The sequence below is a fragment of the Lygodium microphyllum genome, chromosome 10, assembly GCF_053477565.2.
Source record: "Lygodium microphyllum isolate KBCC chromosome 10, Lygodium_microphyllum_v1.1.10, whole genome shotgun sequence".
NCBI lineage: Eukaryota > Viridiplantae > Streptophyta > Polypodiopsida > Schizaeales > Lygodiaceae > Lygodium > Lygodium microphyllum.
The window spans coordinates 92255601-92327689 of NC_141144.1; the positions used below are offsets into that span (position 1 = coordinate 92255601).

The window sequence follows — 72089 nt, forward strand, 5'->3', positions numbered from 1 at the left end:
TTCTTTACTAGACTCATATGCACCATTGGCAACTTGTATCCGCAAGGAAGAATCCATATCAATGGGTAGCAACTTCAGCCCATTCAAAGATTTGGTGTTGACGAAGCTATGAGTGTTGCCCATATCCACTAGAATATGTGCAACCTTGCCATTAATGAAACCTTTGAGTCTAAGTGTATTTTTCCCTTTGCAATCGGTCCATGCATCATGTGAGATGGTATACAAGGAAACATGAGAATCATGATTACCACCTGGATCAAAATAAAATCCATCCATGGAATCATAGAATTCTTCGTTGGTGGCATGCTCTTCTTCATGAATCTCTTCAACCATTGGTTATGTATCAACATGCAGTAAATTTCCCTCTTGATCTTCTTCTTCTTCAACTTTCACTTCCTAAGTAATCACCATGTTGATTTTTGAGTTCTTAGCTTTACACTTCAGCTTATGATCTTGTGACCACTTCTCCCCACACTTGAAGCATAATCCTTTTGCATACATTGCCCGAAGTTTGTCGTGAGGAAGGAAGTTGCTATTAGAACTGTTTTGGGACAATTTAGGAGCATTTTCAGCTCTTAAAAAAGTACTTCTTGGCTCATCCACATTTTTAAAATTTTACCCCTGTTTTGTTACAAAATTTCCACTCTTTTTAGAGGGATAAACAGTGGAAAATGTTGGCACTTTGCTGTTATAACTGTTTGGACAATTATAACCTCTATTTTCTTGTCTAAAAGAGTCTCTTGATTGGCTAAAAACTTGGCCATACTTTGTAGGTTGATTGGAAACATTATTACCCATACTTCTTTGCTAAAAAATTCATGCATTCCTTTTTTACTTAAAAGAATATCTTTTGGCCAATTGTATGGCCTCATGTAATGTTTTTGGTTGTTGAGCTCCTACCTCCGATGATAGGGCAGGGTCAATACCAAAAATGTATTTATTCAACTTAGCAAAATCTGAAATACCTTCAACATACATGGAAAGATTCAAGTAGGCATTGGAATAGTCTCTAACGGACATTTCCCTTTGAGCGCACGCATACCATCTTCTTTGAAGCCTTTCTTTTTCCAAAGGAGACACAAAGACATCAATCATCGCTTGCTTGAACTCCTCCCAAGAGTCAAAACTTTGTCCAATCTTTTGCATGTAACACCACCAAGTATGGGCATAACCTTCAAGATAAAGAGCCACGAAATAAATTTTAGCATCTTCACTTCTAGGGTAAAGGGTGAAGTACAATTCAAGCTTATTGATCCACTCCTCCCATTTTGAAGGTGATGCATTATCTCCTTTGAAATTAGTGATATTGATCTTCTCTTTATATTCTTTTTCATTGTAAGATGGCTGTCCATGAGATTATTGTCTCCATGAATCTTTATTCCATGAATTTTGTCTAAAAGTAGGTGGCCCAAAACCATGAGATGAGGGTTGTCCATTTGAAACACGCTCTTGGTTTGGGATGGCATGGGCTAATCTTCGCTCATCATGCCTTCCACCTTCATGAACTTGATTGTTGACTACATTTCCTTTTTGTGCATTTGAGGGCTAAGAGGTCACATCCATGATAATCATTGTCCCATCGAGCGTTTCCTATTCCCCTTCATGTCTATGATTATCCTTTGGACTGCTAAACTGAGGTCTTGGGGTATGAATACCATAAATTTGTGAATGATAATGGTTGCCCCTGACTCTAGATGGCTCTCCCCTTTCAAAGGTGTGAAGGATAATGGTCGCCCCTGACTCTAGATGGCTCTCCCCTTTCAAAGGTGTGCATTACTGGTGGCTGAGCCTTTTCTTTGTTTGGATGGGAAGGATTACCAACAAAGGGAATCGCATGGGAGTCTTCAATATTTTGAGGTTCACTTTGTGGTTTGCTTTCAATTTCCTTTATAGCTGAGATGAGCTCTTGGAATAAGAATTTATTGCTTTGCTGCAATTCAGAGATTCCTTGGTTTACTTGTGCCATCCCTTTCAACAAACCTTGATTCATATGGGTTAAACCTTCATTCAAAGCCTTCAAATCCTTAGAAAGACCTTCATTGACATGTCCTAGTTCTTTTGACATTAGGAGATAACCATTCCGTGCATGCTCTTCATGTATGTCCTAATGTCCTTGATGTGTGCTATGAGCAATCCCAATGCTTATTTCTTCATCTACTTGATCAACATTATGGGCTTCAGTTGTGTAATTTTGATCCTCTTGGAAGTCTCTGGCACCATCATTCAATGCCTCAGTAATAGGGTCTTTCTTCTTATTCCTGGCCATTAGGAAACAATGTTGTAGTAATAGGCAATTTGTCACTTAACCCCTTGTTTCTCTTTGAATATGGCACCAATCCCATTTCCTCGAAATTACAAAATTTTTTATTCAAATAGAATATTAGGATCCCCTCTTTGATTCAAGCTATTAAGATCCCAAATCAAATCACGATAGAATTTTTTGTAATAGGAACTGTGTACCTGTCTAGAGAATTCCCGCAACCTGTTAACACCCTGTGGAAACCCTGTTTGACCCTGTAGGAATATCGTGAGTGAACGAAAGCCTTGTAAACCACTGTAGCAACTAGGAGAGGGTTATGGGGCACCTGTAGGGCTCAAGAACAACCTATAGATGGGTATATACCTGTTGTTTTATCTGTTAAACACCTGTAAGTGTCCTAAAAATAGAAGATGCTATGCCCCTCTTCCAATGGTTCACCAACCACTTATGGAAGCCTGATTATTGCTGATCAATGTTGTACTTGGGCCATACTCTGATTATGAAAATGTACCTGTACCTAAATTTGAAAATAGCATGGGCTCCAAGATAAGAGGGGTGTGCAAAGTTCCACCTCAAGCTAGGCTGTGCACCCCTTTAGAGTCTTAATCGAGAAGGGAGGGTCACCTCTCTTTTATCTTCCCGACTCGCCTGGCATCTGCTTTTCCTCACGGGAACCAACATGGCAAGTACATTCTAATGGCTAATCAAACAAGGATGCTATGCATTGACTGAAAAAGCCTTTGAACTTTTAATGAAATGCAAGTGGGTATTGGGAAATGACTGAATTGAAAAGGCTATGGATAGGGCATTACCCTTTTGTAGTGATCACTGCTTTTACAATGTTCCCACTTACCATTTTCATCATTATTTCAATCCTATAGCATCAATACTCAACCATCCAACAAAAATCCGAGGCAAGTGAGTAGCATTTATACAATCAATTGAGCTTCAACATTTGAATGGGTAGAAAAAAACTCATCAAACAATCATAATCAGTCCTGGGCTGAATTGTACATGCCTTCAATAGGAATTAAGAGGTTCTACTACACTTAATCTCTCTTATGAACAATAGGACTGGTTCAACAATTTGATAAAAGAGAGATTAAGCTGAAAGTACTAGAATTACCTCTTTAATGTTGATGGGAAGTAGTGGATGAATCCAATCAATCAACCTTCAGCATAAGCACCCCATCAATAGACCAAGATTTAAATCAATAAGACCAATCTTCAAGAAGAATTTGTCCAATATGATTGCTCCCAGCTCCGAATCAATAAGATTGCTCCAATGCAATCAAAAGAAGTCAATGCCTTGATAGGAATCCACAATAGTTTGTTGGAGACGATCCTTTGAGCTTCAATTGAACTATCCCGAGGTTGTAGACAACAAAAGCCCCATGAAATTGAAGAAGACAATCCAAGAATTGGATTCTTGAAGCTTGCTGCCCTATTTTTGACTCCATAGCCACCATATTCTGAAGCTTCACGTCCACGAAGGCTTCAATGTCGGTCCCTTGAGTGTTGAGGAAGCTCCGGAATACTTGTTAGAGTAAAAGCCCTTTGCTTCTTTGAAGAAATTTTAACAAAATCACTGCTATCCTGAAATCTACCATAGCTAGGGTTTGAGAGCTCAAGAATGCTCAAGAGAATGGCCTTTAGCTGAGTATACTAGAATAGAGACTCAGAGATTGATGATTACTAATTGCTCAAGCCATAGATGATGCCTTTGACTGCTGGGAACAGAGAGAAGAAGAGCAAGAAATTCAGCGCAAAATGCGCTGATTCAGCCTATTGTCCTAGCTGATCACACTCATCAAAGGTGAGTAAGATACTACTCAATCTGGAGCTCTTGGCACAAAGAATCAGGCTACAATGTCCCTTCAAGAGAAAATAGATCTTGGAAGAAAATTTCAGCAAGTAACTCCATGGATTATTATGGAGAGAAGCTTGAAAGGAAGAAGAGAGAGAAACTATCCCCAAAAAGTAATCTCAATTTAACCATTGTAACCCCACTTAGACTTCAGTTAGGGCCAAAATCCTTCACAATGGACCTCCATTTTGTTAAAGATGCGGGATCTAGAGCATAACAAAGGCGGTAGCTATGGAGGATGGAAGATAAAGACACAACTCATGTTGACATGACAATGTAGACAACTGTTACACAAGTGAATTAGGTTTCAAGATTGAGACTTGAACTCATAAACACAACCTTGTGTATGGACAACAATGACACAGACACTTGACATAAGAGACAAGTACTATTGCATTATCATCATATGAAAGTGATAGTTCAAGTACATCATTATATAGAGTTCTTTGGTAGCACTTAACATCCATTGTGCATATGGGATTTTGTCTCTCTTCCTAGAATGGACCGCATCTTCCTAGCCTAGCTGTCCTATACAAAGGGACTAAAGTAGGTGTGATTGCAAAGTAGGTGTGTGATTGCAAATATCTCAACACCCCTCCTCAATCACAACCAAAAGTACAAAGTGTGTAGAGGCTTTAGTAAAAGCAACACCTACAAAGTGTGGGCATACCATAAACATGGCAAAACACCAAAGGCTGTCGCAGAAAAGGCTAAGTGTGGGTACCACAAACATGATGGACATCGAGAGGCTGTAACAGGGACCTTACAAAGTGTACAGAGGCTGTAGTACAAGAATAACTGAGGAGTTTTACAAGTTTATGTTTGAGACATTAGGACTAGGAAACACAAAACTAAAAAAATCTATCTGAATAGGACTGATGAGATTTGTCATTCTCCTGGTGGTCTTCTTCTTCTTCTTCCTTTGCTCCATTCTCTTCTTCTTCTTGGACTACAACTAGATATGCCTTTGGGGACCTCTTTCTTGCATGGCAGAACTTCTCGGTGTGTCCGGTCCTTTTGCAGAAGTCACAAAAGAGCTGATCCTTCTTGCCTTTGTACATGTTGCCAACATATAATGCATGCTCATCTCTAGAGGTACTTGGTTCTTCCTTACTTTTTAGCTTCTTTTCCTCTTCTAACAGTGATGCCTAGATATCAACAAGTTCAGGATTTGGCATGTTGATTAAAGTTATTGATACATTATTATATTCAGGAGGCAAACTCTTAAGTAGAACACCGATGCAAACATCTTCTTCCATTTTAATGTTGATTCCTGCAAGTTGGGTTAAAAGTCCTTCCATGTAATTTAGATGTGTGGCAAGTGATGTGCTAGACTTCATTTCAAGCCTGAAAAACTCAATTAGGAGACCATACTTTGATGATTTAGACTGTGCACCGAACAAGGTGTCAAGTCTCTTCCATGTATCCTGTGAGGTCTCACAGTTATCCACATGGTGGATATAGCTGTCATCCAATTCCAGTTTGATAATGGCCTGTACTTTGTCATCATTCTTTTTCCAAGTAGCTGCAAGGTCTGCATCCCGAGGTTTCTTCTCTTTGCCATTTGTGATGGCCCAAAGACCCTTCTTCATCAAGATGAGCTTGATGCGGGTTTGCCAGGTGTGAAACCCAACTCCCTTGAACCGAGCTGTCGGTGAGTCTTTTCCCATGCTGGAGAGCTGGAGCAGCAACAAATCAGTTCCAAGATTCTCAGATTTTACAAGTGAAAGAGCAGATTACAATGTGTCAAGAGACACAAGTAATGGTAGTGTGAAAACACACTATGTTCGACTTGATGTTGAGCTTGAATCTTCATGTTCGCGTCTTTGATCCTTTGTCGATCTTTCCAGGTCCTTCCCCTCCTTGATTTGATGATGGGGCAGTAGATTAGAGTGGCAGTGGGTTGCTCCAGGTGGCAAGAGAGAGAAAATGATGAGATTTTTGAGCTTTGATGAAAAATGGCTATGGCTGACAGTTTAGGGTTTCAGACAAGGGCCAGGTTTTTTTCTAATTGTAGGAGCTATACTTGATCATTCCCTAAGATTTTTTTATGGAATGAAAGCTTGACTCATGGGCTTTCATTATCCCATAACCATCATCAAGATCTGATCGAGCAGCAGGCGCGCAAGATGACGAAACAAAAACAGGCGCAGTTAGGACAGATTTCAACAATTTCAACAGTACTGGGGGCAGAGGTGGCTAATGTCAGCGGCTCTGATGCGGGGCTGCTACGCCTTAACCAGAGGAAGAGGTCTTTAGAAGGAATCATATGCAAATATTCTTTGTATTGAGAGATCCAATGACTCCAAGTGAACTGGGTCCTGTTAGCTATGGAGGACACCCAAAGCAGAAGTTGAGAAGATTGACAATGCTGAGCTCCAGGGTGTGCAATGCCTAGGTGTGAGGTGCTAGCGAGGAGCTCTGGAAGTAGAGGAACATTTTCCCAGAAGAAGTTGCAGTGAGATATGACTTGTGGAGAGAGATTCAAGAGGTTGAAGCAGGCAGGGTGCAAGCTGGCTATGGCTGCCAAGGAAGGTCAAGTAGAGATGGAGGTGAGAAATGGAACCATGAGCTGGACTTGAGTTGACCTCAGGTTAAGATGAGCTGAGAGAGAGTAGAGGAAAGCTAAGCCATGCTCAGCTGAGCTCTGATACCATGTTAAAGATGCAGGATCTAGAGCATGACAAAGGCGGTAACTATGGAGGATGGAAGATAAAGACACAACTCATGTTGACATGACAATGTAGACAACTGTTACACAAGTGAATTAGGTTTCAAGATTGAGACTTGAACTCATAAACACAATCTTGTGTATGGACAACAATGACACAGACACTTGACATAAGAGACAAGTACTATTGCATTATCATCATATGAAAGTGATAGTTCAAGTACATCATTATATAGAGTTCTTTGGTAGCACTTAACATCCACTGTGCATATGGGATTTTGTCTCTCTTCCTAGAATGGACTGCATCTTTCTAGCCTAGCTGTCCTATACAAAGGGACTAAAGTAGGTGTGCTTGCAAATATCTCAACACATTTGACCACGTCCTACTATTTCGGCCAAGAACCTCCATCTTCCACAAGATCTTCTTCAAAAAGACTTCAAAATTAGTCTCGACTTGTTGCAAAGAACTCTGACTAGTCACGGTTTGAACTGTACCAAACCCTGTGACTAAATCTTGGTGCTCTAGTTACTTGGTTCTTGTCCCAATGACTAAATTCTCCAAGAAAATGACACTTCTCATGGATCAAAGTCCATGCTCTGATACCAATGTAATAAAGCTAAATTCCACAGCAAGCTTTTAAACTGAAAATACAAGAAATAGATATAAAATGCCAAGAAGCCATAGCCAAGGTGGCTTGGCAAGAAATGGTATCACCAATATTGGTTGAGAAACAAATGATGAGAGGCTGCAGCAAGGTATGCACCCCAAGCTATGGTGGCCAAGAGTATTCACCCTCTTAGTTGGTGGGAGGTTGAGACCTCAAACAAGTAATGTTTGTAAAATTGCACAAAGATGCATGTTACACCTCCACCTTTTATACTTACCCTAGACTAAGGCATTTATGCTAGGCATTTATGCTTTATTACAATTATTGATATTGGAGATGTACATCTACAGTTTGCTTTAGGCAGTAGCTTTACTTTGCATGATTTCGGCTTTAACCAAAAGCCTATTTTCTGGTGGAAAATAGAATGATGTATATTACTTTACATATTTTGGTGATTCCTCATGGAAGACTACCCATGGGAATCTTATCTTGGCACAAGGTGCCAAGTTTGAAACCCTATATTCCTTACTTGTATATGGGTCTATCAACCATATTTTGGCAGTGGATACAATACCACATGTATCATTATGGCATCACCGCCTTGGGCGCATGTCATTAAAGGGAATGAAAATGCTTATATGTTTGCAGTATCTTATGCCCCTTGACTATAAATGTTTTGACTTTTATGATCATTATCTTTATGGCAGGCAAACATGTTGTTCACATAAGAATCTAGCATTACATGCATGGGTGAGCCTCTACCTTTTGTTCATTTTGATTTTTGTAGACCTATTCTCTCAAAGTCATTAGGTGACACAAAGTATTTTGTTACTTTCATTGATTACTCACATAAGGTCTAGACATACCCCATCAAGCAGAAGTTGGAAGCATTGGCTACATTTCAACGTTGAATTGCTCTTGTTGAGAACCATTCTAAGTATAGGTTGAAATGCAACTATTTGACAATGGGGATGAGTTTGTATCTAAAGCCTTTGAGCAGTTTTGTAATAAGCGGGGAACTAAGTGTTTGTTGACTGCCTTGTACACCCCACCCCAAAAACATATGATTGAGTGCATGAATAGGACAATTCAGAAGAGAGTTCAAAGTATGCCTAGCCAAGAAAGCTTATCACAACCCTCCTAGGCTGAAGCACTTACTACTGTTGTATATTTCATTAATCAATCCCTATGCACTACTCTTCACTATCACATTACAAAGAAGGTATAGTCTAAAAAGCCTTCATTATATGCTCATTTTCATGTCTTTGGTTGTGAGGCTTTCTACCATGTCCCCAAAGACAAGCGCAATAAGCTGGATCCTAAGTCAATGAAATGCATCTTTCTTGGTTATGGGGATGCAGGTGAGTTGGGCTATCGCCTATAGGATCTACCTGCTCAGAAGGTAATCCAAAGTCATGATGTTGTTTTGCATAAGGATAAAATCCATAAGCAACCTAATCAGGTCGTCGAGGTACGTAGGGTGATATTTCAAGATGAGTCTCCTATTACTATACAGCTAGCTAGACAGCCTACAGTAGCTAATGTTCTAGTGGCCCATGACCATGATGTTAGACAATACATATAGACCCCACAGCCTATTTTGTGATAGTCTACTAGAGATAGACCTCAACTTGATCAATTTTCACCTTAACACCATATTGGGGAATATGGGAATTTTTTATAAGTTTGGGACACGTGGTCAAATCTTTGGATTTGTCATAACTTGAACACTATAACTCCAAATCAAGCGCTCTATAGCTCAATAGATTCCATTTTTCAAGCGCTTTCCAATGATAGGTCATATCATATGGTTTTGAGAAACTAATGGGTATGTTATCTAGGTACCACCTTTTTAGTATTCAAAAAATGAGAATTGAGAGATTCTCAAACTCACTAATATTGTGTTCCCTCCATGGATTCTATTATGGTGACAAATGCTAGTGAGCCTCTTACCTATGATGAGGCCATGCATAGAGGTGATGGTCACTCTTGGGAGAGGGCCATACAATCAAAGTATGACTCATTGCAAAAAAATCATACATGAGATTTGGTTCCTTTGTCTAGTGGAAAGCATGCTTTGCCATGCAAGTGGGTGTACAAGTTGAAGAGTACCCCTAGATGCCCTAAGCCAACATGTAAGGCCAAATTGGTTGCTAAGGAGTTTAAGCAAGAGCATGGTGTTGACTTTGATAAAGTCTTCTCTCATATTGTCAAGATGACTACCCTATGCTTAATATTGGCCTTGATTGCACATTTGGATCAAGATCTTTATCAAATGGATATCAAAATACCTTTCTCATATGGGGACTTGCATGATGAGATTTATATGCAACAATCTAAGGGCTTTGAGAAAACATACAAGAAACACCTAGTGTGAAAGTTGAGAAGAGCCTTTATGACCTTAAGCAAGCACCAAGGAAATGGTACCAAAATTTTGATGTTTTTATGCATTCCCAAGGATATTCCCGTAATAATATGGATCCATGTTTATACATGAAGAAGGCCTATGATGGAAACCTTATGACTTTGGTACTCTATGTGGACGATATATTGATTGTTGGGAGCACTCACGAAGAGCTAGATGCCTTGAAAAGTCAACTCAAGAAGAACTTTGAGATAAAGGACATGGGATAGGCCTCACATATTCTTCGGATGCACATCACGCATGATCGTCTAAGGGGCTCCTTTACTTGTCACAGAAGGTGTACATCCAAAAGCTCCTTGGAAGGTTTCATATGCAAGATGTTAAGCCTATTAGCTGTCATTTATCTTGTAGTTGTCCTTTATCTTCTCATGTGAAGGTTGGTTAGGCCAATTGTCCATAGTCTAATGAAAAAAAGGTCAAGATGGCCAAGATCCCTTATCCAACCATAGTGGGTAGTTGATGTATGGTAGTTTTATGTATGCCATGATAGCCACTCATCCTTGTTAAAATATTGATGATGCATGCTAAGGAGGATCATTGATGAGAAAATAGACAATCATAATTAGACATAACCATTGACAAAGAAGAACAACTGATATTATCCAAGCATAATGCAAGTACAACTGATGAGAATGACTAATGGAATGAGTGTGGGGATGAGTGCCTTTTATAGGCTTACAATAGGTGGTATTGGTAGGTGGAAAAAGGTGGAAAGAAACCATGGTAATCACCAACCATGATTTTAATAAACAATGCATACATGACCTAGTCTAAGGCTTTATTTGTAGTATGTTTCTTTGCCTTGTTTGTTCCTTACACAGAGGATATGGTGGATGTGATTGCACATTTCTCAACACCCCTCCTCAATCACAACCAAGAAAGACTGAGTATATAGAGGCTATCATGAGTAAAACCTTGCTAAGTGTAGACATGGAAAAAACCAACCATACAAAGCTAGAGGCTATTACAAGGCCTCACTAAGTGTGTAGAGGTTGTAGTGTGCAGAGGTTACATGAGGAGTATAGGAGCTTATGGTGGGAACATTAGGCAAGTCCACATTTTAAACTTAAAAAAGTCTATCAAAAAATGAGCTACAAAAGAGGGATTGGTGAGTCCTATCCTTTTGTTCTTGGGGGTTCTTCTTCTTCTTCTTCTTCTTCATTGTTGTCTTCATCTTCTTTGACTGTAGCAAGATATGCTCTTTGAGACCTTTTCTTAGCATAGCAAAATTTCTCAATATGCCCAGTTTTCTTACAGAAGTCACAGACTATGCTCTTCTTCCATTTCACATAGAGGAGTTGTTCGTCTCCTCTTGGGATGCTTGTTTCTCCCTTGTTATTGATCTTCTTTTCCTCTTCCAAGAGAGAGGCTTTGATATCCACAAGCTTTGGCTTTGGCATGTTGATTAATGTGGTAGACACATTATCAAACTCAAGTGGAAGACTCTTGAGAAGCACTCCAATACAAATGTCTTCATCCATCTTCAAGTTGATTCCTGCAAGTTGTGTCAACAAGCTTTTCATATAATTCAAATGAGTTGCAAGTGAGGTATTACTTTGCATGTCAAGCCTAAAAAATTCAATCAGTAAGCCATATTTGGAGGATTTTGAATGAGCTCCACACAGGGTTTCTAATCTATCCCATATCATGTGAGAGGTTTCACAATCATCAACATGATGAATGTAGCTATCATCAAGTTCGAGCTTCATAATAGCTTGAGCCTTATCATCATTTTTATCCCATATGACTAAAAGTGCTGCTTCCCTTGGTTTCTTCTCTTGACCACTTGTGATTGACCACAAGCCTTTCTTCATTAGGATCGTTTGATCCTAGTTTGACATGTATGGAATCCGACACTGTTGAATCAAGTTGTCTATGATCCCTTGCCCATGTTGAGATTGCAAGATAAGCAGCAAATCATCTCCAAAAAATTCAAATTTTAGTTGAGCACAAGTGCCAAGAAGCACTAGGTGATTAGTATCAAGAGATACTAAGTGATTAGGTGACTAGTATGCCCTTTGAACTTGGGATCTTCAAGGTCTTGCAAGTCCTCTCCTCCTTGATTTGATGTTGGAGTAGCACAAAAAAACTCAGATTTGATCAAAGGCAAAGCTGATTGTGTTAGATAACATAAGTGCTAAAAGCACTAGATGAGTGTCATTGTGCTTGTATCTTCTTGAAACGCTTGCAAATCTTGTCAAGATCTCCCCTTCTGGCTGGTAGATCACTTAAATGCTTGTTGAAGACTGAGTGGTTGGGTAGATTAGAGAGTCAGTGACTTGATTTGAGTCAAAGAAGTAAGAGAAAGAAGTGAAGCATGAGCTTGAAGCTTGATAGCTATGGCTACCCTCTTTAGGATTTTAACAGGGAATTGATATTTTGTTCACTACTGGAGCCATTTGACACAAGAATTAATGAGAAAGAAGCTCAAGTGTCAGCCTTCAAAAGTCCTATGCCATTCATCAACACCGTTGCACGTGTAGGCTAAACGGACTATATGAACAGAGAAGGCGCAGAAAATGGCAGTGACTAAGTAAAGGCGCAATGTTGGAGAGTAGAACCACCAATGTCGGATTTTGAAGTGATGGGCAAGAGTGCCCTGAGTCAGAGAAGAGTTCTTTAAGAGAGTGCAAGAGCTAATAATGCCAGGAAAGAGAGATTCAAGTCAGAAATTCAAACTGGAATGGCCCAATCAGTGGCCTAATGGCTCATTAACTTGAAACTCGCTCTGATACCATATTAAAATATTGATGATGCATGCTAAGGAGGATCACTAATGAGCAAGTAGATAATCATAATGAGACATAACCATTGACAAAGAAGAAGAACTGATATTATCCAAGCATAATGCAAGTACAACTGATGAGAATGACTAATGGAATGTGTGGGGATGAGTGCCTTTCATAGGCTTACAGTAGGTGGTATTGGTAGGTGGAAAAAGGTGAAAAGAAACCATGGTTTTAATAAACCATGCATACATGACCTAGTCTAAGGCTTTATTTGCAGTATATTTCTTTGCCTTGTTTATTCCTTACACAAAGGCTATGGTGGATGTGATTGCACATTTCTCAACAATCCTAACATAGCAGCATTCGCAATGGGAGTTGTATCCCACTATATGGCTACACTAGGATTGCTAGCCAACATAACATTACTGAGGTTATCACAATGCAATCTCACTCTACTTTCCAACTGTATTCCCAAATCTTTCAGCAGTTTCATTAACCAAACTGCTTCGCAAGCCGCTAAGGCAGCTCCTCTGTACTCAGCTTTTGTACTAGACAATGCAATAGTAGCCTGTTTCTTACTCTGCCAACTAATCATACTGTGGCCCAATCCAAATGCATAACCACTTGTTGACCTCCTATCATAGGTACAACTAGCCCAATCAACATCAGTAAACCTTATCAAGTCAAGAGATTTTCCATATGCATAAAACAGCCCATAATTTGTAGTACCCTTTACATATCTCATGATCCTCCTGACTGCATCTAGATGTGGTTTGCGAGGCTTTTGCATGAACTGACTAATCATCCCCATTGCATAACATCAGTCAGGACGGGTAATAGTTAAGTATATCAAGCTGCCCACCATCTGTCGATACATGGTCACATTCTCTATGTCATTCCCAACATCAATCTATAGCTTGACATTCTGATCAAGAGGTATCTCCATAGGCTTGCATTCAGCCATACCATACTTCTGTAACATGTCATAAGCATACTGCTTCTGTAGCAGCCATATACCTTGAGGCGTAAAGAGACTACCTCAATCCCAAGAAAATACTTTAGTTCACCAAGGTCTTTGAGTCTAAATTCAACCTATAAACATGATTTAATTTCAACAATTCCCTCTTCATCATCTCCAGTGATGATAAGATCATCTACATAAACCACTAGAAACACATATTCATGATCTATCTTCTTCGTGAACAAACTATGATCTACATCACCCAATCTAAATCCATGTTGCTGTAAAATACTGCTAATCCAAGCATTCCATGATCTAGGTGTCTATTTTAGTCCATATAAAGTCTTTTTCAGCTAACGTACATGTGTAGGAAAGTCCGGGAGAACATAGCCTTCAGGCTGCTCCATATATACTTCCTCAACCAAATCACCGTTTGAGAAAGCATTCTTGACGTCCATTTGCCATAATTTCAACCTTTGCATGCTGCCAAAGCAATGACATTTCTAATTGTTGCCATTTTAGCCACCGGATTGAAAGTCTCCTCATAGTCAAGGCCATACTGCTGTGCATACCCTTTTGCAACCAGCCTGGCCTTATAGTATTCTAACGAACATCTGACTTGCACTTAACCTTGTACACCCATTTGCAGCCAATGGGGACTCTATCTTTAGGCAACTCAACCAATTCCCATGTCTCATTTTCATCCAAGGCTGCATACTCCTCATCCATGGCAGCACACCAGTTATCATCTATAACTGCATCATCAAACTTTGTAGGTTCTTTGTAACCTGTCACACTAGCTATATATGCATAATGGCGAGCTGAGTAACTAGTGTATGTAAACCTGTCAACTAGTTTTCTGACTCTCTCAGATCTCCATAACTGTGGCTAAACGGAATTCCAAACTCACTATCCAAATTGTCGCTATTAGATGACTCATAACCTACTATAAGTGGACATGTCACATCCTCAAGCATCTTTTCTTTTCCCTTATCCAATCTCCCCCTCACTGACATATCCGCGTCAGTGGACATAGGAGTACAATTTCGCAAGCATCTTGACCAAGGACTTACTATAGGTGACCCATCACCTGTAGGACCACTCATAGATGTACTCATTGTAGGTGTATTTTCAGCATTGCTAGTGCTGGGACTGATCCATCAGTAGTAGCCACTGCAACAGGATTACCATCCACGATGCCAGCTCATCAAAAACATCTCTGCTAGTCAATGTCTCATGTGTAGACGGTACATAACACTTATAAGCTTTCCAGTCATGTGCATAACCAAGGAACACACTCTTGACAGCTTTAGGATCCAATTTCTTCCTCTTTTCATCAGGAACATGCACATATGCAATGCTACCAAATACCTTCAAGTGTGAAATGTCATGCTTATGACCATACAACCTCTCATATGGAGTTACATCATGAATCCCTGCTGTAGGAGTTCTATTCAGCACATAGACAGCAGTCACTACTACTTCAGTCCAATAACCATTTGGCAAACTCTTCTCATTCAGCATAGCTCTTGCCGATTCCATCAGTACCCTATTTTTCCCTTCTGCTACACCATTTTGTTGCAGTGTATAGCTGCAAGTTAATTATCTTCTGATCCCATGTTTAGCAAGGTACCTATCAAAGTAATTAGAGACATATTCTCCACCTCCATCTGATCTAAGACATGAAATTTTACAACTCAACTCATTTTCAGCATGATTCTTGAAATTTTACAGCTCAACTCATTTTCAACATGCTGCTTGAAGTCCTTGAATGCATCAAACACATCAACCTTATGTTTCACTATGTAAATCCAAGTATACCTACTGAAATCATCAATGAAGGATACATAGTAACGAGCACCACCAAACGAAGCATTATGAGATGGACCCCATACATCTGAATATACCAACTTCAAGGGTCGTGAGCTATTCCGTACATGTCTCATAAATGGAAACCATGCTTGCTTTCCAAACCGACATACATCACATACATGTTCAAAGTCATGATACTTAAACTTAGGTAGTCCAAGCACAATCTCCTTCTGTTGCATAGATTTCAGCTTTTGTACATTCACATGGCCAATCCACTTATGCCATATCTCAACATCCCGTATAGCACCATCATCACGTACAAACATGGCTGCTTTCAATTCTGGAATTGATGCATCAAGAGTAAACATTATGCCATCTCTTCGGTCTCTGGCAATGAATATGCAGCCATTACCATATTCTTCAACAAAGCATCCATCTCTATTAAATCTCACCTACAGATTCTGTTCTTTGCCATATGTCCAACTGACAAAAGATTCTTGGTTATTGTAGGTACATGTAGTACATCATATAGGCTCTTTTTCTTGCCATTAGGCATCAACAACGGAACAATTCATGTGTGATGAATGGGATGTTGGGTATCATCCCCAGTATACACATAACCATGTGAGCCTACAACCATCTCATCAAACCATTCCCCATGGGGTGTCATATGATTTAAAGCCCTTGAATCAATGTACCATCTCTCATCTTTGTTTTGCCTAGATGCATTCTTAGACACATGCTGCATGGCAAACAATCTATCAACCTGCTCATGAGTACCGCTAGAAGATGCATAATGCCCATGTTGTTTGCCCTTTGCCTTCATATCTCCCTGCTTCTTGTAACAATCCTTTGCAATGTGTCCATATCTGCCACAATAATGACAGTCCTTATCTCTCTTTGACTGATCATTTGACTGCCTTGAACCAGATCCACCACCTCTACCATGGGGTGATCTTCCCCTGCCTCTAAAGCCACCAACAAATCCACACTAGCCATGTGTATTTGTGCCATGGCAGGCATTCTGCCGATGTTGTCCATAAGTGTTTCAAGTGTCTCCTCGACCTCAAAAAGAGCCACAGCCTCTGTCGCCTCTACCACACTAGCTAGAGTAAAGAATTGTATCTTTGCTTTGAGATGTACTAGAACCTGTATTCAGCCCAAGCTTAACTTCCTCATACAACAGCAAAGCAATCAGCTCATCCCAATCAGGGGATTTAGCTCTCACAGAAATAGATGTATCAAATGCTTTATTCTCTTTGCCAAGTCCATTCAATGTCACTGCAATAATATCATCCTCAGACACTAAAGATCCAATGGTGGCAAGTTGATCCGCTATGTTCTTGATCTCTATAGTGTAGGCATGAATGCTTCTATCATTCTTAGACATGTTATTGAGCTGTTTCTTTAGCTAAATCTTTCTTGCATATGTTACATTTCCATAATTATTCATGAGTATGTCCCATGTATCCTTTGGGAACTGCATCCAGTAATCTGTATAACCATAGCATCTGATATACATAAGGAAAACCAATGTAACATCTTGCATGCTCTCTCAGTCCATAGCTTATGAGCCCTTTTATAATCATTTGTCAGATTCCTTTCATGTATTTCAAGTTCAGCCTCGTCAGCTATACACATAAGTCCCAATAACCTCTACCAACCAAAAAAAAATTCATACGAATTTTCCATAAAGCAAAATTTTTGTTGTCCAGCTTTTCTCCCACAATCTGAGTGATATTGTCAATGCCTTCAACATTTGCCATAGTTGTAGCTTAGGTGTACAACCTGTAAGTATCTAACTCCTTTTCCTACAGTTCAGGACCAATTTCCTGCTATTCAAGATAGTTTCCTACAATTCAGGATAGTTTTCCTAACAACCTACTTGCTATAAACTGTATTCCAACAATGAAAAAACACAGTCAAATGAGCATAAACCAAGCTCAAATCAATTCAAAACATTCTATGGTAGTGGCAAAATATCCCATCAACAAACTATGTCTGTACAAGTATCAATGTTTGTACTGTATGCAAGTAACAGTACCAAATACAACCAGCCCACTACTATAACCAGTAGTATTTTCTCTATTAAAACAAGAGTATTCAAACCTCACAACAGCCCCAAAACATCTCATTCAATTGCCACTCTATGCAGGAGTTGATACATGTCCAACTAATCAGAATATATTGCATGTATGTCAAGTGAAGATTATAGGTATCCTTCCTACAGACAATAACCAGTCAATACCTTGGTATAACCAACAACAAATCAGTCCAAACTTTGAAATTTTAGCACTCACAATATCCCAAAAAGAATTTACCACTCAAGTGGTATGATCCAAGCATTTTTCAATAGCAAATAAGTATCACATATACTTCAACCCTGTATGTATATTATTTTCAAATTCAAAACAACAACCAGTTCACTGTTTCCAATGTGCAAATAAGCTCCAAAACCAAGCATTTAACACTCCAATATCATGCTCAAATGCGTGATAATAAGGGCATATACATTGTTAGGATGAAAGCCACCAGTGCCATGAAATCACCTGCTGCTTTACTGCAGTAAACAGCTAGTTTGCACAAGTCTGTGCTGAATATCTCAAAATCTGTGAGGAATTTGAAAAAAATTTCTTCTACAAAGTTGTAGACCACGTTGAAATGGTCTAGAATTGAAAGTTGTTTCTCCAAAAACCATTTTTGTAGCAAGATATAGCTTCTGCAAAAAAATGGGCTACAGGCATAGTCTCCTTTGATTGCATTTTCTTCAGATCTGATGTCTTGATGTCAAATGGCCACTGCAAGCCTTCAAGCTTCAGGTGTTCAGGCTTTGATACCATGTTGGAAGAGAGGGAGAGAGACAGAGTGGAGTAGAAGATGAGTCTCAGCTCACTGTTTTTCTTCTTCCATTATTCTTCCATCATTCTAATTGAAAGAGACTTACACACATAGGTATGACTAACCAAGACTAACTATGGTTAAGTCACTGACAACACCGACTTATTGAATGTCACACACGTGTGCAACTATATCCAACTAATGTCAGTCACACACATAAAGATAGACTGACTAAAGAGTAACGGGAGCTTGATATTCTAACAAGGCCGACACAAATAATGAAAGAGACAAGTATTACTCTAGCCATGAAGTGGTCATGGATCACATCTTGCCCAAAAGAGGCAACCCAAGATTGACCAATCATCTTGAATAGTCCTCAAACCCAATCTCGCCATCCTATTAAACATATCACATTTAGTGGACTTATTAGGCCAATCATGCTAGATGTGACCAGAACCTCAATTTGCAATGAGGAAGCATCATTTCTAGAGTCAAGGGAATGCCAACTAGTAAAGTGAAGGATCTCTTACAAGGAAAAGCAATCGTGTGAAAGAGGAAAATATTATAGCATTTTGATTCCTCGAGTCAAATTCAAGATATACCACCAAGAGGCTTAGATTCTAGTACCACAATGTGAGATGCCAACTTCCTCAATAAAATCCATAGCAATCCTCCCCAAAGATGTTGCTACTCATCTAAGGATTGTAACATGGTCATTTGCAAAATTTTCATGTGAATATTGATATCCAACAAGACAGCATTGCCTAAATACTTTGGCATGGTAACATGTTGCCAAGAGACCCAAGCCTTACCCAAACACTTAACCCACTTTTTCCATAGCACAAAACAAATGGGTTGCACCGATTCTTGTAATGACTTTATGTCCAAGGAAGCATAGGCAAGTGGGAGATTATACTTATCATCATCATTGTGTAACTTTGAGACACACATGTAGAGACCAACCCTAAGATTTCCAATATAAAAAATTGTCATGAATGCATGCGGACATCCAATTGAGCAATTCCTAAGGGTCCACATCCATGCCAATGGGATATCCCAAGTGCCTAGTGAATGCATGAGGACATCCAATTGAGCAATGCCTAAGGGGCCACATCCATGCAAATGGGATATGCCAAGTGTCTAGTGATCTCTTCCCAATAAATAATCCCACCTTGCCATTGATGTTAAGGCCTAAGGCTAGACCAAATTGTCTACAAATGGACATTGCTCTATCCAAATTAGACTTCTCAAACTTAAGAAATATAGCTTATCCAATAGGATGAGTCACCAATGAAAAAAAACAAAGGACCAATGGAGCATCCTCAAAGAAAGGTCCAAGTAAGACCATGTTAGAATATCAACCTCCCGCTACTCTTCAGTCAGTCTATCTTTATGTGTGTGACCGACATTAGTTGGATACAGTTGTACACGTGTGTGCCATTCAATGAGTCGGTGTAGTCAGTGACTTAAACACAGTTAGTCTCGGTTAATCATACCTATGTGTGTAAGTCTCTTTCAGTTAGTATGATAGAAGAATAATGGAAGAACAACAACAATGAGCTGAGGCTCTTCTTCCGCTCCACTTTGTCTCTCTCTCTCTCTTCCAACATTGCATATATGCATATTCCTAATGAAAAGAGGAAGAAATTTGATCCTAAAGCTATCAAGAGTGTATCCCTTGGTTGTGCACAAGACCGAAAAGCTTACAAGTGTTATGTACCATCTACACATGAGACATTGATTAGCAGTGATGTTTTTTATGAGTTGGCATCGTGGTATGGTAATCCTGTTGCAGTGGCTACTAATGGATTAGTCAACACTACTAATGCTAAAAATACACCTACATTGAGTACATCTATAAGTGGTCCTACAGGTGATGGGTCACCTACAGTAAGTCCTTGGTCAAGACGCTTGCGGAGTTGTACTCCTACGTCCACTGACACGGATATGTCAGTGAGAGGGAGATTGGATAAGGAAAAAGAAAATATGATTGAAGATGTGACAAGTCCACTTACAGCAGATTATGAGTAATCTAACATCGACAGTTTGGATAGTGAGTTGGGCATTCCGTCTATTATGACACCTGGAGCAAGGCAGAGTCGTTATGTACCGCCTCACGAGAAGCAAGCTCAAAGTGAGTCACAGTTATGGAGATCTGAGAGAGTCACAAAACCAGTTGACATGTTTACATACACTAGTTATTCAACCCGCCATTATGCATATATGGCTAATGTGACAGGTTACATACAAAGTTTGATGATACAGTTACAAATGATAACGGGTGTGCTGCCATGGATGAGAAGTATGTAGCCCTTGCTGAAAATGAGACATGGGAATTGGTTGAGTTGCCTGAAGGCAAAGTCCCCATTGGCTGCAAATGGGTGTACAAGGTTAAGTGCAAGTCAGATGGTTCCTTAGAACGCTATAAGGCCAGGTTGGTTGCAAAAGGGTATGCACAGCAATATGGCCTTGACTATGAGGAGACTTTCAGTCTGGTGGCTAAAATGACAACAGTTAGAATTGTAATTGCTTTGGCAGCATGCAAAGGCTGGAAATTATGGAAAATGGACGTCAAGAATGCTTTCTTGAACGGTGATTTGGTTGAGGAAGTATATATGGAGCAGCCTAAAGGCTACGTTCACCCGAACTTTCCTACACATGTATGTAAGCTTAAAAAGGCTTTATATGGATTGAAACAGGCACCTAGAGCATGGAATGCTCAGATCAGCAGTTATTTACAGCAACATGGATTTAGATTGGGTGATGCAGATCACAGTCTATTCACGAAGAAGACAGATCATAGATATGTGTTTCTAGTGGTTTATATAGATGATCTTATCATCACTGGAGATGATGAAGAGGGCATTGCTGAAATTAAATCATGTTTACAGGCTAAATTTAGAGTCAAAGACCTTGGTGAACTAAAGTATTTTCTTGGGATTGAGGTAGTCTCTATGCCTCAAGGTATATGACTACTACAGAAGTAGTATGCTTATGACATGTTACAGAAGTATGGTATGGCTGAATGCAAGCCTATGGAGACACCTCTTGATCAGAATGTCAAGCTGCAGATTGATGTTGGGAATGACATAGAGAATGTGACCATATATCGACAGATGGTGGACAGCTTGTTATACTTGACTATTACCCAGTCCTAACTTATGTTATGCAGTGGGGCTGATTAGTCAATTCATGCAAAAGCCTCGCAAACCACATTTAGATGTAGTTAGGAGGATAATGAGATATGTAAAGGGTACTACAGATTATGGGTTGTTTTATGCATATGGAAAATCTCTTGACTTGACAGGGTTTACTGATGCTGATTGGGCTGGTTGTGCCTATGACAAGAGGTCAACTAATGGTTATGCATTTGGATTGGGCCACAGTATGATTAGTTGGCAGAGTAAGAAACAGCCTGCTTTTACATTGTCTAGTACAAAAGTCGAGTACAGAGGAGCTTCCTTAGCAGCTTGCGAAGCAGTTTGGTTAATGAAACTGTTGAAAGACTTGGAAATACACCTGGAAAGCACAGTGAGATTGCATTGTGATAACCTCAACAGTGTTATATTGGCTAGCAATCCTATCTACCATGCTAGGTCCAAACATATTGAGGTTCACTACCATTTCATCAGAGAAATGGTTCTTACAAGACAAATTGACTTGATTCATGTAAAGATTGAAGACCAAGTAGCATATATATTTACCAAGTCTCTTGGTAAACAAAAGTTCATATACTTCAGACAGCTACTTGGAGTTTATCAGATGGTTTGAGCTTAAGGGGGAGTATTAGAATATCAAGCTCTTGCTACTCTTCAGTCAGTCTATCTTTATGTGTGTGACCGACGTTAGCTGGATATAGTTGTACATGTGTGTGACATTCAATAATTCGGTGTAGTATGTGACTTAACCACAGTTAGTCTTGGTTAGTCATACCTATGTGTGTAAGTCTCTTTCAGTTAGTATGATGAAAGAATAATGGAAGAAGAACAACAATGAGTTGAGGCTCATCTTCCGCTCCACTCTGTCTCTCTCCCTCTCTTCCAACAAACCAATCTCTTCAACTACCCCACATTAAGCATTATGTGCACCACTAAATCACTTGTTGATTGCATCAATAAGGGAAGTCATTCTACGGCCAAAACCCATGGAAGACATTAATGTTGAGTGAAGAATGGACCGGCTAGCATGAGCATAATCTTTTTCAATATCTACTTCATAATACTTCTTGATGAGAAGCTTTGGCATTATCTATCCACAATTGAGCATTCAAGTATTAGTTTTGTGATAATGGCAGAGAACAGTGGAAGCCCCATCATTGAGAAGCTCGACAAGAACAGCTACCCATCATGGAAGTTCCGTGTCACGAACTTCCTTATTGGAAAAGGCCTCTACGAGTTTGTTTCAGGTGAAGAAAAGGAGCCGGAGGTGAGTGACCCTCCAACTGCAAAAGAGACAAAGGCACAGAAGGAATGGAATGCAAAAGATAAAAAGGTCATGTTTTGGCTGTCTACAGTAATTGACAATAATATGCTGGGACATATTAGAAATGCAGAGAATTCATATGCAGCTTGGACCATACTTGAAAGTATGTTTTCTGTAAATACAAAGGCACGAAAGATTCAACTCAAGCAAGAGTTGAATACATTGAAGAAAGGGAAAATGTCTATCAATGAGTATGCACTGAAGGTAAGGAGCATTGCAGATGCCTTGGCAGCGATTGATGCAATGCCCGATGATGATGATTTGGTGTCGTCTACGGATGGACTTAACAATGAAAAGGCTTGGAAGTCTTTTGTAACTTCCGTATATGTTAGAAAGCCATTCCCAGATTTCGATGAGTTGGTCTCCCTTATGATCACTGAAGAGATCAACATACAGAGTGAGACATCTGAAAGAAGTGGTGAACAGGTCCAAGCTTTCCACTCCAGTTCAGGAAGGGGACGTGGCAAGTTCTCTTCAAGAGACCGTGGTACAAGACGTGGTAGTGACAACCAGCAAAACAGATTGAATCAGCAATTTGGCGATATGCAGGTTTCAGGAGGTCGTGGTAACTTTAGAGGCAGGGGAGCTTTAGAGGAAGAGGTGGATAGCAGAACAGAGGTTCTAACAACTCTGGTATTGTGTGTCACTACTGTGACAAAACAGGTCATATTGCAGCCCAATGTTATGCTAAGAAAGATGATATTCGCAGTGGTAAGTTGCAGCAAGGAAACTATGCATCGTCTTCACGACAGAATGAAGACAAAAATGAACGTCTGTTTATTATGCAGCATATGTTGAATGCTGTTACAGGAAAGGGAACACATGATGATGTTTGGTATGTTGATTCAGGTGCATCCAATCATATGACCAGCCATGCAGAATGGTTTGGAGAGATGCAGAATTTGCAAAATGCAGGTTATGTGCAGACGGGTAATGATTCATACCACCCAATTTCACACATTGAAAAAGTTCCCTTGTCCTTGCATGATGGTAAGACAAAGAGTCTTTCAGATGTATTACATGTGCCATCTATTACAAAGAACTTGGTGTCAGTGGGTCAGATGGTAGAGCAAGGGCTGCAAGTCAGATTTAATGCAAAGGGCTGCTTTGTAGAAGACTTCAATGACAAATGCAGATTAGTTGCAAAGGGAAGTAGAGTTGGGCGTATGTTTACTCTGGATGCTGGAATTCCTACTATGAATGCTGCTATGTATGCTAAAGGAAAAGCTGTTGTTGCAGATATTGAAATTTGGCACAAACGCATAGGACATGCAAATGTACAAAGGCTGAAATTAATGCAGTCCAAAGGGTTGGTTACACATTTGCCTACATTTAGAGTTGCAGAATTTCATAAGGTATGCGAAGCATGTCATTTTGGTAAGCAGGCAAGACAACCCTTTTCACATGACAGAGATGTAAGTAGAACTTTCAAGGCTGCAGTTGAAAGAGAAAGTAAAGTGCTTGAGGTCAGATGGAGGGGGAGAGTACCTCTCGAATGAGTTCAGTGATTTTCTGAGGTCTCATGGGATAAAGAGACAGTTCACATGCAAGTATACCCCACCGCAAAATGGGGTTGCAGAAAGGAAAAACAGGCATATTGCAGAAGTTGCACGCACCTTGATGGCTGAAAAGAATATACCTAAGCATTTTTTGTCTGAGGCTGTTTATACTGTTGTTTATATTATGAACAGAACTCCCACAGCTGCAGTTATGGTATGACCCCCGAAGAATGTTTTACAGGTAAGAAGCCTGATATCTCACACTTGAAAGTGTTTGACTGCATTGCGTATGTTCATGTGTCAGATGAGTTGCGGAAGAAACTGGATCCAAAGGCTGAAAAGTGTGTCTTTATTAGATACTCTTTAGAGCAGAAAGGGTATCACTATTATAACCCTGTCACATGTAAGTTCAGAGTGAGCATGGATGTCATCTTTGATGAAATGAGCAGTTTGGTATACATCTAGTGGTGATACATTGGATGATGATCATGATCATGACACTCATGTGCATGCTGAAAAGCAAGAATCACGGACTCTTAGTGGACCAGAGACATCATTTGGTAGTCCTTGGTCTGGGAGACTAAGGAGTACCTCTACATCTTCAAGTGCATCTAGTAGCACTACAGGTAAAGACAAAGGAAAGAATAAAGTGTCAGATGGCATTGATGCAGTTCTTGATGGAGACTCTAGTGGCTCAGAGAGATTAGATGATGAGCTTGGTATTCCTTCTGTGAAGACACCAGGTGTACAGAGAGCTCATAATAATGTAAAGGCTCCATTGAGTGATCCGGTGGTACGCAGATCTAGCAGGGTCAGATACCCTGTTAAAAGATTTGGTTTTGAAGGTTATACAGCTCACCATTATGCTTATATGGTGAAACTAGTTGAGGATGTTGAGCCCACTTGTTTTGAGGATGCTGTTGGTCATACTCATTGGGATGCAGCAATGGATGAGGAGATGGCTGCATTAGAGGCCAATAAGACTTGGGATCTAGTATCATTGCCGAAGGGAAAGAAAGCTATTGGATGTAAGTGGGTTTATAAGATTAAGCACAATGCAGATGGTTCTATTAGCAGGTACAAAGCTAGGCTGGTTGCAAAAGGCTATGCCCAGACATATGGCATAGATTATGATGAAACCTTCAGTCCAGTTGCTAGGATGGTAATTGTCAGATGTGTGATTGCTTTGGCAGCAACCAAAGGTTGGAGGTTGCAGCAAATGGATGTGAAGAATGCCTTCTTGCATGGTGATTTGCAGGAAGAAGTGTATATGGATCAGCCAGCAGGTTATGAAGATTTAGAGCATCCCACGTATGTATGCAGGTTAAAGAAGGCACTCTATGGGCTCAAGCAAGCACCGAGAGCATGGTCTAACAAGATCAGAGAGTATCTTATCAATATTGGCTTTTATGTTTCTGATGTTGATCACTCACTTTATGTGAGAAAGGGAGATGCAGGTTTGGTCATCATAGTCATCTATGTGGATGACTTGATTATTACAGGTGATAGTGATAGTGGGATTGCTAAAGTCAAGGACAATTTGAAGAAGTTTGAGATGAAGGATTTAGGTGAGCTAAGGTACTTCCTTGGCATTGAGGTGATCAGATGTGATGATGGTATATGGTTGTCCCAAAGACAGTATGGCTTGGATATGTTGTTCAAGTATGGTATGACTGCATGCAAACCACTTTCAGTCCCATTGGAGCAGAATGTAAAGTTGAGTGCTGATGTTGGGAATGAGATAGAAGACCCTACTATGTTCAGGAGAATAGTGGGGAGTTTGATCTACATGACCATTACAAGGCCAGACTTGAGCTACGTTGTTGGTCTTGTGAGTCAGTTTATACAAGTACTTAGAAAGCCACATTTGGATGCAGTCAGACGCATATTGAGATATGTGAAGTCCACATTACATTATGGACTTCTCTATGAGGCAGGTACAGATGTACAGGTGTTTGGATACACAGATGTAAATTGGGTTGGTAGTATGTCTGATAGAAGATCTACCAGCGGATACATGTTCTCTCTTGGTAGTGCAGCAGTTGCTTGGAGCAGCAAAAAGCAATCTACAGTTGCTTTGTCGAGTACAGAGGCTGAGTATAGAGGTGCTATTATTGCAGCATGTGAGGTAGTATGGCTACAAAAGTTAATGGTTGATTTGGATGTGCAGGTGGAAGGTCCAATTGTCATTTATTGTGACAACATGAGCAGTATACAGTTGGCTAGGAACCCTGTGTTCCATGCCAGGACAAAACATATCGAGGTACACTACCACTTTGTGAGAGAGAATGTACTAGCAGGTGAGATTGACTTGGTGTATGTTAGCACACATGATCAGATAGCTGACATCTTCACGAAGGCATTGGGTACAGAGAAGCTTCAAAAGTTTCGAAGCTTACTTGGAGTTGCAGAGATACAGTTGAGCTTGAGGGGGAGTGTTGAGATGACAAGCTCAACACATGCGGACATTGATGATGGACCGCCTCATTAGATGGGTCCACATGTCTACACTTAGCACGTCGGTGGTCATTATGACTCTCACATGGCCACTAACTCATTACTTATTATATTCAGGTTGTTACACCTATTTACAGCTGGCATAGTTATAGCGCCACTCGACTAGTGTAGTCGGTTATGCATTGTTTGACTTAGTAGGCCACTTTCCTTTATGTTGTATCTTATCTATACTTTGTGTACATTGTAAAGAGTGTGGAAGAAGAAGAAGAAGCTAGCAAGAAAACGTTTTTGGCCTCCATCTCTCTTCTTGTCTCTTGAGTGAGCTTCTCCTTGTGCAGTCTATGTGTGTTCGGCGCAGCATTTTGAGCAAGTCCCCCCACCACGCGATTCTTGGCATATAATATGAACAAGACTCTCCTATGAATCCAACAAAGTTTTATAAAAATTTAAGCATATCTGAATGATAGGTTTGAGGCACAATAGCCATATCCCCTCAAGTATGCAACAAGAGGACAATATTTTCATGTACATAATTCTAACAAAGATAAGCAAATAAACCATGAGTCTGGCATGATCTGTATTTCAACCACTTAATATAAGTAAGCAACGAGATCCAGGAATGCTCCAACAAAGATTCTCAAGTGCAAAGATACCAAGTATTTGCAAATTGACTCACATAGCAAATGCATACTAAATCCCAAATTCTTGGGACAATGCATGTGCACTCTCCCAAAAAATCAACAATACATATATATCCTTAAATGGAACATATTTGCCAAATAAAGCAATCGACGAAAAACCACAACACATACTTGAACTATGCAGCAAAAAAGTGATTGAATCACAAAAGGAAACAATCCAATATGACCATGAACACATCCATTGGCTAATGGATCATTTCTTTTTCTCCATAAAGAGTAACTAGTGCGCCCGGAACGCCAGGCCACGTCGCTGCCTCAAAGCAGCAAGTGAAGTTACCGTGCGATAGCTCAACAATCCATTTCTCATCTTTCTCTCTGCTCTTTTTTCTCTGGTTTCTAATTTTTTATTTACTCTCTCCCCCCCAAATTCTCTCTCCCTTTTTATTCTCCCCCTCTCTCCTCTCTTTTCCTTCTCTCCCTCTCTTTTTTCATTTTTTTTCTTCTCTTCATTTTTTTAAGCTTTTTATTTTCTCATTTTCTTCTCTATGCTTTTTTCTCTCTCCTCTCTTTTCCTTCTCTCCTCTATTTTTTATTCTCTCTCTCTCCTTTTATTCTCCCCCCTCTCTCCTCTCTTTTTCTTCTCTCCCTTTTTTTTCATTTTTTTAATTCTCTTCAATTTCTTTTTAACTTTTTTATTTTCTCATTTTCTTCTCTACGCCTTTCTTCTCTCTCCTCTCTTTTCCTTCTCTTTCTCTATTTTATACTCTCTCTCTCTCTCTCTCTCTCTCTCTCTCTCTCCTCAATCTCTTAAAGTATGTAAATTTTATCTTTTCTCTATATATAATTCTCCCTCCCTCCCTCCCTCCCTCCCTCCCTCTCTCTCTCTCTCTCTCTCTCTCTCTCTCTCTCTCTCTCTCAAATTTTATATTTCCTCTATAATTCTCTTTCTCTATGTTCTCCCTCTCTTTCCCCTGTCTCTCCATCTTTTTCTCTTTCTTCTTTTTTAATCCTTCTTCTATCTCCTCTCAAAGCGTGTGAAAAACTATGCCCAAAAAACTTTAAATTTAAAAAAATTAAAAACATTTAATTAAAAAGTTTAATCTAAGAGAGAGAGAGAGAGAGAGAGAGAGAGAGAAATCCTATACCCTACACATGAGAAAGAGGGAGGGGAAGAAAAAATGTTTAATTAGAAAAAGACTACTCTCTTTCCTCTTTTTCCCCCTCCTCTCTCCATCTTCTTCTCTCTCTCTCTTCTATCTCTCTCAAAGTTCTCTTCTTCTATCTCTCAAAGTGTGTGAAAAACTATGTTCAAAAAACTTTAAATTTAAAAAACTTTATTTTTTAATTAAAAGAAGTTTAAATTTAAAAGTTTAATTAAAAGTTTAAATTTTGCCCCTCTACTTCTCTCCTAATTCTCTTATGGCAAGCTAGCTGACATGTTGGTTGTCAAGTTAATGTGCTAATTTTGTAATTACAACTTCTATGTTTCTAACTCCATTTATCTTAGTGCAAGATGAATTGAGAGCAAATCAATGAAGAGACTGATTGAAGGAAATTGGGAAGTTGCAATTTTCCTATTTTAAGTATTCTAAGCAACCCATTCAACTATTATCTTGTGTGAATAGACTCTCGACACCAAAGAATTGGAATCTAGAAGACGAAAGCATTCCAAAATTTAGCATAAGTACACTTAAAATTTCCTTCATTAAAATCAATTGAAAAACCTCATTTCTTTTACAACTAAATTTACATCTATAAATGTTTTATTGCAATTTTAAAATCACTTATTAGCACAATGGAAAATCACTTATTAGCACAATGGAAATGGTCCAACTTCAACATTGCAAAACAAAGTGCCACACAATCACCAAATGTAAAACCTATAGAACTAAGATGCACAAAACCATCAATCCATTCACATCATCCAATGGCTCTTATTAGTCTAAGGCTAGCATATCTAGCAATAAGACCATGGCATCCCATAACCCATGGGCTGCCCACAAGTTCACATGATCGAAGGAGACATGTTACAAAGAGACGAGCCCTAAAGATATTGGGAATTCAATGTGTGGGCATGCCTCTATTGTAAAGGCAACCAATGTAGCCACACCAACTTGTGAAAGGATACCTAGGCCTCACTAACATGCACACACTATGATCTTAAGACTATGGCATCTTATGCAAAAAAATACCAAGGCGTTGCATGCATTCTTCTTCTAGTTTGAGAGTCATTGCCATCAACTACCACTCGCTCCAAATACAAAACATTAGAAAAACATTAGTTTTTTTCATTGCATACCTATGGATACCAGTAATTACTACTTTTGTTTGCTTCAACCAAAGATAATCTACCATTGAATATGTCATTGTCTCCTCCTTAAGGATTTCTAAGATTACCAAGAAAAGAATAGTGGATATTGTTAGATATGCTCAATCCCACACCCTAAAAAGATGACACCAATGATCCATGGTGCTCAAAGTTGTAAGACCCCGTTATGAAAGGCGTGTGAGCCCAATGGATATTAGTTGGGTCATGACTTGTATGTCAAATGAGGTCTATGTGACTAAATAACAAAGAAGTGACTTTTGTAGATCTACCCTTAGGTTAGATACAACAATTAGGCCCGTAATAACTCAAGGCACACTATATGGAGTTTAAGGGATATAAAGTTATTAGAGACCTCTATTTTGGGATACAAGGGCCGTGAAAAGCAACCCTTGGTTGGGGGTTCTCAAGAGGGCTAGCAACCCCCCTAACAAGGGTCCAACACCAACACCTCAACCCATTAGTTAAAAACATATTCCCTAGCCAACTAGGGGAGGTTCGTAATATGGTAGATCCTATACACCAACTTGATCATCTTCCCGAGACCACCTTCCTGAGCTATCAAAGGGAGACCTCTTCAAAGCCATCATCATCTATCTCAAAGTTCTTCCAACTAGCCTTAAGCTCTTCACCTATTATCTTTCTAGATCACCATCTAAGCTTCACAATGACAACACACAAGTGGACAGTGTGATCTTTGTATCAGTTTTGTTTGGAATTAAAAAAACTTATTATGTTATTTGCTATGCACTCTCCATTTCTTGCTCAAATTCTGTACATTGTACCACAACATTTCAAGAACCACCCTCTTATGAGGGCTACGCTAAATGCTAATCCACCATCCAAAGGCAATACTAGATACCACCCATTCTCTCACGAGTCTTCAAACTTTAAAGTTACCACATTCACATCAAAACCCACCATCAAAAAGAAAAATTTCATGAAGTATACTTACCCTTACAGCTCATAGACAAGAGTGCAAATGTTCACTTGTGAAACAGCAATCACTTGCTCCTCCTTAGTCTAAGCCAAACTAGTCATGATTGGTTGTACTTTAAGCTAGCTATCATGCGCAAAATGGTGCTAAATATAAAAAACCAAACGAAGCAAGCGTTCAAAAGGTATAACCTATTAGTAGGGCCACACCTCACTTGCTTGGAGAGTATAGGTGTTCACTTGTGCATTTGTTTCTCCACATTCTAAACCAAACTAGTCATGGTTGGTAGTGCCATAAGCTAGAGATCATGCACAAAATGGTGCTAGAAAGGAGAAACCAAAAGCAGTAAGCATTCAAACAATATAATCTATTAGCAAGGCCACACCTCACCTCCTCCAAGCACAACTAGCGCTAGACTTGCCCGCTTCCATTAAGTGCCACAAAATGATGGTTTTGTTCATGTTGACTAGCCCAAAATCTCAAGCATACTTCCAAGAGATGCTCAAACAATATAATCTATTAGCAAGGCCACCCCTCACCTCCTCCACCCACAACTAGCTCTAGACTTGCCGCCCACTTCCACAAGTGCCACAAAATGATGGTTTAGTTCATGTTGACTGGCCCAAAATCTCAAGCATACTCTCCAAGAGACACTCAAAGAAACTATATGCTCATCCATTTATACTATCACCATCAATTTAGTTTCTCCTAATTGACCTCACATATGCACACACCACAAATAGGCAAGTAGAAAACATGTTCAAGAGTTCATTTCCAAGTCGTAGAATAGCTAGGTTAGAAGAAATCACCCCTTGGATCTTTTATGGCGAATATAAAAATCATTCGAACAAGTAATAGGAACATTAAAGTGCATTCAAAAAAACAAAGCAGACCAAGAGCATAAGAAAATTGCCGCACTTCAAATGAAATTGTGGGGAGCACACTTCATCGGTCTCGACCAAATCTTGAACATGTTTAATTGGTTGTCATCGTCATATATAGCTTTATGATACACATTGATACATAAGTAGCACTTAGGCATCTAAAACTGGAAACATAAAAGACCTCAAATGAATTAAAGTCTCAAAAGCTTTATAAGTAGCAGCTTCTTACATTCATTCCCTGAGAGGTAAGCAAACAAATTAAAAACATAAAACTAAAGACATGAGAGAATTCCCTTGAGAGAATTTCCTCAAGATATGAACCAGAGCCACTAAAAAGAGTCAGATTAATAAATCAAGAATGCCACACTGGTATGGTTATCTACATTTATGGAAAGGCAACTACCATCTTTCAAATGGAGTGCAGCTAATCTTCTCATATGGTTAGGCATTATCCACCTGTTCTATTGGAAAGAGCATGTTAATAAAGTCATTGGAGAGAATACCATTGGGATCAAGCTCCCTCCTTGCTTTATTCAAGGCATCAATTGGGAAACGCTTTCTCAGCCTCTCCTGCATCCAGCTTGTGATGTCTTCATCCTTGGAAACCTGCAATCACACACAAATGTCAGACACAATTGGGTCTTGTCAGTACTTCTGAATTCAACTTGAAAACAAACATGATACGATTCTTGCCCACAACGATATGCTTTAATCTGGTTATATTTTTAGTCACGGTTACTTCATATGGGCTTCCATCAGGCCAAGAAAACCGACTCCAATTTACCACTTCAATCTTTGCCCAATGTTCAAAAGCTGAATAAGCATCCCAAAGCTGCCTCTGACAATCTTGTCGATATTCCATGAAACGATCTGTTATGGCTGCCCTCTGATCCTGATCTTCACTAGGAAGATACATAATTATTCCAACCTGGAAAACAACCAATAATCGTTTCCCATAAACTCAGTAATCTTTCCTCTCACAACAGGAACATACACACATTGGAGGCAATCAGCACTGAAAAGATTTGTTAACAAAATCTGCTGACACACACAACGTGAGAGTACAGAAACCACTGAGGCACTATATTTGAAAAGACAAACTCATTCACCATTATCGGCTTACCCACGAAAAAAGAGAATCCTTTGACGTGCTGAATGCAGGACTTAGTGGACTTCTGCTGCTGGCTGTCCAGCGCTGCTCAATTGGCGCAGGAGCAGGTATGCCTTGTTTCTTTATAATATCAAGCAAGTTTTCCATGTAGTTTACATCTTTGCCCTCAGGCTTTCCTAGGGATCCATTTGGGAAACAGACTTCAGACACCCACTGCTGCCCACCACAATCAAATCCAAGTATCTCATCACTCCATCCTACTCTATATCCTTCAGAGCGCTTCCAGTATTCTGCTTCAACTTTGTTGACTTGGATGACATGTTCACGGTTTAGAGGATCCATAGCAAGTAATTTGTCACGCAGTTCAGTAAATGAAAGTTCTGCTAGCTCTTCATCGGAGAGTGCCACCACATTTCCTATATCCTTTCCACTACCTCTTTCCTGATCCTTGTCCGCAATGCCCTGCTCAACTGCCCTAATTACAAAACAGTTTATGTGAAGTTAACTACTGCCTGCCATCAGTTAGACAAAAGACAATGGAAAGGGTCCTGCTTGAGGCTTTTATGCATGCATGCAAGTACACCATCTCCTCTTCCTATGAAAGAGTAAACAGCCAAACCTGAACTTCAGTGCAGAGGAAAGAGTAAACAGCCAAACCTGAACTTCAGTGCAGCTTCCTTGTAGAAAGAAAGCACAGGTTTTAATCGCTCTTGATCACTGTACTTTCTCTTGGGTACAGCTGGCTCTTTGCCCTCAGCTAAAGGATTGCAACATACTACCACAACAGCATCACTATCTGGAATCCACATGTATCTCAAGTGTTTGTTCTCTTGGAGCCACTTCCTACAACAAACAATGGTTTTCAAAGTCATCATAGCTTTAAATTTGACAATAAGAATTTTTCAACTCTTAAGTGTCAAGAGCATTACCTATGCTTTTTCCGAACCTCCTTCCTAGTGGTAATAAAAGTGTGCTCCAGTAGTTTATGTGCTGGTACACACTGCAGTGTCACTTCTGCAACCACACCAAGTGTCCCCATACTGCAACGAGCAAGGTAGAAAAGCTCTGGATCACTTTCAGCAGAAAGATCTAAGGTCCCTTTGCCTGGCGTAACAATTTTTAAGCTCACCACTTGCTCATCAACAGGGGGTAATGCTGCACCAGTACCATGAGCACTAACCTGACACATAACCAGGAATTCAGAGTTGCAGGTAAACTCAAGGCACACATCAGGCTGTTCGCATGCCATGGGCACAAACCTAAAGCATAACCAAAAATGCAAATCTCAATATTTCAGCTAGTTCAATATATTAAACAAGAATCCAAAGTTTCATGTAGACTTAAGGGCCAAATCAGGCTATTAACACGCCACAGGCACAAATTTAAAAGATAAACAAAAGTTTAAATGCTCACATATATCAATATTTCAGCTAGTTCAACAAATAATGTGAAGGTAAACCCCTATGTTTCAGTGCGGGTTGGATCCTAGGTGGGTGTCTCATTGGTATTAGAGTGAGCAACAAAATGCAAAAAACTGGGCCATGATGGTCCATGCATAATGAGTTTGTCAGAAGGATGTGTTTAACTTTCAATTTTTAACTTAATGCTCTTTGGACACTTGAGTTGTACACATGTGAGATTAAGTTAGATGTGTGTCATAATGACAAATTATCCTAGCTTGGGCAATGGGGGACATTGGTAGAAGTTGATGTGGACAGGTACTAGTGGGATGCCTGAGTCAAATCTTGGTCAAGAACAATGAATTTGTTAGAGATTTATTCATCCCCTAGACAAGTATTGTCAAGCTACTCTCTCGAGCACAATTACGCGTTTCCTGTCAATTCAGGCATTTTCCAGCAGCCACCAAGTGCAAGCGCTTTATTCCGGGCAAGTCGGACATGCAGTGGGCAGGAGGCAGTGCCTTGTGGCACATCAGTTGCTGATCACAGTTTTTCTGCATTGTTTATCGTGCGCTGTCAGCCAGTTTTGGCCCAGTCAGCCAGATCAGCAGCTGCTCAGCCAGATTTAGCTGGCCAACCTGATCAGTTTTTGACCTATTTTTCTGCTATTTATAGGCAGCCTCCATTTCAGCATTCATTTACTACAGATTTCTGCATTCTACGGTCTCTTTTCTCTCTCCCTCTTCTCTCATGTTCATTGTCTTTCATTCTTGTCCATACGCTTCTGCATTCGCTGCACTCTAACATGGTATCAGAGCAGCGTTGAAGGGCTGATTGATCATGAGCAGAGCAGAATGGGAGATTTCGGCGCAACAAAAGTTTGTGCTTTCAATGTTCAAAGGCTTAGGCGCATTGGTGAAGTATGGGAAAGGAGTGAAGTTGCTGTTTTCTACTACAGATTTTTGCTGTTCATGAAAGAGAAGAGGCTGCATTTTCAGCTTTTTGGAGTAGATTTTGAATTTTCATTGCCTCTGGTGGTTGAAACACGTTTGGGACAAGCGAAGGAAGCCCTAGTAGGCCCCATTTGTTGAGTCAAAGGGGGCTGCCCTTGTTATTGTACAAGTTATTCAAGCAAATATCTTCCAAGATCGACATGGAGTTTCAAGCTATTATGGACCATAATATCCCCGTGTTACTGGCTCTTCCTTCAAATCAAAAGCTTGATGGGGAGAATTACCGCATTTGGCGCGTCACTAGGACATGAAATTTTTGAGATGCTTTACTCTTGCTAATAACATTTGATTAATTTAATAATCAAATGTGCAATGTTGTAAGGCACATGTGATGCACATGACAGTTATTTCACAGTAGCAAGCCAAGGACCTCAAGGAGGTAGTGGATGTCAAATGCAAAAGTTGTGACAAGTTATGCCAGCTGGATTTTGGATGTCAATTTGACACTAGGGACTAAGCAATAATTAATTATTTAATGCCAATCTAAGGATCAACTAAGGTTGAGGACCACTTGGGGTAGCAAATGGCCTAGTCAATTAAATGGTGGATAGACACAATTAATTTTGGGCAAGGTCAGAAGGGCTGAAATTAATTTTCAGAATTAATTAATTGGCTGGAAATTGCTGGAAAATGGGATTAGAACGTTGCCACTTAGCAAAAATGCCCATGCAATGGGATAGTGTTGTTTGGGTTGGGAGAGACTCATTTAGTGCATTTAGCATGAGAGAGAGAGAGAGAGAGAGAGAGGGGGAGAAGATACTATAGATCAATTCCTTGATCAGAATTCAGCCATTAGAGGCAGGCCACAACCACCCCTCAGGAGGCAGGCGACAATGGTATTATACTCCCCAAGAGCTGGTGACAACATCAAGAGGCTGATAACTGCAGTTTCCAGGCTCCAGGTAGCGAGCAATTGCATTTAATGCAGGCTGGTGAAAGCAGCAAGCAGATTGGAAGCTTTTCTTGCGAATAAATTCTGATTTCTCTCTCATCTCAGCATTCTCTCACCTTCTCCAACCCATTCTCTCAAGATCTCAGCATTTCTCCAGCCCATTCTCTCAAGATCTAAGCCAATTGAAGGTATTCCTTGCAAAAATTAGGGTTTAGCAGCCACCTTGGGACCCGTGCCATCAGTCAAAGGCATCATACACGGAAGATTTCAGATGCCATCCCATCCCATTTGATTTGATGGCAGCATTTGGCCAATTTGTGGTTCCATTTGTACAAGTCATCAATGAAGATCAAGGGGCAATTGGCCTGAATCGCTTGCTAATCGGATGTGACAACAAGCGGCTTTTGGATCAACGGAGAAGATTGTGAAATCTCAGTTGTACTCCATCCAATAGCAATACAAATCAAAGAAACACTGCAAGGGGCACCAGTTCTGGTGCCAACAAGGTGTCCAATGTCCAGGATTATTATGATATCATGTGCATCTCAATTTGTGTTCATTTCTTAATTGATGTAATTAAGTGTTTGATCAAGTTTTACCACCCTCTCCCGAGAAGGAAGGCTGGTTTCATGGTGGGTAATGATGCTTGCCATCCTAAAGTCATATGATTTGGCAAAGCTTGTGACCAAGGCTATAGATAATCCTACAGGTCATGATCCCTCCAAGCTTTCTGTTGATGAGAAAACTAAGTTGCTCAAGGGACAAGCACGTTGGGATAAATTGAATGTCCGCATCCGTTATTTCCTCTTTCTCTCATGCACCCCAATTGTTATTAGTCACATCGAGCACTTGGCTGTGGCTCACAAGATATAATTGCAATGGGACCAAATCTACAATCGGATGACCGTTAAGAAGTGGGCATCTCTAGAGGTTCACATACGGACTTTGAGCCCCAACAAGTCTTCTTCTACGCAAGAGCATGTCAATAAGCTTCGGCAATTGCAAATGCAGGTCCAAAACATAGCAAAAGTGATTACCAATGAACATGGCCACAACTTTTCTTTCACAATTACCGCCCCAGTTCAGCGCATTCTATTCCGCCTTGATTGCTTCAAGGTAGACAAATACCCTTAAGTAGGAGGAGTTGGTTCCAATGGTCTTAGACCAAGAGGAACAACTCCAAGGTCAAAATGCTCCCAAGTCAAAGGTGTTGACAAGACAGGCTTCCTAACAAAAGGAAAAGAAGAAGAAGAAGAAGAAGAAGACCAAGCAAGATAAAGCCAAGGAGTCTACTTGCCACATATGTGGCAAGATATATCATTGGGAGAAGGATTGCCCCAACAAGGACAAAAAAGACACCAAGAAGGAGAAAACTACGAAGGAGAAGGATTCAAAAGTGGTGGTTGACCCATCTGCCGCCTTCCTTCATTTTGGAGGTGATTGAGAATGCTCCTCAAACAGCCATCGATGTAGCAATGTTGGCCCTGGAATCTCGAGAGTGTATTGTGGATAGTAGCGCTTGAAGCCATATAACTCCTGCTTCAAATGATATTGCTCGTATGAGTCCGATGCTGGGCAAATTCTCATAGGTGAGAGCTCTTTAATCCCTATCAAAGGCAATGATGATATGCAACTGATTCAAGATGGGCAAGGTGGTACTCACACATCAAAGGTTCTCTATGTGCAAGTTTAGGGTACCATCTACTTTCAATGAGCAAGATTTGTGCTCTTGGTCTTACAGTTGAGTTTGTTACGAACTCTTTCCAAGTCCTTGATAAAGCTTCTCAACAGGTTCTTTGTGCAAGTCATGAGGAGAATGGAGTCTACAAGATGCAAACTTCATCGGCCTTTACTTCTCTTATTCTTTCTTCACAAACTCACACTGAGCTATGATATACTCGGTTTGGCCATCTCAACTACGCATACCTTCGTAAGGCAACTCATGGTCAACTTGTGCATGGACTTTGGCCATCTCAACTATGCATACCTTCGTAAGGCAACTCGTGGTCAACTTGTGTATGGATTGCCAGAGATTGGGATGCGTCATGCGCCATGTGTGCCTTGCATTCATGACAAGCAGCATAGACATGCAGCTCCTAACAAGGCTTCACAAAGAGCTAAGTAGTCCTTGGAGCTTATTTCAATGAACTTATATGGACCAATTCAGACGGAGTCCCTTAAGGGGAGCTTATACTTTATGCTAATTGTTGATGATTTTAGCAAGATAACTCGAGCATACTTCTTGGAATTGAAGTTAGAAGCATTCTCACACTTTAAGGATTGGTTGATCTTCAAGGAGAACATGTCTAGCAAAAAACTCAAGACTTTGCATTCCAATAAGGAAGGGAATTTTGTCTCCAAAGAGCTAGCCAGGTTTTGTGCAAATCGTGACATACAACAAGAGTTTGCCAACACAATGCCTTTGGAGCCACTACCTCTTGAGGCTCCACCATCAATGGAGGAGAAGATTGCTTCACCATCAAATTCACCCCTTCAACCAGCAATAGTGGATATTCCAAAAACTTTGATAGAGGCAAAGCAAAAAGGAAAGTATCAATCTCTTTCTTGTTGGGCATGTAATACACTCCGTGGTGCAAGGATTGAGGGAGTTCCTAATAAGTCGCAACCATAGGATAGCCCACGGCAATCTCGAAGAACCATGCATACTCCACCAAACTTATTTGTTCTAACTATTATTTGATGTCTCGTGCCATGTAGGATAGAGAGCCCACCTCCATGAAGAAGGATATGAAACGGAGTTGGATGCGATTGAGCAGAATGGCACTTGGGATCTTATGCCTAGGACCGCTCATAGCAAGGAGATTGGAGTCAAATGGGTCTTTAAAACCAAGCAAGGCTGCCAAGAAACACGCTTCCTACAAGCAAGAAACATTAGAAACGTCCAAGAATTTCTAAAACGTAGAAAACAGCTAGATTGAAATTTCGGCCTTGAATATTACAATTAGCCTAGTTTTGCACATGGGATCAAATTGTCCTTTTTGGCCCAGTCAAAGTTGGCTTGTAGAGAGATGGATTCAAAGTTTGAACATGTTTATTAGCAACTTTTATAATTCATCCGACATGTCACATGGTCTATGGATTTATTTTGAAGTCCTATAGAGACATGGATTGTTGTTGATTGATTGCAGTTTTTATGTTTAAGCAATTTTATTCTATGGCATTATGTTTCTTTTATATTTATGAAATCTGCATGATGAGTCGTGAAATAGGATATGCCTTGTATGTAAATTGTTGGTCTATTAATGGTTCGCTTAGATTTTGTATACAATACTAAATCATGTACAATATGTGTTTTGTTGTGGCCCATGGGACTTTAAGTGTATGTGTGTGTGTATGTATGTATGTATGTATGTATGTATGTACACACACACACATATATATTTCATCTCGAATGAAACCCATTTCTTATGTTTTAGGAAACTCATATGAAACCTTGAATACCCATTTCATACCTCACATTTTTTAAATCACTAGCAACTATGAAACCAAGTACCATAGTGATGGCACTCTAGATAAGCACAAGGTGTGGCTAGTTAAAAAGGGCTTCGCACAACAGCCCAAGGTGGATTTCTGTAACACCTTTACATCTACAGCTCGGATGGCTACCATTAGGGCCATGCTCGTCTTGGCCAACCTCCTAGCTTTTCCTCATCCAATGGCAAGGTGTATAGGTTGAAAAAGGCCCTTTACAGCCTCAAACAAGCTTTGTGTGCTTGGAACGAGAAGATAGATTCATTCCTCCAAGGAAAGCTAGGGTATCGAGATTACGCTTCCAATTCCCAGTTGTATGTCCACACCTCAACTGGAGGATATACGTTGTTTATACTTGATATGAATGATCTCCTCTTGATAGGGAGCCATGCCCAAAAGGTCAAGTAGACTAAAAAGACACTACACAAGATGTTTGAGACGATAAATATGAGCCTTCTCCACTTCTTTCTAGGTCATGAGATTTGGCAAACTCCAAGGGGGATTTTCATCTTCCAACAACATTACATTGTCGTGCCTCTATACGCACACAGTGTGAAAAACCCTCAAGTGCATCATCATCCCGCTTTCATATTAATCTAGAGAGTCAATGTCATATTAGTCATTAGTTTTAGTGTCCATAGTATGGATGGCTCAAAATGACCGGATTTTTAGACAATTTTAGTCTATTTTTAATATTTTGGACATTATTTCTTGTAAATATCCTAAAAGGTGTCGAAAATTTCTAAAATAGGATGTTATGCCAAAAGCAAGGGGCTTTTCAACGAGTTTTGGAGATCTCGTGCAAAAAAGAAGGGCTCCGAAGTTGTACTGCGCGCAATCATAGTTTTCAAGCAGCAAACAGCACTCCGAATGGAAAGAGAGGAAAAGGAACGATACGTGAGAGTTTTAAGTAGGTGTCCTAGAATTTTACCCCCCTTTTGGAACCAACGAAACCATTAGATTTGCCATCTGAGCAGCAGAGAAGAAGCTAGTGTTTGGTGCGAGTTTTTGGATATAAGAATGTGAAACTCGACTTGATGAAGGAGAGACTCATTGTAAACGAGTTTTCTTAATCAAGGATTGGTTTTGGGATACTTTGAGTCTCTGATCTCTTGCATGTGTGAAACCGGTCTATGACTCGTATAAAGCAGTAGTCCCTTCAATTAATACCTAGTCTTTTCACATACACACACAAATAGAGACCTCACTCCCTCGCTCAGATTGGCCCCGAAGACCGGCACCCCTCTCAGTATTTCTTTATCAATTAAAAGATGGAAGGTTACTAAAAAAATGAAATGTTTCAAAGTGCAGTAAATAAGGAAAGCAACTGCAAAAAGTATCACCGCCTGGTGACATACCCCCCTCTTGAAAGAAGCAAGCGACCTCAATTGCATGCCACACATGCTAACAGATGACACAGGACGATAACAAGATTCTCCATGTTATTAGTGTCATCGCATGTATCACTTGCTAAAAGATGACACGGGGCGATGGTAGGAGTTTCCCCACTACCATTTGTGTCATTGCAAGTTCAAGTCTCACATAGGTGGAGGATCACATTCTGTATCTAGCTATGGTTACTAGGAGCCTTTCTAACATACATGTTTTCGGATGCAACACAAGGTGATAGCACATATCCCCGAACTATTAGTGTCACAACATGTATAATCATTCAACTAAAGTGTAACAAATACAACTTCAAAGCACTGAGATTTCATTCAATGATACACATATTAATGCTAAGTGTAAACCATACATTGTGCATTATTCAATGAGATGCAGTATTCAAATGTACAATAGAGAATGTACATTGCTTCAAAAAGCATTCTAAGTCACTATAGGTTCTAGCAAGAAAGCTTCTCGGTAAAGTTGCAATAACTGAGGCGAATCTGTCAATTCACCCTCTTCCATCCATTTGTCATCCATTGGTGAATAGTTCTTGAACTTCACCAAAAGTCTTCTTATAACTCTACCTTTCACTTTTCTATCCTTATGTGCCAAGATCTGCTCAAAAACTAGAATCTCATCTAATTCCTTTACTTCAGGCTGTTCCTCTTGAACCATATCTTTTAGCACTTCACCAATAAAAGGCCTCAATAGACTCACATAGAATGCATTATAAATTTTCCAATTCTCTGGCAATTTCAGTCTATATGTCACGTCATTGATCTTCTCTAAAACTTGAAAAGGGCCATAGTAACGCATACTCAGCTTTGCAAACAAACGTTCCTTGCCCTTTTGTTTTCTCAAACATGCCTTTTCAAAACACAATAAGACCCAATCATCCTTTTTGAACAAGAGTTCCCAACGATGACTATCAGCAACTCTTTTCTGTTTAGCTTGTGACTTTTCTAAGGCATACTTGACCTTTTTATATGCTTCTTTCCAATCTTTTACATAATGATCTGCTTCAAAAATGTTATCTTTTGTCTGCAAAAAGGAAGGCAGTTTCTTTCCACCTTCCACAATCTCAAAAGGTGCTTTGCCAGTAGATGAGTGCACTGTATTATTGTATGCATACTCAACCAATGGCAAGTAGTGTTCCCAAGAAGTTTTATGGTCCGAAACATAACACTTCAGTAGATCTTGTGGATGGAAAGAAGATAAAAATTTCAGCGTACTACCCATTTTTTCAAACAATGCTTGCCAAAAAAGCTAGTATTCTTGGGTCTCTATCACTAACAATTGACCATGGCATTCCATGGTACTAGAAGATATTATGCATAAATATCTTTACCATGTGTTCTGACTTGACCTTTTTCCTTACAGGAATGAAATGCGCATGTTTGTTGAATCTACAAATAATAGTCCAGATTCCATCATTCCCTAAAGAAGTTCTTGGAAGATCAAAAATGAAATCCATGTCAAATCTTTCCCATGGCCTTTCTAGAATAGGCAGTGGTTGCAATAACCCCATTGCTTTCTATCTATCAAATTTGACCTTTTGGCATACAAGGCAAGATCTGACATATGCATCAACATTAGATCTCAAGGCAAGCCAATAGAAGAAAGTCTCTACCGCTTTGACCGTAGCATCTATACCACGATGTCTTACATACGATGGAGCATGACTTTCTAATAAAACTTTTGGCCTTAGCTGTTTAATAACGCGCAGTCTTCCATGCATCATAATAAGGCCTTCTTTGAACACATAATGATCATGATGTTGGCCATTGATCAACTGTTCATAGATTTCAGAGAAATCTTCGTCATCAGCATATTGCTCTTTCATATCATCCAACTCATGGTGATAAAAATTTGAAACGGCTAACACCTGTGGTTTGCAAGATAAAGCATCTGCAACTACATTCTTCTTGCCTTCCACATGCACTATCTGAAAATGAAACATAGATAGGAAATTTGCCCAACGCATGTGTTTCTTTGACAATTTAGCCTATATGTGTTTGATGATTCATTTGCACTACAAAATCAGCACCAAGCAAATAGTGCTTCCAACTAAAAAGTGCATGGATCACAGCCAATAACTCTTTCTCATAAATTTGGTAAGTTCTTTCAACGACAGAGTACTCTACTCTCGTATGCCACAACTCGGCCATTCTGCATTAATACAGCACCAATGTTGTTTCCACATGCATCACACTGCACTACGAATGGCTTAGACACATCTTGCAAAATAAGTACTGGATCTGTAGTCATTTTTCCCTTTAAACATCTAAATGATGATTTCTCTTTGTCAGTCCATTGCCATTTGACATCCTTCTTTTCAAGCGCAAGCAAAGGAGAAGCAATCTCTGCAAAGTGTCTTACAAATCTTCTATAGTAAGAGCATAGGCCAAGGAAGTTGTGGACATTATGAACAGTTTTCAAGTCTGGCCAAGAGACAATTGCTTCTATCTTTGCAAGATCCATCTTCACACCATCTTTAGAAACTATGTGCCCAATGAAGTAAATCTCTTTCAAAAAGAATTCACTCTTCTTGCCATTAATGAGCAATCTGTTACGCTTAAGCTCATTAAAGACTGTAACTAAGTGTTTTCCATGCTCTTCTTCATTCCTTGAAAAGATAATCATATCATCAAAGAATGTGTCAACGAAACTTCGATAAGGGTGGAAAATTCTATCCATCATCCTGTTAAACATGGCAGGAGCATTGGTCAATCCAAACGGCATGACTAAAAATTCATAGAGACCAAATGTCATTCTAAAAGAAGTCTTATGGATATCCTTTGGCCTAATTCTGATCTGATGGTAGCCACTTTTCAAATCTATCCTACTAAACATTCCTACTCCCTGTAATTGATCAAGAATATCATCTATCCTCGAAATCGGAAACCTATTCTTAATCGTGTTCTTATTCAAGTCTCTGTAGTCAATACACATTTGCCAAGAACCATCCTTTTTCTGAACTAGCAACACAGGTGAACAAAACAGAGAACTACTGGGCTGAATTAGTCCCTTCTCTAAAAGCTCATTAACCTATGTCATAATCTCGTTATGTTGTGCTGCACTGACCCTGTATAGCGGCATATTGGGTGGACTAGTCCCTGGAATAAGATCTATGGTATGACCTTCAAGCCTCTCAGGGGGTTCTCTCTCTTGGTAACGAATCTAAGAAACAGTCACTGAATTTATCCAATAAATCCCTTCTGCTTTCATCTAGTACAGACACATTACTGTCAATTCATTAACTTGCTTTGCAAAAACCAAGTATGCAAAAATATGATTTTTCATTACAGAAGTAATTGCGGAAGCAGAAACAACTAGGACAGACTCTCCTTTAAGCTTCATATCTAACATATAAAGCTTGCTCCTATGTACAAGAGTAATCATTCTGTTGTAAGTATCCAAGATAGCATGCTTCCTGTGGCACCATGGAATACCCAACAAAACATCACAACCCTCTAAAGGCATAATATGGAACTCCTCTGTGTCCACATCGCTCTGGATGTGCATACGGAGTTTGCCAAGAATGGGGGTGGCAGGTCCAGTACGTCATGGGCATGTCAAATCACCCTACCAACTAGTCCCATTTCCTCGGGACAAATACTCAACTTAGCTGCCAATGCCGGTGAGATAAAGTTTGCACGAGCTCCAAGATTAAAGAAAATAAGCAATGTGGAATCTCTGATCTTTCCCCAAGCTCTGCACAATTCTATAGCATCATCAACTGATCAATCTCCCACCATATCAAACACTAAGCCAATGCTTGGCTTCTTTTTACTTGGCACATCTTTATCCTCCGCATCTTTAGAAGATTGCTATGGGCACTTAGAAGCAATATGGCATTTATGTTCACATATAAAGCATTTCCCAGCCATCAGCTGAAAACTTTTCTTCTAAAAAGATTTCTTTGTAAAGCTGATCTTTTCTGGAAATTGCTTCTTCTTCTTGCCAGGATCCTGCTTAAAATGAGAATCCTTCTTTTCAGTGCCTTTAAAGCTGTCAGCTTTTCCTTTCAACAATGCATTTGCCACACAAGCATTTTCAATTAACTGTACCATATTTATAACCCTGGTCTCCGTACAATAATCCCTAATAGCTTTGGGCAAACCGCAACAATACTTTTCAATTTGTTCTGACAGGGGCACTGTCCTGTAAGAACTCACAGGCAAAAGTGCTTCCCAAAATTTCTTATTGTACTCTTCTAAATCCACACAATTTGCCACGTCCAATTTATGCCATGCTGTCATGACATCTACTTCAAACATGCTAGTTAACCATGAAGCTACAAACAACTGTTTAAAATGGACCCAAGTGGCAGGTGCATATCCTTGCATCAACAATATGTTCCACCACTGCAAAGCATTACCTTTCAAAAAAGTTGCAGCCTTCTGCACCTTAGAAGTCTCATTAAAATTCCCTCCAAAATGTAAGCTGCATCAAACAACTGTATAAATGTCAAAGCTTTCAGCTTATCTTACATACCACTGAAGATTTCAAACTTTAATGCCTGACCACCCTCTTTATAGTCTTTAGGCTTTGCACTTTTTGGTGTCAAGCTGTCATAGACAGGTGGCTGTAAAAAGGGGAGTCCCTTAGGCGCATTATCAGCATTAATTTCACCTATCTTAGCTGCCATATGCCCTCTAGGCTGAGAAAAACCAGCCGCTGCATTTTGTACTCCAAGCATCAAATAAGGACCAGGTTGTAGACCAATATTAGCATAAAGTAGGTTCACTGTCTCAATAGGCATCATTCTTGGTGGCCCTCTAGGCAAGTATCCCTGATGACCAATGGGTAATCCAGCAATTGCTTGAAAAACTAACCCACCACCAAAGTAACCAAGATAGATAGCAAACTAAGGAGGAATAGTCTGATGTGTCACTTGTGCATTATTGACTTGACCATTCACTCCTGGTGCTTGTGCTTCTTGTTGCACTGGACCTGCCTCCATGTTTGGTGTCTTTTCCACATGCTCACACACATTAGAGGTTTGCCTTTTTGAGTGCTCCATGGTATGATGTGATGACTCAGCCTAAGAATCCTCATTATGTGACTTCAAAAATTTTTACATCCAAGGATTCTTTACAAGCTGTTGAAAATAGCCAACTGTACTGAGGAGTTGTGCCATAAACAAGTCCTTCTATTCTTGCTCCTCATCCTGTGGTTCAATCTCGGTTCTAGAAGATGCTGACACCTATGCACCAATACTCTCTTTTCGGTGTCTATGAGCAGCAGAAAAACTCTCTTCTTCATGAGCGAGTTTTCCTTTGTCTTTGTCCATGTCTACCATCTCTCTAGTCCTGTATCCAGCAAATACTGTATCCAAGAAAAATCCCGTAGTCTCTCACCTGTAATCTCTATAAAACCTGTGAGTATGGCCTTTCACCCAAAACTGTCCGAGCTTAAATTCTTACAGAAAAGAATTCAAATCCCGAGGATAGAACCATGAAACCGGTCTATGACTCACATAAAGCAGTAGTCCCTTCAATTAATATCTAGTCCTTTCACATGCACACACAAATAGAGACCTCACTCCCTCGCTCAACCCCAGATTGGCCCCGAAGACCAGCGCCCCTCTCAGTATTTCTTTATCAGTTAAAAGATGGAAGGTTACAAAAAAAATGAAATGTTCCAAAGTACAAAACCTATGAACAATTGGCTTTCATCTTTTCTGAGTAAATTTCAGTTGCATAAGAACAGTACAACATATCCATAACAACATCCCTTTCTAAGTAAATTTCAATTGCATAAGGGCAGTACAGCATATCCGAAACAACATCCCAAGTAGGAAAAACACTTTATGTGACCATAACTCAATAATTCAAGTGTAGAATTCCAATCTGCAAAACTCTGTATTTATAGTTTTTCACCTATTTCTTGAGCTGTTCTCAGTCTTATTCCATTCCAGATCTGTTCCATACCAGTTGGACTACAAACCCTTTGACCTTGGCATCATTCCAACAGTAAAACAGTCCCACAAACAGCACTAAATCAGAGCTGAAAACCCTGTTCTTGTGTAGCGTGGTCAACACTTTCTTTAGTTCTTGCATTGGAGGAGCAATCAGCTGCTCCTGAACCTGAACAGTGAGGCTCTTGCCTCAACAGAAGACCAAAGAAAACACAGAACTGTATATTCGATTGAATCAGCCCATCATGCAGAGCATTTCCTTTGAGAATAGAGAGAGAGTTGACCAGAGGGAGCAAGCTCTCCCTCCATACATGAGTCAGAGACGAAGAGGAACTCTCCATAGCTGATGTGCTTGCAACAATCTACCCTCAGCCCTTGAAAACTTCAGGCTCAGATCTGGCCCTCCTGCCTATTACGTTTTTTTTTTTTTTTAATGCTCTTTCTTTTGGAAATTTGTTCCCAAATTGTGACACATGGTATACATGTAACAATTTTCCCGTTCAAACCTTCCGGTCTAAAATTCTCCATGATCGGTGCAAAATTTGACCTCGGCACAAACCAAAGAATTAATCCTCGTGCAAAAACAAAGATAATGACGCGAACAATTCTAGGGTCCAAAAATAGTATCTTCCTAAATTTTAGGGATGGTGACCCCTATATTCCTCAAGTTGTTCTAAGCAACTTTTATCATTGCAACCACATCAAAAAGTGTAATGTGGCTCAGTTACGGTGACTTTTATTCCGTGAGCATTCTCACATGTGCATCTTCTATCTTGGCTAGGCTCATTGTCCTACACCATCTCCAGTGGCTAAGCACACAATCCCAAACCACTGGCATTCTATTCTTCAGTGCCCATTCAATATGGAACTGGTCCCAAGGCTCAGACAAACCATTAGTCCAATTTGTCCCAATGGTTGCCTCTTCTAGTCAAGCAAAGATCCTGACTTAATCCAAGAGAACTCTAGGGGTAAAAAGCAACAATAACTAAAGAAAAGAAAAATAAAAAAGTTATATAAGTAAATAAGGAAAGCAACTGCAGAAAGTATCACCACCCGATGACATGTGTGTTGTTTTATCTCTCGTTTGTCTCTACTCTATGTAATCTATATCACCATCCCTACTCTCATACAAGAATCTTATTACCCTTAATCCTTACTTAAGAATCTCTATCATCATCATTTGTACGGCAAGAAGGCATATTGCAGATGTTTAGGGAGTTTGCAATGTATATGAGACAACGACAAAGCATGGAGAGGATGAAAGAATCTATAACAAAGCTTCAATCAGTGGTAAACAAGGTAGATCAATTTGAAGGTCGTGATGTGTCTAAGTATCTCGAGACTTATCTAAAGCAGATGGAGTTGAATAAGGTCTTAGAGCAACAAATGATAGCAAATTTTGAGCAGGTCCTTGTTATAGAGATAAAAACAAGGATTAGAGAGATACAACAGGCGCATGCTAACAATTGGGACAATTTCAAGAAGGCACTCAAGGGGGAATATGTTATTAAAGGTCTAGAGGGGGTAACCAAGAGGACTTTCTTAGAGTAAGTTACTAAACCCAACAAAGGGCTATCACCTACAGAACTGCTACGAGAGTTTGAGCATAAACACTCTCAATTATCAAACAAGAAACAACAATCTCTTAAGGTTGAAAAGATTGAACTTTTCTTGCAAGCTGCTAACCTTACACTTCAAAGAAGTCTTGAAGTACTTTTGGAAGATAAGGATACTGAACAAGGACTGAAAACCAATTGGAAAGAGGTGGAAGATACTATTTCTTTGCTTACAAAGAGACAAAAACAAAGGGACAAGATGGTTGTGACTAGTATTATTCTAGCTTCTACTTCAATAAAGCAAGTAACCAAGCCAATAACTATAAGTCCCAAAGTTGAAGACTCGGTTTTGGATGAGTTAGTGAAAGGTATGCGAGAGTTGCAATTGAAGTTTTAAAGACTTGAAGAAAAAGAATAACCCTCTGAGCAAAGACCTCAAACTCGTGGCGATTCTATTTCAAGATGCATATGGTGTGATAGTACTGATCACTTTTGAAAGGATTGTGATTCATTCAAAGATGCACTAGGTAAAGGTGTTGTCGTCTTTAAAGATGGTAAAATTCAATTGCAGGAGACAGGTTTACCTCTTGATACTAACTTTGAAAAAGGTAGTATGAGAAAACTTGTGGATGATATGTTGGCCAGACATGCTTGAGCCATTATGGAAGCTGCTACATATGGTTTGCAAGTGGAACATGTATCAAAAGATACTGAAATGAATGAAAAGTTTGAACAGGTTAATGATCTTCGGCCTCATGCAATAAAGACAGCAGAAAGAGAGAAGGTTGCAAGGGATGCTTTGCACCAAGTTGGCGATTGTATTCGACAAACAAGAAGTTGGGATGACCCTATAGACTCTCTATCAGTGTATGCATGCATTGCTAGGAGCCAAAACAACGTAGCTATTATTGAAGAAAAGCGAAACGAGAAGAAAGCAATGAAGGTACATCAAAGAGGGCAATAAGGGGAAGTGGAAGAAAGGAGAAAGAGTCACCTCGTGAAGCAACTCCACATGATGTTCCTCCACCCAAAGTACCTATGGATGATGTATCAAGGGAGAAAAAGTATGAGCAAAGCAAAGGTAGATCTAAATTCTAGCTTACAAAATGCAATCTGACATTGAATTGGCTACAGATGTGAAGAAAGAGTTGAAAGAAAGAATTCCCAATAGCAAGGTGGAGTTAACTTTGGGAGAGGTACTTGGAATTGCTAAACATAAGTTTCATGAGGAGATCATTGATATCATCAAGAGAAAGCAACAAGTTTCGGGAGATGCTACCAATCCTCACTCACAAGGAGATAGAGAGACCTTAAAGTCCCAAGAAACACAGGGTATACATGAGGTACATGAGACACATACACATGAAGATGAAAATGCAAGAAGCATAGTGGATTGTAATCAATTTTCGAGACAGATAAAGCAAGTTCGATTTGAGAATGATGAGGAATCTGAATTCTTTCACAAAAGCCATTATTCAAGAAATCATTGGGCCAAGGCTACGACAAAGACTCTAGTTAAGATTGATGATCTTAATGAGCCATGTGTTGCACTCATAGATCATGGTTCAAAAATTAATCTTATGTCAAAGAGTCTACTCTCCAAAAGAAGATGGTCAACTAATACGAATCATGGGTGGAGAATTCAAGCTACGAACAACTCATCAAGGGATTTGTATGGTGCTTGTCCTAATGTAAAAGTGACTATTGGAGATGTTCAAGATGAGCAGAATTTCTTTATACAAGATATATCTTCTTACCCTTTGATTCTTGGACAACCGTATATTACTGTAGTCTGTATGGAGACTAAGGTGATGGATAATGGTTCTGCTTATGCTAGAATAAGAAGTCATGATGGGCAGCATATTGTTCAATTCTTGACTTTATGTGTAGATCATGAGAGCAATCAAGAAAGCCTTCGTGAGCATCCTTTACCAAAGATTAGCAAGGAGTTCAAAGAGCATCAAGATATGATGGGTTTTCTACATGTACCATTGTAAAGCAAGACTATGATGGTACACAAAGAAAAAGGCTCTCACCTAATTTAGAAGGTAAGAAAGCTTTTTCAATAGAGTTCATAGGGCTAACAACAGAAGGTTCCATATGTTTTAGAAAGTTTCAAGACTTGCAAAGGAAGAAACAGCAACATGTTGGTAATATTCAAAAGAGCTTAAAGGAAACTCATGTGATTGAAGATAATGAAGGGATTTCATGAGTTTTTGAAGAAGTTTCTTTTGTTGATACCATTAGAGAGCTTGCAACCATAGTTGTTTCAAATCTAGACGAAAGTAATGAAGTTGTCAAAGTATGTTTAATGGACAGGTACAAAGTGATTTAAGGCTTCAAAGAATATATGTGTTTCAAAGCAAGTGAAGGACCAAAAGTACATGTGGAGACCAAGTACAAAATTGTCGCTAAAAAGATAAAACCTATTGCTCAACCTCTACCTTCTAATAGCAAAGAGAAGATGAATCAAGCCTCTCAATAACCAAACCTACGAGATCCACAAAGAATTGGGGATACATTTACACCAGAGACTTTAAAGGAATTAAAGATTGGATGGGAGGGATTTCTTGCACCAGAGGAGAAAAATTCCTTCTAGGAGATGCTATCAAAACATGATAAGGCCTTTGCTTTTCAACCACATGAAATCGAGAGTGTGGATCCTAGTGTTGTTGATCCAATAATTATTTTCATTGTGCCTCACATGCCATGGAACTTGAGACCTATTCTTGTTCGTAAGGCTCACTTACCAAAGTTGATTGAGTTATTGAATGAAAAGATCAAGATGGGTATTTTGTAGCCCTCTTGTGCTCCATATTCAAACAGGTGGTTCACAATGCCGAAGAAAAATGGAGCTTTGGGGTTTATACAAGATATGCAGCCGGTGAACAAAGTGACTATCAGGAATGTTGGTACAGGTCCAATTGTGGATGAGTTTGCAAAAACTTTTGCAGGAAGGGCGATTTATTTTATGGGAGATCTCTACTCTGGATATAATCAACTTCAATTGGATGTGGATAGCAGGGATTTAACAACTATGAGAACACCTTTGGGTTTAGTAAGGATGTATACCTTACCTCAAGGAGCAACCAACTCAGTTGCACATATGATGAATAGGATGAACAAAGTCCTTCATGACCTCATACCACATATAACTATGCCTTTTCTTAATGATGTGCCTATAAAAGGATGCGATTTGAGGGGGTGTCACAAGTTTGTTGCAAATCATATTGTTGATTGTGAGAAGACTTTATCTTACTCTTTCTGGGCCAAAGTCAATTTTTGGAGTCAAGTTTTGATTGTGGGACATATGTGTAGGCCTTATGGTGGACGGCCTTCTCCAATAAAGGTTGAAGCCATTCAAAAGATGAAGGAGACTTGTACTTCCATACCTAAGATGAGACAATTCTTGGGTGCATGTGTTTTCTATCTTATTTGGATTACACACTTTGCACATGTAACAAATGCACTCTACCAATTGTTGAGGAAATGTCAAAAGTTTCATTAGCATGAATCACATACAAAGGCAATGAGGAAGTTGAAACATTTGTTGCCTATTGTTGTCACAGTGGATACAAGTCCAACAGGAATTGGGTGGGCTATTGGACAAGATGATGAAGAGGGAAACAGATATGCTGTGTGGTTTGGAGCCAAAGTCTTAATTCCTCAACAATGAAATTACCCATAAGTTAAAAAGGAATTATGGGGAGTGGTCACTGCATTATCTGATAATGAATACTTTATTGGTACATCAATGGTTGTCGAGACAGATTGTCTACTTTTGCTTGGGATGATTACTAGTTGCTCAACTCTGGATATTGCTATGTTGAGATGGATTGCTTACATCAACTCCTTGAACCCAAAGTTCCACCATACTGCAAGTAAAGATAATCTAGCTGCAAATATGTTATCAAGAGCCAGGTATGAGGATGAAGAAGACATGGTTATTGAAGGAGATGAAGACATGGTTATTGAAGGAGATGATGTTGGTACAAATTTCAACTCCACTTCTTATATTCAACGAGATTATTGTTGTTGTGCATCTTCTCTTAAATCATTTTCAGAAGACATGTATGATGGTGAGTGGCTGCTTATTGGCCGCTACTTAAGTACTTTGACTAAGCAGGAGAGATGGACTAATCAGGAGTTCAAGAGAATCAGAAAGCATACAGGTATTTCTTGAAGAATGGCCATCTATGAAAGCATCCAAAGCAAAGAAACAGGACTCCACAAAGGATAAAATGTAATAAGGAGACTCAACAACAAATTATCAAAGAGTTTCATGAGAGTCTATGGGCTGGTCAGCAAGGTGTGTGGACCACTTTTACGAAGATCAAAGAAAGATATTGGTGGAAAGGTATGTATACAGATGTGTTGCAGCTTGTAGAGATCTGAGCTTGTTACATTAATGAATGCAACACTATGGAATGGGAAAACAACATGAGAGATGACCGTCCGAGGGGCCTTGGGCGCCCGTACTGTGTTCAAGGGAGCTTAGGAAGAAAGTGAGTTAAATTAGCATAACTTACTAGAAATTGGCGGCTGGCAGGGGAAGACACGTTCTTGTTCCTCCCGGCATCTTTCTAAGCGTGGTTGGGTGGCGAATGGACAGCCCCTCGTGCTTCCCTACATCAAGTGACTGAAACTAGAGTTCTGCTACGCTACACTGGTATTAGAGCCACTACTAAGGGCAGTGTTCAAGCCCGTCCGCTACTAAGGGCCATGTTCAAGCTTGGCCCGCATCTCAATACACGTGGCCGGTGATATCCGCCACCTGTAAATTTTTTCGTGATTTGCAAACCCGAAAGGGTTATTCTCCCGACGTAGTGAAAAGGGGGGATATTTTCACTGCGGCTGAGATCCCACATCGCGGGAGCATAACACCCACTCGGTCAGGAGTAGCTGATTAACGCAGGCGTGTGCGATCTTGCAACCGAAAATAAGACGATTTTCAACAAGCTTTCCGTGGAAGCTTTTTACAGACTTGGACACCGCACTGAATTTCACAAATTTCCAGCGTGCTGAAAACTAGAATCAGGCGGACGCAATACAAAGAAGTGCCCCACCTTTGTCTGCAAATTTCTTATATTTTCTTTCAAAATCCAATGTATAGATGGAGGGGAAAGAGAAAGAGGGTGCAACAGAAGGCTCTCTAGTTCCGCGACCCACCCCATGGTGGATCCCCATGAAATTGAAATGCAAGAAGAATATTGGGAAGAATTTTTTGCTACACGAGAGCAATTTGATGATTTAACTGCTCGTGTACAAGCACAAGGGGTTCAAATAGAGTTGCTAACTCAAGCACTCACTAAAGTAAATTCCCAATTAGTCTTATTATTGGAAAGGGCCGAAAGGGATAAAAGTAAAGCAGAGGCCTCAGATATTCCATCTTCGTCGAAAGATATAGATGTGACTGTGCGAAACCCAAGGGAACCCCACCAAAAGCTGAGGGATAGCCCAGTGTTAAAAGATATGAAACCCCCTCAGTTTCATGGGGAGGAAAAAGATAGAAACAAAGACACTATCTTTAACTTCCTCCAAAAATGGGAGGATTTGCACAAATTAAAGAATACTCCACCACATCTCCAAGCGCTGGAGGCCAGTTTAACTTTAGGGCCAAAAGCATATAAATGGTGGAGAACTTTAAAGGAGGCAAATAAAATACCTGAAACTTGGGCTCAATTTGAATCGGTATTTTTGAAAGAATTCCTTCCTGAAAATGAAATGAAAAGAAATTGGGAAGATTGGGATTTTGTCAGACAAAAGGGAAGGCCTTTGCTGACATATCTCGAGGAGTATCGTGAGATAATCCTCAAACTGGAAGGAATAGATGAATTTCAAAAGACAAGAGTGTTGGGATGTAAAGGTCCTTTATTCACCTCCGTGTATTTTACACGTGTATTATGTTGTACATGTGAATGCACCCTTACGGGCCCTAAGTATAAATACATTTTATTCTTTGTGTACCAACACATTGTTGGTACACCCAAAATCGATTCGTCACTCTTTCACTCTCTCTCACTCACCTGCTCACTTCCTCTGCTGCAAATCTTCACGCTTCCGCTACCCGCGCGCTCCAACAACTGGTATCAAAGCCTACCGTTAAGGTGCTCGCGCTTCTCTCAGTCCGTGCGAGACATCTTCAGTGTTCGCTCGCGTGAAATACACAGGTCGTTTTTGACCTGGCAGCTCATAGGAGTGGTCGTGTCTGACGAGCGGGCTCACACAGGTCGTGTTTGACCAGCGACAGCTCACAGGAGTGCAGGCGATAGTTTCTCAGCAGGCGACAGGTCAGTTCGTTGCTTCTCCAGCAGGCGACAGCTCGTGCAGCAGGCGACAGGACTCGTTCGTCACTTTTTGACCAGGGGGACATTATTTCTTATAAATATCCTAAAAAAGTGTAAAAAACTTCTAGAATAGAATGTCATGCAAAAAGCAAGTGGCTTTTCAACCAGTTTAGAGAGGTCTCATGCAAAAAGAAGGGCTTTTGAATGCCGCGGGTGATCGCAATTTTTTTGCAACAAGCAACACTCCGAACGAGGAGGAGGGAGAAGCAATCCAAGATAATTCTGACCAAGCACCCTAGAGTTTTACCCCCCTTTCGGAGCCAACATAACCATCAATTTCGCCATCTGAGCAGCAAAGTAGAAGCTAGTGTTTGGTGTGAGTTTTTGGGCATAATAAGGTGAAACAAGATACGGTGAAGTAAAGAGTCATTGTAAACAGGTTTTCTTAATCAAAGACTCGTTTTAGAATACTTTGAGCCTCTGATCTCTTGCATGTGTGTTGTTTCATTTCTCATTGATCTCTACTCTATATAATCTCTATCATCATCTCTACTCTCATTCAAGAATCTATCTATTCTCATACTACCGTTAATCCTCACTTAAGAATCTCTCTAACATCATATACATCTATCCATCCATTACTACTCTTATTTACTCCCACAACCAAAGATCCGGAGTCTTCCAAACATATGTGCAAACCATCTTGACAAATGTGCAGGAGCTTTTGACTATGTTTGAGATGGAGAGATGTAACGCTATTTCTACTCCTATGGATCCAAACTGGAAGGCTACAGCACATACAGATTCACTGGCAAATGCTATTTACCACATGCGATTGATTGGGTCATTGATATGGTTCCTTAACACTCAGATTAATTTGTGTGTTTTCCTTGTAGATTTGCTTACAAGGCTCATGAGTAAATCCAAGTTGGCTCATTAGAAGGTTGCTATGAGGATTTTACAATTCTTGAGGGAAACAGCCATTGTCACACTACCCTCTTGAGCACAATTACGCATTTTCTATTAATTTGGGCATTTTCCAATAGTCACCAAGTACAGGTACTTTATTTCCAATAGGTCGGACATGCAGTGGATAGGTAGTAATGCCACAGGCCACATCAGTTGTTGCTGATCACAATTTTTCTACATTGTTTATTGTGCTATCGGTAAATTTTGGCCTAGTCAGTCAGATCAGCAACTTGTCAACCAAAATTTAGCTAGCCGACTTGATCAGTTTTGACCTATTTTTCTACTATTTATAGGCCGCCTCCAGCCAACCTACTTCACTTGTCTATTTCGGGTGAAGAGAGAGATTGGCTCACAAAGATACTTTAATAGCTTGTTTGTATATCTGTCTTCTTCATTTCAACATTCGTTTACTATAAATTTCTACACTCTACTCTCTCTCTCTCTCTCTCTCTCTCTCTCTCTCTCTCTCTCTCTCTCTCTCTCTCTCTCTCTCTCTCTCTCATGCCCCTTGTCTTTTAATCTTGTCTATACACTTCCACATTCATTGCACTCTAATAAAATTCCTCCTTGAAAATGACTTTTGGTGTCATGGGGGGTTAGAGATTTGAATGGTGTAATGTCCTAGTTCAAGGCTTGTGGAAAGTTTCAACACTTTCAAGTTCAAAGAGGTTAGGAATATAGAATTCCAAAATTCACAATTTCATGAACCAATTTGGCTCACCACAAAAAAGGTCAATAAGGTGTGTTCAACAAGAGATAGCAGTGGAAAGTAACAAGATAAATTGCTTCAATTTTGGAAGTCCATATTTCTTTTGGAAGCCTAGTTTATGATTCTACACAAACAACCAAAAGCATTTATCTCTTCAAAAAGGGATCTCTCTAAATTTTTCCATTTTTTAAACTATTGGGCTTATAGCATGTTCTTAGCATTGCAAGTTTTCGTATGAATACTTGTAGGTAAAATGCAAGATAACTAGAAGCTAATCCACTTTGATCAAAAGTTCACATTCTCGAACCCATGGATTTTCTTTATTTTGGAGATTGAGGATCCATGCTTTTCTTAATATCCCCATACATATATTTTCCTCTTTTTTCCTTCTATTCAATGATTATACGTAGACTAGGGTCTATGGATCCAAGAGAATGAGAACAGCTATTCCATGGTATAGGTGTACAACAACAAGAAGAGACTATGCAAAATTTCGTAACATCACCATCTTCCAACAAATCAAAACACATTGAAACACATTGCAACTTTATTTGGATATGCAACCTGCAACACTCTCAACAACTTTTGCAATTGGCAAATTGTAAAATCAACGAGTAAGCAGCATTCCTGCTGAATGTACTGATGCAATGTACATACCTGCTGACACAATACCAGCCATAAGCAAGTTGAAGATGGTCATACCTGTGTAAATCCACCAATCTGCTGCTCTCGAATAGATGCAAAATTCTGCAATGTGAGACCATGAGCACGAAGCGCATTTACTACTTGCTCTACTCTTGCTCCTGCCTGCACAGTCACACGGTTCATCTCCTTATCAATATTCAGTATCTTGTCCATGAGGGCAAGGTTGATCATGCCATGGTCTGAGAGGCCTATGCCATTTGGCGAGAGCCCAGAACCGACTGGCCGAATCTTCTGCCTCTGTAGGTGGGCTCGGCGGACAACAGCCTGGAGCTCTTCGAGGGACTCAGGCTGGAAGTAGACATGGGTTTTGGCCTCGTGGGTGGCACTCCAGTTGGTGACAACATGCTCTGCCTCGGGCGGAGGGGCATGGCGAGGCTGCTGAGGGTAAGGGAAGCAGTAGTATGTGGCTATGCCACATCCGATAACGAGGATAGCGTTGCCCAGGAACTTTGCCAGTCCAGGGGGCAAAGAAGCCACAGAGGATGAGGCGGCTGACGCAGAGAACGCTCGCATGTTGGCATGCGGATGGGTCCCGCCGGGACAGAAACCTTTAGGCCCTCTCCGATACACCCTCCCTGCTGCCTGTCCTGCTCCATCAGCAGCAGCAAAAAATTGGCTGACTCCTCTTCCTCCTTTGACAGTAAGTCTCCTGATCACTCTGGATGCATACATGCTCTCACAGGCGCACCGCACACACACTAAGTCAGCAGTCTCTCGCTCTCTCGCTCTGGTTAATAAAGCCCTCTTAGCAGACTCAGCTAATTTAGCTTAACTATTCACTAGAGACTAAGACTTAGGCATTAGAGCCGTGCCACGCTCAAGTTAAATTGACTTGAGCGAGCCAATGCGAGCAGCAACTAGTTTTGCTCGTGTGTTGGTGTCACCCTGGACTTGCATGACCTGGAAGGCCCATTGCCAAGGCAACTAGCAATGGAATACCTTTTTTTACGTCAACGTGGCAATTACTGGTTGGTTATACTCGCGCTTCTCTCTTCATTTCCACCTATAGACTATCGCTTCTCTCTCCTCAATTTAGCTCCTCACTCAATCTGTTTCTCTCCTTCACTCACCTTGAAATATAAACTTACGTGTGTTTGCAATTCTCTCCCCTTTTATAGAAATGAGTAATTATGAGCATTCCGTGCTTGTGCAGGTCACTAGGGCACCTACAAAGCAATAGTGTTTGCCCCTGTCTCTCTTTTTATTCTCCTTTCTCTCTAGATACCTTCCCGTTCACTATAGCCTACACACTGAACTTACTTCTTGTAGCATATAAACAATACACACCCTCTCTCATTATTTTCCCACAACAACATAATACATATCTGTGAGAGAAATAGATAAAACATTGAAATTTCACTGTAGATTGTCTCCACATAAACCAATAAAAAACAAAAGTCCAAAGTACCATTTAGTCTTCAAATGGCTTTCATTTGCGAAGATTGTTACTAACTAGCAGTCTGCGCTAGGATTCACATAAGCGTGAGTTTGTAGGGTTCTTGTAAAGCTTTACAATGGTGTTTCTTCTTCTTCTTCTTCTTCTTCTTCCGCTCTCTCTCTCTCTCTCTCTCTCTCTCTCTCTCTCTCTCTCTCTCTCTCTCTCTCTCTCTCTCTCTCTCTCTCTCTCTCTCTCTCTCTCTCTCTCTCTCTCTCTCTCTCTCTCTCTCTCATAACTCCTCTTTTCACCCCATGCAAGCACAAGTCATTAGAGCCCCTATATAGTGAAGGTGTGCACCTCCCCCTTTGGTAAGCATACCATACTACCTTCCCCACTTCTCTTCATGAAGTGAGATTTGTCATTAACGAGAGCATGTATTCTTTAAAAAGTCAAATCAATTAGTAATAAGGGTGCACTATCACACAAAAGAGCAATACCATTCTATTTTTTCTTTGTTTTTCTTGAAAGAGTATTTGAAGTAACTTGATTTTACTTGCTTGTTATAGATGCTTGTTTTTGTATCTCTCTCGCCCTACTAAATAAACCCCTAGCTCTTAGCAGACTTGGCTTATTTAGCTTTAAGCTAAATTGAGGAGAGAGAAGTGACAACCTATAGTTGGAAATGAAGAGAGAAGTGACAACCTGTAGTAGTTGGAAATGAAGAGAGAAGCTTGAGTATAACTAGCCAGTAATCGTCGTGTTGATAGACTATGGATACTACATGGAGTACCTCCAAAAAAGGTACTCCATTGACTAGGTAGAGTTTTACCAGTTGTGCTAGCAATGGGCCTTCCAGGTCATTCAAGTCCGACATAACATGGACACATGAACAAAACTACTAGTTGATTGTATTTACTTGCTCAAGCTAATTGACTTGAGTGTGGCATGGCTCTAATGTCATTTCTCTCCTTTATTGACCTTGAAATATGAACCTATGTGTGTATACAATACCATTACTTCACCGAGTAACACACACATGTTTGTTTACTTGCGTGTAATCTGGCTCTTAGTCACCACACACAGAATCTCTCTCTCTCTCTCTCTCTCTCTCTCTCTCTCTCTCTCTCTCTCTCTCTCTCTCTCTCTCTCTCTCTCTCTCTCTCTCTCTCTCTAGCTCTTTGTGCTTGTGTAGGTCATTAGGGTGCTTGCAAAGAAACAATGTTTACCCCCATCTCTCTCGTTATTCTCCTTTCTCTCTGAATACCTTCTCGTTCACTATACCCTACATATTGAGCTTACTTCTTGTAATATATAAACAATACACTATGCTTTCTCATTATTTTCTCACAACAACATAGTACATATATATGATAAAAATAGATTAAACATTGAAATTTCATTTTAGATTTTCTCCACATAAACTAACAAAAAACAAAAGTCAAAAGTACCATTTTGTCTTCAAATGTCTTTCCTTTGTGAGGATTGCTACTAACTAGTGCTCTATGCTAAGATTCGCACAAGTGCAAGTTTGTAGGGTTAGTGTAAAGCTTTACAATGGTGTTTATCCCCCCCCCCCCCTCTCTCTCTCTCTCTCTCTCTCTCTCTCTCTCTCTCTCTCTCTCTCTCTCTCTCTCTCTCTCTCTCTCTCTCTCTCTCTCTCTCTCTCTCTCTCTCTCTCTCTCTCTCTCTCTCTCTCTCTCTCTCTCTCTCTCTCTCTCGTAACTCCTCTTTTCACCTATGCAAGTACAAGTCGTTAGGGCCCCTATGTAGAGAATGTGTTCACCTTCCCCTTGGTAAGCACCCCATTCCTCCTTCCTCACTTCTCTCCATGATGCAAGATTTATCATTAATGAGATTATGTATCATTTAGAAAGTCAAAACAATTGGTAACAAAGGGTGCACTATTGCACATAAGAGCATTGCCCTTCTATTTTTTATTTGTTTCACTTGGAAGAGTATTTGGAGTAACTTGATTTTACTTGCTTTTTTTGCAAATTCTTGTTTTCATTTCTTAAGGAATTTTTAAATATCCTCAATATTCCATGCCATGAGTCCAGTGTTGAAATAAGCTAAGCACAATGTTGCTCCATCACTTAGGCATAGCATTGAGGAGCTCCAATATTGTAAATACCTTAGATGGATGAGGATAGGGATGTGACCATTTCATGATCCCCACAGTGACTTATTTGGAGAGTCATATTCTTGGCTAGATGAGAACCCTTTTAAGGGAGTTACTTATGTAGGAGCATTAGAAAACAATATAAGGAGAACTCATCCAAATTATTGAAGAACTAGAGCTTTGTTTTATCAATTATATCAAAGACTAGTTAAAACTATTCAATCTCTGATATTGGGCATTTAAAGGAGTACGAGTTCTCCAAACCTATAGTCAACACACTTTTACTAATTTGTTTCTTCAGCATGTCTATAACTTCAAGTGTAGTGAGGGCAAATGCTAGATAGGCCAACAACGTGGTAGATTATATTTACACAACCTAGCTTGCCCAAAGCATGCAATTTATATTGTCTTTTTCAAATCATTAATCCCTAATCAGATTAATCTTCTTGGCATGTTTTCAAACACCTTTCAATTTGCAAATTTAAGTATTTTGGGGGGGTGGAATGATAGCCCATCCCATTAAAAAACATAGGTGTTTCATATGATTATTTCATTTTTTGCATCAAAGAACACAATTTCCTCCATTGGTCATGACAATATTATTGAAAAATTTCAACATAACAAGCTCATTAAATGAACTTTTTGAGCTCTACCTTCTTATTGAGATTCTTGGATGCCTACAATGAAGTCTTCCAATTGGAATGTTTTGCCTAAAAATTTGCCAAGAAAGAAACCTATTGCCATTCTTTGCAAAAGCAAACCATGTTCATGCAAAAACTTGAGCCATATGAAGGATAAAGGGGCTTCAAATAGATCTATGCATAGCCCCCATCCACTATGGGATCCATGCGCCCTATCTCGATTAATTTTTGTCATTATTGCTCTTGGTAAAAAATGAGTGGAAAAGTTGTGGATAGCAAAGCAAGAAATCGGTTCAATTTTTTTCTATTGTGCTTGAAACCAATCATATTTTGTGTACATGAGACACGATGAACAAAACAAGTTACTTATTGATGCACTATGCATTTTGGCTCACATGCTCATGGTCACAATCCCTTCAAGTCTTGTTTTCTAGGAAAAATCATTCTACACTAATAAGATCTACTCATAGTGTTATGTTAATTTTGAGAGCTTACGACATAATTTTCCTCTATTTGTGCTTCCTAACATGTCAACAAAAAGGTGAAATCTATATAGGATTTCCTTGATGTGTTTCCATCAATGTACCTCATTTGTGCAATGTATCAACAAGTCCTTCTCCCACCTTATCCTCCACCCCCTTACCCTTCCTTTCCTTTCCCTTACTCTTTTAGCTCCCTGCATTCTCTCCATCCCACCCCCTCCATCTTCCCTTTACCTCTTCCCTTACCTCCCTCTCCCATTGCTGCCATCTCACACCCTCCATCTCCCCTCGCCTCACTCCATACCTACATCCCAATCCCCCCATTCCTACTCCCTCCTTTGTGTACCCACTCATGTTCTTACCTTGCACCTCCATCTAATGCACCCTCCCCTTTCTGCTCCTCCTCCTCCCTTCCATTTATTCTCCTTCTCCTTTGCCTTCCTTGGCCCATGCTACTAGTCTCAAAGGTCCACCTTGCCATGGGTAGAGGCCAAGATTTCACCACCATCCAAAATGCCATTTGCTCCATGTCTATGCCACCTACTCCTAGTGGAAGTTGCTTGCGCCTTGTCTACAATGCCTAATACCTTACAAGAACACCCGCCAATTTAGAGATGATGCCACTCACCACATTGGGAGTAGTTCACCCAGTCACTAGTCCCTATACACCATCTTCAGCCATGAGTTTGAGCCAGAGGACACTTGGCTAAGACATTGCCGTCTCCCCAAGTTGAATTGTGACACACCACCCCTACAATCACATGTCCCCACCTCCATTATTGTCCTCATTATGTTACATCAAAGAAAAGATCTTATTGAAATTAGATGGTTCTACCTTCACTTTTGCATAGATAAGGGAGGTTGCTACTCAATTATCTTATAGATATTCTATAACTTCATTAGGGGAGTTTTGAGGTATGGAAAATGCCTTTTAGGATGTAGAGAGAGAGTGCTATAGACTAATGAGAGCACCTTTGTAACATAATTTTTATTTTTAAAAATTAAAAATTAATTTTATAAATCAATATGGATACAATATTATTATGAAATTTTATTACGAGTATCTATTTTTATCATCTTGTAATTGTGATTATAACATCCTTTATGTTGATAATATAGGGTCTCAGCCACTTTGAATTAATGACATAACTTAGATTGTATGATAATGACAACTAAAACTAAATTTAAATTACCAAAAAGCTTAGTGTTCATCTTTTTTCCCTCCCTTATTTTGGTGTTCTCGTCTCTTTCCTTCCTTGGTGGTAGCTTGTTTCTCTCTATTCCCTCTCTTTGCCATGGATATAAAAATTCAACATTCAACAAGATACCCGAGCTCTAAAATCACATCCACATATGTGTTTTATTCATTCTAAATAGATGGAAGATAGATTCCTAACATTATTAGCAAAGGTGGCTAGACTACCATGCAATAAGCAAAATGTAGGAAAGACAGAGATATGAGAGCTCCTTCATCTTTGCTTAGAAGGTAGGATCAAAGATTTCAAACTTGGAGCAAACAAGAAAACCATAAAAGAGATTTTAGTATAATATGTATTTATGCATAGAGAGTTGCATTTGGAACTTGGAGCTTGGAGTCTTCCATTGCATAGACCAAATTGTAAGTATTCATTTTCAATGTCCTTGTTTTTATTAAACTTGATATTTAGTTTTATTATCATAAATTTTTTTAATTTGTAGATTTTTATCCTTCTAATCTCAAGGAATGACAGCTCAAGTCTATTATTAATATTATTGGTGTTATCCATTGTTTAATTAAAGAAGAAATGTACAAATGTAAGAGAAAAACACAACTCACAAATAATGAAATATTTTTCAATGACCATTCTTATATTATCCCTATCCATAATGGCCAATGGGAAGCAATATTCTTGCTTTACCTAAATTTACAAGCTTCGAGCGGTCTTTACCAATCCAGCCAAGTGAGAGCTATATATGTAATATCTTTTTTAAGATATAGAGAATATTAAAACCTAATATCTCAAGTAGCCTAAGCAATATTATTTTGTTTATGTCTATTAATGTGTTTGTTGATTTGTTTTTCAATTATAGGATAACAGTATCAAAGGCCATGCTATCCATCAAGCTAGCATATGATCGTGTCCTACAATTTGTTGATGGGGGATGGGATACTAAGATAGAAAGCAAGATAAGTTGTAAGATAGATCAAGACTCTATTTCATGCTTGTAGGCAATGCAACTTTATTCATAGGATGCGCTAAGAGCGTACCATCTCCAATACATTGAAGCCATGCAATGAATTCAACACCCATAGAGCCATCATTATGATAGATTCACATTAAATTCTTACATACTACCATAAAGCTAAGCAACAAAGGGATGCGCCTCACAACCTCCCTTAATCACAATAAGCAAGATCTATCTAAAATCACCTCTCCAAACAATACAATTTCTCCACCAAAAAGTCGAGAGTAAGACATGATATCTCACAAACTCTTATCTAGGGTTTCAAAAGCATAATGGTGAATCATCAAAGTCCCGTCCCACAAAATGTGGCAGATCTCCCTTAATAGCCATGTTTTATCACTCTACATGTATATGTTGCATGTAGGGTGGCCCTCTAATTGCAATGGGATCTTAAATCTAGAGTGCAATGTGCAACCACTTGGCAACAAGAATGCAACAATCCATGATAATCTCGTTGCCAAAGCCAAATGAGCATGTGCACACAATGTTGCTAAAATATACTTGTAAATAGATGTCTTGCTTGCCCCCCCATGACCATCCAAAAAGAAGAGCTGGCCCTCACCATCCTACAAAGCGCCAAGAATAGCATGAAATGCAAAAGCCCATCCCTCACTAAGTTTTGATTTCATCAATCTAGCAGTCTATGCTTGATCACATTGATTGTATTCAAGTTCCTCAAGAATAAGAGGATTTCCTTGTTACACTCTGCTTCATAACTATACTTCAAGTATCTCAGGGAAGTCTGATAGAGTTTGACCATGCCATCTTAGGAGAGATTGTAAGTGTTTCAAGGCTTCATTTCTTGCCTTAATCTTAAGTCGATCACCCTACATGCTATTCATTCCAAATCTATAGATAATGTCCTCTATAAGCTGAAATTCAAATCTCTCCCACAACCTTCCTAACAAGCACAATTCACAAAACACCTATTGCCATAAATAAATTCGATTGCACATCCAACTACATGTTTTAGGCCTCTTGTAAACAGTGAAACCATTCATCGTTGCTCTCCAACATACCCATGTTTGCATAATTTTCCTTGAATGTGGGATTTAATATAGACCCAACATTTCTCAACTCCTCAAAAGATGTGCACCCCTGCAAACCATTAGAAGCATTCTCAAATCGTACCATTCATTGCATGTTGGTGACATAAAGTACATCTGTCTAATGGTATTCCCTTTTTTCTTTTTTGTCCGAGCCCATTCACTTACATCTCAAACCCGTATTATGAGTGGCTACACCATCGCTAATTCAAGCCATATTCAACCTATTCATGGTCCAAATTATTACATTTTGTGTACCATAAATTCTTGACCTCGTTGTTTTGAGTGCCCTTCGAGAGTTTCTTGGCCTTTTCCTTCTTTTTGGACTTGTTGGGATTTTTCTCAACTTCATCCTTGGAGTCATCTTCCTCACTGCTAGTTTCTACCTCTAGATCCAAATCACTGGTGTTATCATCCTGGCTCTTTTGGGTCAACTTTATGATTTTTTATATTTTTCATATTTTTCTTTTGACAAGTATTGTTCCAATCTAAGAGCTTTCTTGTAAACTATACTACTACCAAACAAATCATTAGAGGCAAAAGCTTTTCAGATTAGCTTATTGAAGCCTTGGACATAAAGGGTGTTTAACATTTCATCCCAAAGTTGGGCATTTGGGTCTATTCGACTTTTTAGGACTATGAACTTAGCTGTGTAAGCCTATACTAATTTATCTCCTTGCTTGAAGTTGCAGACCTTTTCAAGCTCAATATTTACCACAAAGCATGCAAACAAATATATCACATTGCAAAATTCTAACTTAAAACTTGCAAGTCTACATGGATGTGAAACTTTTCACATGTCGATTGTATCAGTGATAATTTGATATGTACTAATAGTAGATAGAATTGCATGCACTGCTTCTTTGTATTAAATGTACAATAGGTGGTACAAAAATCAGTGTTACTTTGAATTAGATGTTGTAACATTTATGCAAACATGTACCAACACTACATACAACCCTACACACTTTCCCTCTTTGCATCATATGTACAACAAATGATACACAAATCAATTTTATAGACAATTTTACTAGCAAAAGTTGCAAAGGAGGGCCAAGATTCTTTGTTTGAATTGGATGATGTAATACTTGTTCCCCAATGTTTGGTTTACAACTTGGGAGTTTTGGTTATTGAATTTGATCATTTTGCTTTGCATAATCTTAATGCTTGGGAGTTTGGTTCTAGGATTAGAGAGTTTTGTTTTTTGCCTTGAACAGACTAGAATGATCAAAGATGCATGGTTGTTTCAAAAACTTTAAATTGATCATTAGACACTTAAAATGTGGGTTGATTGTTTAACGTATATAGTATCATGCATCACCTTTGTTCCAAACATTTATGGAGACAAATCCAAATACATTTGCTAATTCTACAATTCAAATAGACATTTATATTAGAGTACATTTGCTACATTGGAGTGTTCTAAAGAGTTTGGAAATTTTAAAAATACTCCAAATAGAGGTTCTTGAGCCAAAAGTTGGTAATTTTGGTGTAGCCAAAGTACATACTATCCTTGTTTACAATGCAACAAATAGTTCAACACCTTCCTTCACAACATTTCATTTAGTCTCATTCTAGCCATAGCCCTAAAAATAGTCATAAAACTTAATCATTACAATCCCCACATTATTGGATAATTATCATTGAAAGCCTCAAACTTTTGAATTCATTTCTTGATAGCCCTAAAAATAGTCATAAAACTTAATCATTACAATCCCCACATTGGAGCATTATCATTGAAAGCCTCAAACTTTTGAATTCATTTCTTGATAGCCCTAAAAATAGTCATAAAACTTAATCATTACAATCCCCACATTGGAGCATTATCATTGAAAGCCTCAAACTTTTGAATTCATTTCTTGATAGCCATCTCTTCTGCACCACATGGGTCTTATACCTCATAGTAGCACCTACAATACTAGAGCTTAGTAACTCATTTTGAAGGAATCAATAAGGCATTCAATAAGTCTCAAAAATTGGATGATGGTTTCTTGAGGCTCTCTTTGTGGCAAAACATCTTCATCAAATCAGCACTATTGTGAGTTTTGACGATGAAGACCCGCTATAACCATTAGGGTTTTGACTTAAGTTAGATTTTTATTTTTCTCTCAAGTATTATTTTCATATTCGAAGGAAGACAAAGTCACTTGTTGGATTTATGAATTTGTAGGAGCCAATTTGCCCTTCAACCATGAATTATCTTGTGTCCAGTAAGAAATCATGATTTTAGAATCCCATGATAGGACTTTTGGTTGTTACAAATTATTCTATATTGGTAATTGAGTATCCACGAGAGTAATGAGTGGTGGAGGCGCAATAAAAGCACACTTTAGAGACCCCAAGACTTTGCTCCAATTATTTGAGAGAGAGAGAGAGAGAGAGAGAGAGAGAGAGAGAGAGAGAGAGAGAGAGAGAGAGAGAGAGAGAGAGAGAGAGAGTGTGTGTGTGTGTGTGTGTGTGTGTGTTGAAGAAATTACAACATAAAGTGGTATACATAATACTAAATTCTACAAATTCAAGTAGAATACAAAGGAAATAGAGTGATTAATGCAAAAAAGTTGAGTCATGACATCAATTAGGTGCAATCCCCTCATGCATCAAGAGGGCTACATATACATGTTGATTTTTTTAGATCATCCTGTGCCCAAAATAGGATATTTCATCCACTCTTTATGCTATTTTTAGGAATGACTCATCTTTTTCTAATATCTAAGTAATATAGAAAACTCAAACCATTATCTTTGGGCTTAAATAAATAATCATGCCCAATTTTAGAATTAGAGACATACAAGAACATACACATATTTTTCATATTAAGCACACAAATAATACATCTCAAAGAATGCAAAAATAATTATATGCACTCCATGTAATCATGTCATTCTTAAGTTTCTTTAGTCACCTAAGGGAGAGTACTGCTAATTTCATGGATAGCTTGGAAATGGTTTTCCTTATCTCAGGAAGGGATGTTGAAGCTACAAAACTTCATAGCTGACCATTGGTTCTTAAAGAAGAAGCAAGGGTTTGGTATCGTAGCATGGGTGATGAAACTAAAGCCACATGGAAGGCCCTCAAGAATGCATTTCTTCTCCAATATGGTGGAGGTGATGCTCTTGAAGATTTGTGGAGATAGCTCTCAGAACTATGCTAAGGTTCTCTCAAAGATTATGCTAATCATGAATCTAAGTTTATAAGTATTTAAGCAAGATGGTTTGCTCCCCTACCCAATGAAGAGATAGTGTTTACCGTAGCACAGAGGAGCGGGAAAATGGAGCAGAGGAGCGGGAAAATGGAAAAAGGAGATAACCGAAAGGGCACAAGACAAAGGAAGGAAAAGGGGCCCCGGATGGAAGTCAGACCCTGAAAAATTTGAATGACGACCTCTCTAGAAGGCCTCAATGTCGCCTCGAGAAAAGAAAAGAGTAAAAGTGCACCATTAATTGTGAAAGCGCTCCCGAATCCTTGTAAAAGAGTGCCAGGCTCACTCCAGTGCAAATTTTATGCACTAGTTGGGAATGGGATAAGTTAGAACAGTGGGAAATAGGAAAAGAGAGCCTAGACTAATGGCCGGCTAATGGCCAGCCATGTAAAAAGTGGGGATGATCGCCCAAAAAGTAGGGCATGTATATAAAGTTCAAAAGTAAATGAGAAGATCATTCTTGTGTGTGGCCAAAGCTTCTTCTTCTTCTTCTCTTGTTTCTTGCCTTCTTACTTGTGCTTGAGTGAGGGATTGAGGGAGTGTGAGGGAGTGAGTGTGTGACAGTGAGGGATCGTGGAGAAGAAGCTCCCCATCTTCTCTCTTCATATTCTCTTTTTCTCTTCTCTTCTCTTTTCTCGCGCGGCTATGGAGGATGGAGCTTGACGGAGAGGACTTGAGGTTACTTGAGCTTGCCGCAAGGATCGTGGAGTTACCGGAGTGCAAGAGAGAGGAGGGAACTCGATCGAGCATCAAAGTAAGCTCACTACACCCGTAAGGTAGGCATTGTGCGTCGGCTATGTGAGAGGTAGCCATGGCCGCTCGGCTTGAAATGCTTGATCAATAAGCAGTCCGTAGGTCTCGGGGTAGAGCTCCGTAGCTCCCCTTCATTTTGGTTCTGTTGCCGGGACCGACTGAATCGAGCCTCGAGTGCCGCGCACATCGAATTGAGCATAGAAGAAGGGTTTGCAGCCCGAACCGGTGCTCGAGATAGTTAGGAGATTTTAATCCTTGGAGCAAGTAAGTATTTTGATTTGTTGTTGAATATTAGAGTAGGACCATCCATCTCCATCTCTGTTTTTTATTTTTGTTACATTAGGTTAAGATTAGGATAGGAAAAAAAAGGAAAACAGAAAGGGTTCTGCTGCTGTCTGCTGGAAACAGGGAAATAGGGACACAAATTCAAATTTCTGGTTGGAAGAGTATGAGGGATTAGCTTCTAAGGTTATAGCAGGCTGGGATGGGGCAATAAGAGGCCCATGGAACTAGGAATGACCACACTTGACATTATGCTTTGTGAGAGAGAGTGAGCTTGAGAGCCAGAGAGAGAGAGAGAGAGAGAGAGAGAGAGAGAGAGAGAGAGAGAGAGAGAGAGAGAGAGAGAGAGAGAGAGAGTTGCAGGGAGATCCTTGGAGTGCCGTTCGATTCGAGCACCATAGTGATTCCATGTATGTCTGGCATTTCCTTGTAGTGTTTTGCACCTATCTGGAAGGCACTGCATGATTCCATGGAGTAGGCACTGAGCTTGAGTCATCGTGCGCAACCCGTGGGCTGTTGTCTGCGCAATCGGACCAAGTTGTCTGGGTCCGATTCCCAGAATCGGACCACCCAATTTTTGGAGTCGGACCGTCCGACTGCGAGAATCGGACCACTCTGTTCGATCCGATTCCAGTAGTCGGACCCAGTGCCAAAATCGGACCACCTGTCCTAGTCTCAAAATCGGACCAACTGCAAGGATCAGACCACTTTTCCTAGTGTGAGAATCAAACCATTGGTCCTAGCACCACAATCGGACCACTCGTCCTATCGGAGGAGCCGGATCCCCCTGTCCGACTAGGGAAATCGAACCAAAGTAGAAATCAGATTGTCTGATTTTCACAATCGGACCACCCTGTTCGAGTCTCAAAATCAGACCAGCCTGTCCGATTCTGAGAATCGGACCACTTCACCAGAACTTAAAATAGAGGGTTTTTGAACCTGCTTGACAGTCCTGGCCACCTTGTTTACATCTCTGACCCCCCCTGGAAACCCAATTTAGTCCTTAGAAGCCAGAGACCAGACATGATAACCAAGGATTCACCCCAAACATCTAGACACTGAGCGGACCGAATTTAGAACTTGACTTCACTTTCGTGGTAACCAACCAACCAACCCTGAAGCAGAATAAATAACGCAGCATGGACTTTCAGTAAGACCTTAAATCAGCTAGAACCTGCACTTAGAGCCATATCAGGCTACGAACGTGAGGGGAAGAGTGGAGTTTGCATTGAGCATTTCCTGCATCCGCACCTCACTTTTGATTTTATTACCAAAGGTGCACTACAAGAAAAGAAAAAGCCTGTTTTCTCACTGAGCGCTAGAAAGCACGAAGCACAACTTGTGAATAAGATTGACAATTGCTTTCAATAACAAGGAACTCATCAGGAGATATAATAACATCAAGGAACCCACTATTAGGAGAAGATCCCAAAACATAGTGGGTGCTTGAGAGCCCCATCAGTAGGACCTTAAGAGGACACGAAGATCCATAAGGCGACAACATAGAGGATCGGATGCTGCCGGAGCTACTCAAATTGATCGACGAACTTGTGGAGTTGGAAGTGGGAGCAATGTTAGGATCACGAGGCGGACAAGGAGAGGACCGACTAGACTTGGGAGAACCAGTCTTAGTGCAGGAGTTAGCCAATGAGTACAACTTGTTGAATAGGACGGTAGTTCAGGGTAGACCAGTAGAGGAAGTGGTAGCAAGTCTAGAAGAGGAAAGAAAGGCGATTAGAAAGGCGCTAGAGGGCATAATTGCCTATAACCATGAGCAGAAGGCTAGGAAACTCCAACAAGATGTAGACATGTACGAGGCCGCGTGTGCTAGCCTTGGCTGGTGCAGCCAAAGCAGGGCCAAATGCAGAGAGAGAACGAGCAGCAGAGGCTGACTTATCGTTGAGTGAACTCGTAGCCAAGCGGCTCATGGACAATACGTCTGCTAAGCAGAGTGCAACAGCCTTAGCCACCGCATTACTCTCGGGATTAGGGGTCACGCACGGGGCAAAGGGGCAATCTAGAATCCCTATTGTAGCAAAGCAGCTAGACAAGTATGAACCTACCAATGACCCATATAGCTTTGTGGAGCAATTTGAACAAGTTTGCAAAGCAAACGGTCTCATGGACCTTGCACAACGCTCTCAAGCTTTCAGTCTGTGCTTAGGTGATAAGGGGAGAATTTGGTACACTAGTCTAGATGTAGTTAAGCGCACGAACTTTGCCCGTCTTAAGGACCTCTTTATCAAGAGATTCTCTGAGGCAGGGTACTCTGACAATCTCATTGTCTGGTTGATGAATGTCAGTCAGAGGGAAAAGGAAGACGTAAGGGACTATGTCACTCATGTGCGTAGCCTCTTCAAGAGGATCCCTGCAAATGAGTGACCTAACGAGAAGGCTGTATCTATTGTATTTATAAATGGAATTCGAAGCGAGGAGCTCTACAAGGCTTTGGCTAGTAACTCCACTCTACACCGAGATGTGTTAGCTAGAGTCTTTGAAGAGGCAATAAGGGTGGACGATCAGCTTAGGGAGTGAAGCATGAGGAACACCAGTCGGGACAGTACAAGTCAGAGAGCTCCAGAGCGGTCAACAGTTTCGAGAGAGAGAGAGAGAGAGAGAGAGAGAGAGAGAGAGAGAGAGAGAGAGAGAGAGAGAGAGAGAGAGAGAGAGAGAGAGAGAGAGAGAGAGAGAGAGAGAGAGAGAGAGAGAGAGAACTCTAGCATACAGGATAAGGGAAAGAGTGTTGACCAAGGCCAGGAGCTGGCTGAGGTGAGAATGGAGCTTGCATGATTGCAAGACCAAATGAGGAAACTTGTGCGGCCACATGTGCAGTGTATACACTGTGGCAATAACCACCTCCCAGCTGAGTGCCAAGATCCTAGATCTAGGCCGTGCTCGAACTGCGGTAGGTTCAGTAATGATGCATTACATTGCAGATTGCCAAGGAGATTCCCATATGCGCAGTAATATGATCCTCCATACTTAGGCAACATGCCACTTAACCTCTTTGGCAGGGGAGCCCAGTTGGCGCTTCCAGCACCAAATGATGCAAGACTGACCATTCCTAGGCTAGAGATGAACCCAATAGGCATACCCAGACCACCAGGGGCGTATGTAACC

At 40.0% G+C, this 72089-nt stretch overlaps 1 protein-coding gene across 1 annotated transcript; it reads right to left on the reverse strand.

Moving 5' to 3' along the window:
* Nucleotides 1-31472: 31472 nt before the first annotated feature.
* GLDH (L-galactono-1,4-lactone dehydrogenase) lies at nt 31473-57587 on the reverse strand. Its single transcript, XM_087686561.1, has 6 exons — nt 56841-57587; nt 33438-33688; nt 33166-33351; nt 32521-32983; nt 32182-32325; nt 31473-32003 (listed from the first exon to the last, which is right to left on the reverse strand). The coding sequence occupies exons 1-6, from the start codon at nt 57513-57515 to the stop codon at nt 31839-31841; spliced, it is 1884 nt and encodes a 627-aa protein (XP_087542687.1). The 5' UTR covers nt 57516-57587; the 3' UTR covers nt 31473-31838.
* Between the last annotated feature and the right edge of the window lie 14502 nt (nt 57588-72089).

Coding starts and splice junctions, on each gene's coding strand:
- GLDH (XM_087686561.1), bottom strand. CDS start 57,515: ATGTATGCATCCAGAGTGATCAGGAGACTTACTGTCAAAGGAGGAAGA. Junction 33,352..33,437: donor GAGGTTCGGAAAAAGCATAG/GTAATGCTCTTG, acceptor TGTTTGTTGTAG/GAAGTGGCTCCAAGAGAACA. Junction 32,326..32,520: donor AGGATTCTCTTTTTTCGTGG/GTAAGCCGATAA, acceptor GTTGTTTTCCAG/GTTGGAATAATTATGTATCT.